This window comes from Ambystoma mexicanum, chromosome 4q, assembly GCF_040938575.1.
Source record: "Ambystoma mexicanum isolate Mex_15411 chromosome 4q, UKY_AmexF1_1, whole genome shotgun sequence".
NCBI classification, from domain to species: Eukaryota; Metazoa; Chordata; class Amphibia; order Caudata; family Ambystomatidae; genus Ambystoma; species Ambystoma mexicanum.
Genome location: NC_090928.1, coordinates 424053561 through 424125649, shown reverse-complemented (window position 1 = coordinate 424125649; position 72089 = coordinate 424053561).

Genomic DNA, 72089 nt, shown 5'->3' with positions numbered 1-72089 from the left:
AGACAGACCTATAATATGCCAGTCTGGAACCAAGGGTGCGGTAAACTTACTGGCACCCTTGTTTCTGGACCAGCAGGGTCAGAATGAGACCCAATGTGTTTCCGCTTTACAGCAAGTGTGCTATTTGGGAGGGAAATGTTCTGTTTGTTGCTTTAAACTTTCCCTTGTAGGGTTTCAGTGCTTAGAGCTGGTCTAAGGCGGCAGTGAAAATATCAACAATTAAACTCACATTTTGACAAGAGCGAACACCTACCTATGAGCGTGTTTTGTATGCATCACTATTACGTATCAGCTGAACTGGCCACATCAGGCACATGTCACAATGCTGGTTGAGCCCCCATCTATCTTGGACATTGGTCGTGCAGAGTCTGTCACAAGGCTGGTTTTCATTTCATGACTGGGTGGCTCCTTTCAATTCAATGTGAGTGAAACACTGTAACCTTCACGCACTGACCCTGCCTAACGTCATGCTGCAAGTGAAAGTTTCTCCTGGGGCTTTCGGTTACTTTTTATTGATGTTTTTGCTTTTCACCTATAGCCTGTTGCTTGTGCACGTGTTTTTAATATACTCTGCATTTTGAGTGTGGGAAACAGGCATCGGAAATAAGAGCCAGTGACTGTGTGCAATGTTTAATATTGATCATGTTCACGTATCCCCACCTGTTTGTATCGTACATTTGGAATGAATGGCATGTACAACACAAAACAGAAACGATCTGCAGACCATTTTTTGAAGAACTCCCCAATCCATCAACTTAGTTGAAAGCATTGCTCAGCTCAGGTCCAACCTGCCTCCCCACCGTTCACCTCTGCTCCCGAGCCATTGACACCTGACGGCAACAGGATCCCATACGAAAAGGTTCAGAGTGTGGGCCCCTTGCACATGTCCAGAGAGGGTGACACGCACTCTGCAGGCGTATCCCTGTGAGTGGTGTGCCCTCAGCCCGCAGCCACAAAACCCACAATTCAACGATAATGTCACAAAAGTAGGACATTAAAAAGACAGCCCAAAACAGGGCACATTTCAAATGAGGTGTCATCATAAAGAGAAACCATTCTGATTATTATTATCATTTTGTCCAAAAAACAAAAATGTTGTTGGTTGGCAAGCAGATCCGAACCTATGCTATTTGATGTATGGCTGGCATTATGTAAATCGTCCCTAGGTGTCTCGATGCATGGATAGACTGTACAAATCGGTGCAGAGAACTGTTTGGCTAAACAAGCCACAGTGGAATCTACTGCACCATGTGTGCAGAAGGGTACAGACAGTGCTGTAAACTTTGACTATATTTATATTCTCTTTTTGAACAATGTATTTTGAATTGCCTCAATAAAACCTTACAAAAGCAAACAATGTTAAGGATGCCAGTTCTGGTGGGACAGATTGCAGCACATCACAGACTCTGTCTCGACCCCACCAGCTTCTTCAGAGGCACCTGTATATTTTTCATCAGAATAGCATTTTCACAGAATGTTTGCATGGAGAAAACGGTGGAAAGTTGTGGTAATTGAAGGCTGGAAAGTTGTGTGAGGAAGTACCTAAGCAGCCCTTCCTCCCCCTTCTAACCCGGGCACTTCAAAATATACACACTGTGAAACCACAAATCATATTATATGAGTGTTAGATGCATAGCTCGAGAGGATGTTATTATAATGACATTCCTCTGACATTAAAATAGTGGTCCAACTCAAGCCTTTCTTTCAAAGAAATTGGGGGTCATTACGAGTTGGGTGCAAAGGGATACCGGGCACCGGTAATGACACCAGTGCCGGTAAGCCTTTTGCGCCCTATTCCCTTTGCGGGTACCTCCCTTAACGCCTGGGATACCGGGGTCAATAACGGTACCGCAATTTGCGGTACCGTTATTGACGCCTTCCCATTGAGCCCTATGGGGGCTCAAATGGGAATGGGGAATGGCTTTTCAAATGGGGACTTACCGGTCCCGCCAAGGTCGGACTGGACCGGTAAGTCCCCATTGAACGAGGGCGGACACGGTCCTGTTATTGGTGCTAGTCATGGCGCTAATAGCGCCATGACTAGCACCAACCCCATAATGAGGCCCATTGAGGTGAAGGAAAACGGTATTATTTACCAAAAATCTGTATAGAATTGACCTTTATTTGATCAGCACAGGTGTCATTTCAACAAAGTAAGCTATATGCAGGCAGACATTGCTGTACAACCATGAAATAAAAAGGAGATCTTCAAATGTATACATATTTACAAATCTATGAGACAAAACACCCATTGGTAAAATGTGTGTGCAGCTGGATGAGTACCTGGCTCTAAATTAAAGTAATTAATATAATAGAAAAGCAATTGTTTAATATGAAAGAACTGGCCCATTTTACGGTGGCAAGAGGGACTACGTCCCAGAACTTCAGTTTAATCACCCTAGCATTGCATGTGGGCAAGCACCTCAGGATTCAACTACAAATGATACAGCCCAAGATACACCTTGGACATTTTCATACTGAAAAACAATGGCACTGCTTACTTCTTGAGAAGGACACAGGTGTCCCCAATGTTGCAAAAAAAATACTTGGCCAGTATAGCAGAGGTTGAAGAGAGACATCAATGCGGATGATCTTGAGCCCCAGCTTCTTGTGAACAAACCCTGAAGAGTAGGCTGTTCACATCCCCACAACATAGTTGATGCTATTCTCAGTGACCCAGAGGTGGCCATATTGGTATAACCCCAGGGCTCTCTGTAAACACCTTTGAATGATGGGATTGCAAAGAGCGAGAGAGCATGGCACCTAATCTCATAATGTTTAAGAAGACGAGTACTTTCTCTTGTGGACACCCCAATCCCAAGGAGAAAGTCAGATACACATATAAATCTACAAGTGCACCGTCACCAGCAGGACACCGCAACCCCAATTGTGTTTCTAACAACCTCTTCCAAACCATTGCCATGATGTTGGTGGTAATGCCAGTCAGAAGGTCTGTAAATTAAAATTAAAATTAAAAAAATATACTTTCAAATCCCTTTATTAGTCAGGCAAGCACATACTTGGTGTGGGACAAAATCATTGATTCACCTTTGAATGCAAGAATGGGTCAAACGTGTTCCTTATTTTTGGCTCAAATGCACCAAATCACCACAACCATCCACCAGAATCACTGATAAAAAGTTTGAAGATGGTAGACACCAACACACCACAGTTCCCCTAACTCCTTATCTCTTTGGAACTCCTGGGTAGTTTTAGCACCAGATATATGCTTAATCCTGCCCTTATTGTTCGGATGAAGGGCAATCGTGAGAACTAATCATGGGGTATTAAGGTCTTCTGTGCCCGAAACCTCTCCTGAGAGGAATCAGTCAACAGAATCAAAAACAGCATTGAGATCCATATATCCCAATAATAGTGAGCCCTTTCTCATGAAAGCATAAATCATAGGCCTTGTCCTTGTGTCCTACAACCCTACCAAATGCCTCTCTGGCCACATGAAAAAATGTAACCCTTTTTGCCCCACATTTGAATCCAAGACAACAATGTTATGTAACATTTCTTGTCTAAAACATCTAAGAGGAAGATAGGTCAATACATGGCTGGAGAGTTCCTTTCACTGCTATCTCAGCTTTTTTTGTAGAAGTTCTACGTTTTCAAAGGCCACAAGACTATATTAAAAAAAGAACAGAGGAAGCAGCCACATATGCTCCTCGACTCTATAAGGATTCAGAGAAAGTCTCAGAGCCATGGGCGTTGCCATGTTTCCTTTATGCTAACTCCCACGTCACCTCCAACAATTTGTGTAAAATGCTATTCTAAATGTCTTGTGTAAGGTTAAAAAGGAGCTCTTTACCAGTATAATGGACCCAAGGTAAAGGCAGGGGTTCATGGTTACATATGATGCCTGGGGAATGGCATTTAGTAAACCAGCAGACTAGCTTTGTTATTTTAGAAGTCTTGACAGCATCAAGCAGATCCTCGTAGCGCGTCCCTTTGAAACAGAAGTGGAAAGTTTGGTCCAGGTATCTTGATGTGTCATGTGGCTTGTAAAGGCTTGAATGGTGGGGATTTCTGCAGGCAAGACCTCTTGTCTACTCCCCTTGCAGGCTTGACAAGGCATAAAATCGCTCAAAGAAAATAAGCGCTTCAGGACTTGATGTTTCTGGCATCTCGATCAGGGGTTCGGATGCATCACATTGTCTTGAACTTTCTGGAATGCTTCCTCATGAAATAATGAGCAACCAACATTGTAAAGATAATGCCTCTGATATTGAAGAGGTCTGGCTGTCTATAAAACAAAAAAACAATCAGAGTGGAAGCTCTCATATGTGCTTCCGTCCCAGGGGGAGGTTCAGTGAGTAACCTACATTTATACTGACTCCTCTTTGGGTACATGAGTGCCCAGGTCAAGAGATCCTCAGTGCAGGCAAGCTCCAAAATGTGTCCAGCAGCTTTCCCTCTTTTGCTCTGGGACATTAAGGGAAGGGCTGCTCTCCATCCTAGAAACAGCCTTATTCACAACTATGGAAAGTAACTTTGAATTATTAACAAATCCAACAGGTAATCTACAGAGTGGGAGGTCTCATTTTATTTATAGGGACATTTTAGCAGGGGATGGGTGGCTGACAGGCCTCTTTATAAAGTTCAATAGGGATGATATCCTATATAAAATGTCCACTCAAACATTCCCAGAGACCCCAGCTACAAGGGGAGTCTCGCCGGGGTAGAGCAAGCTGTGCAGGGAAAATTAAAGATGTGGCAAAAATACTTCCCTGAGCAAGGGATTCTTTCCATCTTAGTTGCATGTATTGCCCTCTTGGGTACACGAGAATTCTGCCTGTAGTTTCTTCCTTGCTGTAATCACCCTTGCCAGGAAGGCTTCAGGGAGCTGTCAAGACTTCATCCCAACCTTTGATTCCCAGCATGTCCACATATGGGCGAGGTGAGAAAGTCTTAATTGAGGCTCACAAAAGGTTTTCTGGGCAGTAGCAATAACATGTGCTATCATTTCAGAAGGTGCAAATATTTCCCATCATATGATTTCATCTAGAGAATCAAGAAGAGAGAGGCAGGCTTAGTAACTTAATTTTAATAGCATCAGAAAGAGCTACAACATCTTTTCTCTCCCATCCTGTATTCTCATTTGGCAGAAAATTGCTCTATATTTAGGTTTACTTAGAATTCAAAGTGTAGGCTAATATGTAAGAATGTGTATATCTCTAGGTTACTTTCACCATATCCAGGAGCTTGCAACAATGTACAATAATGTGGCTCTGTTTCGTTGTTTGCTAGAACATGGGGAACAAGCTCACAATGACATTGATTATCTTTATATGAGGACCCTTGGCTAAAACAATGTCAGACCTAGTGCTAAACCAGAAACCCTCATTTTGCCACTGATCAGGCTTCACACTCTATGCATCACAAAATAAACAGATCACACAATAACCAACCAGATGCTGCTTCTTTGATTCTGTGATTTACTTCTTAATACATTTTCTGCAGACCATAACAAAATCACACAGATAGCAATATCACCATGCGCATTCATTGGATATATATAAAACATGGGGAAAAAACATATTCCAGCTTAGCAGAGAATACTGTTTTCACAACTCGATAATGCAATATGTTAATATTTGCAGTTATTTTAGTATCAATTATCTTGGCTTCTCCCATACCAGGCAAAAACATCTCCTCTGCGCCCAGCGAAGCAGGCCACTCCTTTAGCAAACTTGGCAGAGCATACATATTTTTAAATAAAATCTTGAGGTATAACTGTTTCTTTGGAAGTGTGCAAACTCCCTTTTTTCACGAAGAGCTATCTCTGTACATGAAATAACATTTGTTCTCCAGTGAATGAAGAAGAAATGGCTTTCCCCTTTGCAGGTCTAATCTGACATTTCACTAATTAGGGTAAGGTTATCTCTAATAAGATAGTTCTCTTTGTTTGGCACATTTGCTTACCAAGCGATCAATGTCACTTAATCTGCACAGGAGGACGCAGGCTGTCTTTACCTTCCAACAGATTGTGGGAGTCCAATCAGGACTTTGCACATCTCCCTCCTTCTCTACTGAACCTGGCTGCAGTCTCCCAGCACAGCTCAGCTTAGCACACGGTCAGCCAGCATACCAAACTCCTTACATTGTCTCCTTCTCGCTGCTTCCTTCTTCCGTCCAACCTCACTCTGCCCCCCCTTCCATTCTTCCTTCTGTGTATTATGTCCTCACCTCTCTTCCATCCACTAACATATATATTCATAAATAAAGCATAAGATCTCACCACCCATTTTGGTACCTCCTGCCCTGATGTCGCCCATCAATCAACCACCTCCCCTTCAGCTAATGCCTACTCATTTTCCAAACTCCTTCTGCTTCTCCACTGTGACCTCTGTACAGCACTCTTTCTCCAGGCCCAGATGAATGTGCAACATGTTTATCCTCCGTTTCCTCTTTGCAGTCCGGTTTAAACAAAGAGTTTTGCAAAATGCATTAAACTGTCTGCCAGATACACTGCAGTTCATCTTCAGTTTTCACATTTTCTGAATTTATTTCCAATCCCACATCATTGTGAAAATGGTGCCTTTTCACCCATTCCCTGCTGCATGGACTATGGATAAGCAACCCCATTCTAATTACTAATAGTTTAGTCTGTTAAGGTTAGTGTTTGGTGATTAGTGGATTAGTCAGGTTAATTGGTAATTCCTGCACTACACTACACTGTGCATTGCTAAACCCTAAATTCCCCCTTCTTTGTTTTGAATAATTCTCATCAGTGCCTCACATCAGCACTAAGTCACACACCTAACACTAGATTAGCACTAGTTATGCATAGAGCACATTACCCCAATTGAATTCAGCCGCGCTGCTAAAATGTGTTCACAGTTGAAATTTGTGCACTCATTTTCCCTACAGCTAGTACTGTAAAGCCATTCATGGGAGAGCATTGCAAGTACCAACAAGATTTAATATGAGGCTTTGTGTTATATTATTTTTAATGCTTTTTGTACAGTACCAGCCATTACATTACAAGTGGCTCGAGGTCAGGTAACCTAAACTCCACCCACCTGTCAATCACTACTAATCTTTGGTTCCTTCTTGGTTTGCCGCCATTTTTCCCCAAATTACGAAGCCTTCCAGTCTCTTTTCTTCTGCAATTGGTTAGCTGGACATGTGACCTAATCCCCACCAACCTGTCAATCACTGCTTATCTTTTGGTGCCTTCTTGGTTTGCCGATCTTTTTCCCCCATTTAAGAAGCCTTCCAACAGCTTTGATTTTGCATTTGTTGAGCTAGTGCAAGTTGATTTATATGATGTGACCTAAACCCCACTCACCTGTCAATCACTGCTAATCTTTTGGTGCGTTCTTGGTTGCCGCTCTTTTCCCCCCTATTTAAGCAGCCTTCCAGCCTCTTTCTTTTGCATGTGGTGAGCTGGTGCAAGTGGATCTAAGTTACATGACCCAGATCTCACTCGTCCACTGCCTTTCCCTTGTTAACTGTTAGTTCAAAGGGAGTCTTTCTCCTGGGCATCCGAAGTGAAGGCCAATTGAAGAAAAGGGCAACACCTGTCTGGTCCTGGTAAGGTCCAAGGGCTAGTTACTTTGCTCGTGCTATACCAGGTAAATATCACCATGTGTCTCCATTCACCACAACCCATTCTCATCCTCTGCAGGGTTCACACAGCTAAATGCCCAAAGCAGCCCTGAACAGCTAACCTATCAGACCTCCTTAATATCCCCCATGCTACCCTACAATATGCATGTCTGCCCAGTTATAATTGTTAACGCTCACTCAGCAGTCGCACATGCTGACAAAATTGCTGAGCTCACTACCAACAATGGTATTGATGTCCTTTTCATTATTGAAACATTGTTTACGACCTCCTCCCTTACATCTTTGTTGTCCTCGTACCCCACAGCTACATTATCCAACATACGGTTTGCACAGTAAAATATGGAGGTGGGATGGCAGTCATCCATAAGATCGACTGGCCCTGCATGCTAATCCCAACCCCCACACACAGCTCCTTTGAATCCCTGGCATGCCGGTTCTCCATCTCCAACAACGGCTCAGTTACAGTCCATCTGATTTAATGGCCAGCTGAAGGGAGTGGTAACTTCATTGATGACCTTTTCTAACTTTCTCTCCTCTGCAAGAGTTTCCTACTGTAATAATATCCTCCTCAGAGATTTCAACATCCTCAAGTCCCAACCAGCAAAGCACTTACCTGACTCATTCTCTCTGACCGACTCCATGGATCATAAACATATCGTACTCTCCCACACGCATGTCAAAGGTCACATACTCGAGATAGTCTTCACCATCTGCCCAATCCTCTCATGCTCAAACTCCCTTCCCCTCGACCGACCATGCGGCAATCCACATTCTTACATCACACACAAGGCTGCCCCACAAAGTTCAGGCCAAACACTGTGTTATTAACCACCGATCCTTCAGGAATTGCATGCTACACACACTAGAGGCAATGGTCACAACATTCTCCACCTCTGCCCTCCTGGATACATTTTACCACATTGCCAAAGAACTAGTGGATGTCCATACACCTCTAAAATCTAGTTGCACCAAAGTCAAAGCATCTGCACCTTGGTACACACCCAAGCTCGCCAAAAACAAACACTCTATCAGATTCCTTAAAAAGCAATGGGATAAAGACCATAGCCTAGAGGATCCCTCACCCCTTGAAGCCCTGCATACCCAAAGCAGACACATCATCCCTGAGGCTAAATTGGCTTACTACACTTCCACCACTGAGGCAGCATCTCAGTGCTTAATTTGTAAGAAAATAAGTGACAGGGCCCAAATATTTTCTAGCACGCTTGTGACACTGCAGGCAGGCAGTTCCCCACCATTGCTACCACCACCCACAGCTGCGCCCCACAGTGTTGACACATTTGGGGTTAAACTACAGCTCGAATCATCTCATTGGGGTTGATGACTGCTCAGGCTATCTTTACTTCATAATAAATCTGAGTCTCAGACAATAAGTGCTGGGGCTCAGAAATAAGTTCAAGGGCAGAGCCCTGGCAAATCACCCCACCAACAAATTAAGCGTTGCAGCCATTAAGAGGTGCTAAGCATTATTAAAAGTAGTGAAGTATTGCTCCAACCACACACCTGTGCCAAAGGTGCCAGCTTCTCAAGAGAGATGCAACAGAATGAACAGCTTCTTCATTAACAAAATTGATAGAATCAGAGGTGACGTCAATGCCTGAAAACCAGACATAACCCTGTGAGCCAGCTCCCCTGGGTACTGTCCTCCTGGACATACTTCACTCTCCAAGCTCTCCCCAAGAATCTCTCAGACACACTTGCTTCACTCAAGCCCACTACTTTAACAGACACCTTTCTCCCAGCCTCCATCATTAAAAAACTCATTGGCCAAGAACATAACGCACTCCACAGTATTGTGAACGACTTCCTCTGTGAGGTGCATTCCGAGACGTGTTTAAGACAGGTATCATATGACCCCTTCTCAAAAAAAAACGTCCTTGACCCAGATGACCTAGACAACTACAGACCTATCACAAGCCTCCCATTCTTCAGGAAGCTTATCGAGAAAGTAGTAGCGACCCAACTACTTGCCAGAATCGACCAGATTACCTCTTCTACAATTACCAGCATGGCTTCCACCCCAAATGAAGCACTGACATTTCAACCATCCAAGTGGTGATGTGCTCAGAATCACCGACACTGGGGACTTGTGTCTCCTAGTCTTCGTAGACATCTCAGCTGCCTTCGGCACAGTTTATCACCAAATACTCCTGTTCCTCCTCATCGACTGAATGGGCTTCTTTGGAATTCTCCTAAAATGGTATGCATCCTACTTATCCAATAGGCACCAGGTCGTACAGATGGGCTCATTCAAATACAATCAACTCCCAATCACATGTGGGGTCACCAAGGTTCCATTCTCTTTCCAGTCATCTCCAATCTATACAAGAAACCCTTGGGAACTCTCCTAAATGACACCAGCATAGCCATTCATCAGTACGCTAATGAAACTCAGCTGTGCCTCAAGGTAAGTGACCCCCAGGAGGTTGCTTGCCTCCACGAATGCCTGGCTACTATTCAAACATGGATGTCAAAAGGTAAACTTAAACTGAACCTGTTCAAGACCAAATTTGACCTCATCGGTCCCCCCACCAAACAATAACTCATGCAACAATGGCTGGATGGCATTTGCCTCGAAGGGTTCACGCTTCAGCTGTCAAAGTCAGCCGAATTCCTTAGCTTGATTGTTGACAGTAGCCTTTCCTTCCAAAAGCACATAGCCAAAAATCACAAACGGCATGGCTATATATCCACATACTCTGTAAATTCAAACCATTCATTTTCCTGATCAAATTCATACTGTGGTCCAAGCTCTCATAATTTCACCCATCGATGGGACAAGTGCCCTCCTTACTGGGCTTCTAGCAGCACACCACGCTGCAGCCCACCTCATTACAGGTACATGCCAATTTGACCGTATCTCTACAACACTGTCACAGTTCACTGGCTCCCCAACCCCACCAGGATCATATTCAAAACTGCATGTATCACCTACAAAGTAGTCTTAAACAGAACACCAACAGACCTGGTGACTAAACTCCATACCTCTGAAGACTCTTGAACCAAATGTAGCAAAACTATCAAAAGGCTGGTGTCAAAGCTAGCCTGGAAAGAAAACACCTGCAAATAGTCTTTCTCCTGCCACTTCTGACTGTCTGGATTGCAATCCCGGTACAGGCTCAGAAGTCCCCTACTACCCTGCAGTTCATGTAACACTAAAAATGTGGATCTTTCAATGCCTGCCAGAGGAATAAAAATCCCTCACTCCCTCCACCAACAGTACTGCATTGCTGTATAAAATACCAAGCCCAATTCTGGCACAATCCTGTTGTAAAGTGCTCTGCTGCTCTTGAGCTAGGTTTGATGTATTAGCAATACTTAAGCAATATTCCCCGAGCAGCGGCGGCATTACCGACTCAGGTAATGCCCCGGGACCCATAGGTATAGACCCCGAGCGAAGCGAGGGCCTTACCGAGGGCCCAGGGGCATTACCTGAGTCGGTAATGCCCCCGCCGCGAGGGGCATATTGCTATTAGTATTCTGGGCTACAGTCCTGGAATATTAATAGCAATATAATCGTTATTTTTGTTGTTTCTTACCTTTTCGTGTTGTCTCCGTCTTCCGAGGACCGCCGTTGATACCATTGTGACGTTTGCGAGACGTACAAAGTGCTTCTAATGAATGGAATGCACTGTACATTCTCGTAGACCAGGAAGACTGGCGGCCATATTGAGGGAAAAGATGGCGGTGCACTGTGATGTGACAGCATGTCAAAGTATGTTTGAACTGCTGTCACGTTTTTTTTTCTTTCCATTTGGCATAATGAATGTACGTACAATTACAGTAATAATTAAAGTACGTTTCAAATGCTGTCATTTTTTTTTTTTTAAAAAGAGCTTTATCTTGCAGTTCAGTTTGCATAATGAATGGGCAAACTGTACAAATAATAATTGCGGCGCTTTGTAATGTGATAGTATTTTAAAATAAGTTTGAGCTGCTATTGGAGACACAGTGTGCAATGTGTAATCACATTCATAAAATAACTGTTTATGGTATTCACAATTGGAGGCGAGTGTGAAACAGAATAATGAAGTTTATTAAACTAACATAAGTAACCATTTTATTAAATAAACAGGTACTTTGCAGAAAAAATGAATATTTAATTAGAAAAACTGTATTGCTTTATCTAGTTATAACATCAAATGACATGGTAAATGGGAAAAAAAGTAAAATTGCAGGGCAAAATTGCAATTATAGAGCAGAATAGTTAATTTGAAAGCTTACAATATATCCGAAAGTTAATAAACTTTAATTTGATCAAGCAGTAACATCAAACAGATAAAATATAGAAGTTTCCGATTGCACTGGTGAGCTTGTTATTACAAAAGCACATTTTATGTGTAAAAAAAAAATCTATGTGACCTGCAAGTACAAGTCTAATAATCTTAAGTTTGCAATTTTTAATGGGAATTGAATTGAACGTTTCCGAGGAAAGTAAAAGAACAGTTGGCAAATTATGGAAAAGAGTTTGTTGATGAATCAGGATTTTGAAAGGTGAGTGATGAAGTTGCAGAGCAGTATGGAACACTTTTGAGAAATAGAGGTACACTATTTTTGTTAGTTGCCCTGGCTGAAGATTCAGAAGGAGAGAGATTGCTGGACCCATGATGAAGAATAGATGACCACTTTTTTTCATTCTGCTGCTTGAGGCTTCCACTAACCCTCTATGGAAGAGGCATTACGATGTCCCGTTACAGACATAATTTGTCGCGGTTCCAGTCCTGCATTAGAAAGTAGTTGTACTGCAGTTGCACGTATAGAGTGGTTGGGGTAGTTGGTTTCAAGTTGAGCGCAATGACTAATTTTTATCATGAAATTGCTGAGAGTGTTTTTGCCTAAAGGTTTATTGGAGTACCATGTTTTTTTCTGTTAGAAGCTCTTGTTCAATGAGGCGACGAGGAGCTACAAAAAAACAAGGAGCATCAGGAGGAATCCGGCATATGTAATGGATTAGTGACTTCACTGGGCAGTCAAGGGCATCAGGAATGGTGTACATGCGGCCACGTAGGTTGCTGCGGTCTCTTTCTAAAAGAGGATGGTGATTCTTAGTGACTTCATTGAATGTGAGGCTTGCGTACTGATTACCATTTTCATCGGTAACAATGGTGAAAGCATTGGCAGGTAATAATCTAAGACATTCACGCCCACGACGAGCAAAATGGATCTGAATGTCAAACAAGACTATTGTATTGTAGGGTATCTGGGTAATGAATGTTGAATACGCCGGAAGAACGTAATTTTTGTAAGTCTTGGGGAGAGATAGCATTTTTGTGCACTGCAGTGTCTTTGCCAGCTCTACGTAGACGTTTGATTACACTGACAAATACATTATTTGCACTTAAAAGGCTTCATTGTGCATTATGTTGATGTTCCGGGTAAAGGGTTGATTATTAAGATGCCGGTTGATGCCAGAGTGCAATGAAATTAGGCTTTGTGGATGGTATTCAGTACCACTTGCAGTGCGAACCTCGGCATAAAATTGTCAAAGAAGTGATGCCAAGGATTGCATTGGTTCTGTTTCAAAGGATGTACTGTGCCCTTTTTGGAAAAGCCAACTTTTAAATGTTTCAATGGCCCATTTTGTTGCCTGTTGGATGTTTTCTTCACATTTCCCTAGTTCAATGGCATTCAAATCCTCATTTTCTACAGAAGCATGTCTGCTTTTAAATGTTTTCACACTGGTAGAGATAGTAGAAGGACTACTAGCTGTGTGACTGTGTTGTCTGTCTTTCATTTTAGTGTCACTGCTTTCCATCCACTCTTGTAACGTGTGGGAGTCAAAGAGATTAAAGTTGATGTTGCTCACCGCGTTCCTCTTAAAATCAGTTTTGTTGTTCATGGTTTTTGTTCCGGTGTCCTGCGCAGCTGTTTATAGAGCTTTGAAGAGTCACCTTTCCACGGATGAAATGACGCAGCGTGTTGTCTGAGACTGAGACAGCGTTCAACAATGAAGAGAAATCGTTTGACGCTGCGGTGCGAGAACCGAAGAAGGAAGGGAATCCGGCTCAGGTAAAGACTGTGTTCCAGCCAATCAGGTAAGCTGCTTCTTAGTGCGCGCGACCTCCCGGGGTACTAAAATACAATACATTACTATAGTGGACTAATAATGTCAAGGCTTCTCTGGGAGGTGGCAAACTGTGCCCCTGCCAAGGGTCTCCACACCTTTCTGTGTGCAGGAGCAGAAAAGGGAAATTCGAAGAGGGGAGAGGAATTGAAATTAAATTATGTTGCTTCCAGGCAGCATTAGGTCTTTCCAGACTTTAATGATTCATATCATACTTTCCATTGGACCAATAGATATCTCTATGTTATAAGCACTTATCCCTATATCATGTGAGATCTCAAAAGGGGTTAACATGAAAGAAATACACAAAGTTTACCATAAATACATTTGAACGTGTACATACCTTTTACATATGAAATGTGCCACTTGACCATTCAGCTGCTGCTTTGTCTATGGACTTTTCACAGCAGAAGCATATATATATCCACTATATTGATGCCTGTGACTAGTTTGAACTCTCATTGAGATGGAGGTTAGCACGTGTGTGATCTTTGACACCATGTTTAAGCCACAGAGCAGATGTGGAACGTGGTTCTGTTAGGCAAAGCTAACGTTCCTGCAGTGAAACCACCCAACCCTAAAATCAATCTAGCAATGACAATGATTTGCTATTTATATAGCACTTTCACCAAAGTGTTGTTCATAGAACATTTTACATACGATTATCACCTAACCAATGTTGGTACTCATTTACTGAGTTACCACGGAAGGATGAAGCGCTGAGTTGGCTTTGATGTGATTCGAACCTGCATTCTGAACACAACACAACGATTACAGGGCTTTCTTACTTGCTGTAGTAGCATGGATGAATTCCTTCCAAGGGTCTATCTCACCTTCTGAGCTTAACTATCTACTGAAGTCATTGCATTTGTAGTTTTCTGATGGGTGTTTGAGTTTGATGTTAGGATTAAATTCCTGTGTGTTATGGGTTAATGCAAACCTCCCCCTCTCTCCGCACCCACAAGCACAGCCATTAACCACCTAAGAGGCATTTGTTGGTCTGAACCATGAAGTGACACCCAGAGATGTAGGGTCTCAACTTGTGGATATCCCAAACAAAGAAAATACCTCTTTTGTGATGGTGACCACGTTTTGATCACTCTTTTTCAACCTTCTGCTAACGAGGATCCTTTGTTATTGAAGATTATGATGTCACTGTTAGTTTGTGGAATGACTTTCCCATTGATGTAAGTGTTTATTTTCATAAAGGTAAATGTTCTCTCCTGAAATGTAACACAAGTCAATGGTCCCCTGGGATTTCTAGGGAAGCCATGACAATGCCAGAGATGGTTTCTCACCATATCTGCATTGTGGTGTGGTGTTAAGGCCACATGTGATGTTTTAGTAGTAGTCAACAAAAATGGTCTCAGGTGGAGAGTTTCTTCTCTGCTTTTTTTTCTTCTCTCTTTCCATGTATGTCATCCCAAGGCCTTTGATCGCAAATCAGATAATCTCACCTGGGGTGGTGTTGATTGTTAAGGGATTGTTGTGGAGGCAGAATCGTAATGAACATGATCCCTGTGTCAACTTGTTGAGGCTTTGTAGATTTTTCTATAATCTGTTGGAATGTAAACGGTGTGTTATTAATTTCTATCACAGCATGGTGGTCAGATTTCTTTGGGTGCAATGTCTGGGCTTTGCAAGATTATGGATAGCCTTGATTTTCTAATTATGCCATCAGATTTGTTTTTCAATACCCTTTGAAGTATGGGAGTCATGGCAAACGACTTTTCAAACTGAAATGAAGAATACTACTTGGAGTGTCTTGTCACACTATGACAAATAAAAAGACATAGCCATTGTTTTTCCAAGTTTATTTTGAAGAGCATTACTCAAGACATTGAGAATAATAATAAGGTCAGTGAGGTAATGTATTGACTAATAATGATTGTACACATCCGGGCCTTCTTGCCAAAGAGGGGCATGGAGGAGAAGTGAACATTTGTAGAATAAGAATGAGTTTAATGCATGGACAGCGACACATAGAATGTGAGGTGACATACATGCACACACAAGTGTGTGCAAATAGTTTGCTGTGTTTGTGAAAAGGGTGCAATTCTCCCAATGATTATTCAGAAGCTGGCCAGAATATACTCCCCCAATGATATGTACAGTCACGTGTTACTCCCAGAGTTTGACAGAATGGATGGGAATTGTGGGGTGCACAAACATAGCACCCCCATTTGCAAATTAGAGATTCATAGCCCTAGTGAGGTCCCTGGGCACAACCCATCCTTTTTGAGCTAAAGTGACATTTAAATTTTTTTGGACGCCTACATTGGTCACATAAAGGGCCCATTGAACTTGAGCTAGCAATGCCATTCTTCATCGAGTGCCAATCCCTTATGACCTATGTGTATTTATCACAAACACAATGCCTTCCTTAGAGACGTAGATTTTGATTCTCATGTACTGTATGTGATATATACACTGGATCGTGTTGGTTGGTACACAAAAATGTGTTTGTTAATTTCACAATTACTATTAGAATCAGCCCTTAATTCGTATGAGTTATACACTGCATCCAAAATACGTATACATTGGTTATTCTTCATAAAGCAAATCGCCCAGTTTGTTCAGAGTGTTAGAATTTGTTGTAACACCAGACATCAAACATCAAACATTACATTAACCAAATAAATTGTAATGTTATGTTGATTTATACCATGTGCCGCTACCATTTGCATATTCTCCAGGCGCTAAAGTGCCTCTGTAAGAAAGTTAGTGGGGTAGGTTAGTAAGGGAAGAGGGATAGGATAGAGATTGTGCTCTTCTGTTGATACTTACAGAACCAGGAGAAACGGGCATCTGTTCGTGTCAGTTTTCTGAGTGTGCTTTGATTGTGTGCACTGTGATTGTTGTGTCCACAGAGGTAAAGTCCAGTGTCTGGGTTGATTGTTTTTAGCAGCTGTTTGTTCTTGTGACGGGTGTGCAGCTTGTGTGTTTTTGTGTGTAGTTTGACTGGCCCTTTTGGGCGTGTGTGGTACGTGGGAGTCATGCTGTACAAGAGCTGGGGTGGTTAGTCGGTTTAGCGCAGAAGGATTTAGAGCAGTGGCAAGCTTCACAGAGCAGCTAGATTCAACCCAGTGGCAAACATTTAATGCCAGCAGGATTCAAAATAGTGATACAATTCAAAAGGTAGCAGTATTTGAAACAGTGACAAACCTCACAGGACAGCTAAAGTCAATATAGTCTCAAACTTCAGAGCGACAGGATTCAAAGCAGTGGAAAATTTCACAGGGCATCTACACTCAATACAGTGGCAGACTTTGAATAGCAGCAGGATCCAGAACAGTGGTAAAATTCAAAAGGCACCTGGATTTACAGCAGTGACAAAAGTTCAGAGCACAGCTAGATTCAACACAGTGGAAAACCACAGAGGGCAGCAGGACTCAGAGCAGTAGCACATTTCACAGGGCAGCTAGGTTCAATACAGTGGCAAACTTCAGAGCACAGAAGGATTTAACACAGTGGCAAACCTATGAGCACAGCAGGATTTAAAACCGAGGCAAACGTCAGAGCACAGTGCGATTCAAGTCAGTGGCAAACCTCAGAGCGCAGCAGGATTCAACACAGTGGCAAACCTCAGAGTGCAGCAGGAATTAAATCAGTGGCAAACTTCACAGGGCAGCTAGGTTCAATACAGTGACAAACTTTAGAGCACAGCAGGATTTAAAACAGTGGCAAACTTCTGAGCACAGCAGGATTTAAAACAATGGCAAACGTCTGAGCACAGTGAGATTCAGCACAGCAGCAAATCTCAGAGCGCAGCAGGATTTGAAGCAGTGGCAAACCTCAGATCTCAGAAGGATTTAAAGCAGTGGGAAACATCACAGGGCAGCTATATTTCACACAATGTCAAACTTCACAGCGCAGCTAGATTCAACACAGTGGCAAACCTCAGATCGCAGCAGGATTTAAAGCAGTGGAAAACGTCACCGGGCAGCTAGATTTAACACAATGGCAAACTTCACAGGGCGGCTAGACCAAACACAGTGGCAAACCTCAGAACACAGCAGGATTTGAAGTAGTGGCACACTTCAGAGTGCAGTTAGATTCAACACAGTGGCAAACCTCAGATTGCAGCAGGATTTAAAGCAGTGACACACTTCACAGGGCAGTGAAATTTAACAAAGTGACAAACTTCACATGGCAGCTAGATTTAACAAAGTGACAAACTTCACAGGGCAGCTAGATTTAACAAAGTGGCAAACTTCACAGGGCAGGTAGATTCAACACAGTGTCAATATCAAATGGTAGTATTAAAGTAGTGGCAATATATCAGAAGCCCAGCACTGGCCTACTTACTTCTTACCTGATTGTTGAGGAAACGGCTTTGCAGAGCGCCCAGACAAAACTCAGAAACTACTGAAAAAATAGAACAGTTTATACCGAAAGAACATGTTTCTTTGCGGACACTGACAACAAAATAAACCCTTTGTAGCGTATATGGCCCAATTGATTCAAAGAGATATTCCAATACAAAGGGTGGCCTAATTACTCTAATACAATCCATAATCAATCACATTTTTGATAAAATCAAATATTGTGTCCGGATCCTCTGTTCCCTGTCATATGAACTAGCCATTATGTTCAGGTTGTTGTTTTGACAGCCCTTTTCCAAAGTGAATTCCAAGGCTGAATAATAGTGGGATACCAGCACCCACAGTGTCCCCCCAATTAGCCTCTCGCAAGAAGATGTGTTGCTGTGCCTGTGAGCTCACATTTCAAAACACTTGGTATGCGAGAAGGGTTAGTTTACAGAATTTAGCAATGTTTCCAAATGCAATTTGGCACATATGGTTATCGAAATCCAATTGCACGTCAGGAATTGCAGACAGGAAAAATAGCTACGGTCTACGAAAATAGAGATATTCATTTTAAACAATGTTATGAAGATGGAAAACAAGGTTGACAGTACTCCTTTATTGAAAACGGTCTTGGGGAGAATTCTGTCCAGAAGGAGCTTTGATGCGTCAACGTTTGACATTCTAAAATGGGAGAAATCATCCTATTCTGTTTTCTCATTGAAGCCGAGAATGCGGTTGTCACGGCGCGTGAGCAGCGCGCGCTCCAGCAGCTGGAGCCTCGTTCTCGTGATCGATTTCACCTTTCTCCCGGAACCGCTGAAGCAGAAGAACTCGAGTTCATCCTGTCTGCCGGAACATGATTCAGTCCGGCTGCTTTCAGGGCCCACCGCTAGCTTCAAGTGCTATTAACAGCAGTGAATTTGTCTCACTTCGATCGCAATTTAAAAAGCGTCCTCAAAAGATACAGGTGTTTTTATGTATATAGTTCATACAGCTATTGTCGGTGAAACACATGCCAATTAATTAGAAGATGATACCCACATTTGATTTTTTTCAGAAATGCTGAAGTGGTAGCTGTTTCGTTATGCATGCTCTGCTCATTTCCACGGGCGAAGGGTTGTGAGTGGTGGGTGGGGGGGGGGGGGTGAGGGGGTTGCTGGATAGCGGAGGTTTGTCCTCCATGTTGCAGAGGAATAAAGGTGCATGGAGGTTCTGGTTCAATTTTGCATATGGTAAGCAACCCTGTATATGTCCTTAACATAGGCTATAATCTGATATGCACACTATTTCCTAGCACATGCTGCATACGCACAAATTGTGCCTACATCTCATGCATGCCACTGGGGCTCCGTATCAGTGCAAACGATGCACTGGTCAGCCACTCGCTCACATTGGTGTCATGGTCCTGAGACTAATGTATGGTAGGCTCTCAGCACCCACATAAGTGCTACCAGCACATTGAACAATGGCCGCCTTTAAAGGGCCTGTCCCTGTGAATCGTTAGAACAAGTCTGATCCATGTTGAGCGACAGACGTGCAAAGTTATACGTTATTGGGAGCAACAAGGGGATTAACCCAGAACTGAACTACTTGGGCAAATCACCTTACTCAATTGCAAGAAACACAGTCACGCACTATTGGCCTCATGTCCAGGTTTTGAAAAAGGCCCCAAGGCCGAAACACGAAGGACATAATTAGAAATAAAAATGAATAGCGCATGTTGAGATGTGTCATTTTTTTTAGAAGTGTAATCCACACCACTGCTCTCTCACTTTTAAAACACGCATTGGCAAATCTGATAGTTATGGCTGTTGCATGTTCAGAAAAAATCTTAGTTAATGCACATGGACACACTTAGGCAAATGGGGCACGTGTGAAGGGGAAACAAACTGAGTGGAGAGCGTGTGCAGGGGAGTGGGTGAATGAATGCAAATGTGAGGATTGATGGTTGAATGAGAGAGAGAGAGAGAGAGAGAGAGAGAGAGGGGGGGAGAGAGAGAGAGAGAGGGGAAGTGTGCATCAATGATTATGAGGATAAATGAATGAATGCGGATATCCTGCTGGGATTATGAAATAAAGATGTGTATGAAAGCTAACTGGCATATGATAATGTGATGATGATATGGGTGTACGCATTCATACATGGATGAGCAGATTATTGAGTAAGCATGCAGGGATGGGTAAATGAGTATGAGGATGAACCAGAATGTGGAGCTAGGGGGATGAGTGAGTGTGGGGGTGGGTGGAAAGTGAATTCGCCTGAGAATGAGTGCGCACTGGAGAATGAACTCCATCAAATAGCATAGGAGTGAATAAAAGAGGTCAGGTGGGGCGGGGAATAATGAGCAGAGGGAGAAGAGAACTCACTGCTGGCGAGAGAGGGCACTGGATGAGAGCGGGGAAGCGGAAAGGAAGAGTTAGAAAAAGGGCAGGCAGATTGAGAAAGAATGCTGAGCGAGTGAGAGATATGCGGCAAGGGAGAGCGCAAAGAAGAGAAGTCCAACACAAGAGAGTCCAGGGAGACACTCTTTATGAAAACAAAGTTCATGTTAGGGTATACTGTCACTATCAAGAATTAAATGTGCATATACTGTAAAATACCTGCAGAAGAGGAATGTGTCCACCTGTGGAGTATTGGTTCGATCCCTGGTAGGTCGCTGATCCCTTATCTGATATCGACAAAACGAGTACCGTCAGGTTGAAAAATAGTTATTATCACTGGTACAAACCCCCAGTCGACATACCACCCCTATATAAATAATGGGGTAATACACTGAACACTGCCATGGACATTACAAGTATCATAGGTCCCAGGGCACTGTAAGTTTTGCCATTTACAGTAAATAACTTCCCAGTAAATTACATACATTAAAATATTCTCACAACATACTTCATTCAACTGTTCATTTGAAGGGTTCATTTGCTTAGGTTTACTGCTTTTGTGTTTGCTTGTCTATAAATAAAATGTCCCAGGTCTCACAGGAAGCCATGTTGGTTTGTGGCACAAAAAGGAAAAGGTTGACTGGTGTGTGTGTGTGTCTGTGTGTGTGTGTGTGTGTGTCAAACTCACGTCATCCCTGCAGGGTTTTCTGCAAGGCAAATAGCTAATATTTATGGGGATGGGCACTCAGCCAATTAGGTGGCTGGAGCAGCGGGCTAGAATACACAATCCCCGTCCGCTGTTCCAGCCACCCGAAGCCCTTCCCCAGGTGATGCTTTTGTTTCCCTTTTTTATCTAACATGGGGAGGCAACAGAAAACCCCAATTCCCTTTCCCCACACACTAACTTACTTGCGGGACTGGAGCCTTGCGCTCCAGTCCCCGAAGCTCCTCCCGTCAGGCTGCCACCGAAATAGAAAAGGGACTAGGTCCCTTTTCAGATGACAATGTCCATTTTGGAACATGTTTTCCATGGCTGCCAATATCCGAAAAGGGACTTAGTCCCTTTTCCATTTCAATGGCGGCGGACATTTTGTTTGCTTTTTTTCTTCTCCGATGGAAGATGGGCTTGCGCAGAGCTCATCTCCTGTTGGATGAAATAAAAATAAAAACTATCCACACCCCGGTAAATCCCAGGGTGTGAATAGCTTTCACACCCAGGCTGGGGGTTAGACATGGGGTTTAACAACCCACAGCCTGAGCTGAAGCCCTCGCTTCACTCAGGCCTACCAAGGCTTGGGCTGGTGGGCCATTAAACCACATGCCCACCCCCGAGCCAGGCATGAAAGCTATAATAAAACATCTTAGACATAAACGCCTGTGTGAACACAATGTTCACTATGGTGGGTCTACTAAGCATTATATGCTAGCAGAAGCCATACACTCAACCTCGCTACTGATGAAGCGAAACTTGAAAAAACTCAGCATGTGAATTTAATCCATATAGCTCAGTTAAGCAGCACAACGTTCTTTCCGAGGTATGATGTGTACCAAGCATGAAAAACACGGGTGATAAAACACTCATTGGTCAGTGAAAATCCTAGATTATTAAAGGGCATTGATTTACGTCAGAATCAAACAACATTACCAGATCATGTGAATATAAAGGTTACAAAAACACACTGGAACAAGCCCATCTGTGAAGAATTCCTGTGAAGCAGGCCAAATTTTCAAAGTGCAACAGCTCAGGTATCTTTTGCACTTCCACAGAGAATCACGGTGAATCGCCAGCATGCGTGAACTTCTCTCTTTAGGAGTCCTCACTTTCTGATTCTGACAGTCGCTCAACACTCACCCAACACTAGCTTAATTGCAGCTTCTGATGAAGTGAGTGAAATACTATTGAGGTAGCACAAGACACCCAAAGTTCAAATTTGTACCCCCCACCATGCAACGCAGTCTGTAGAAAAGCCTTCAGACACAATACTCCTACATGATTGCACCAGCGCACTCACAGCTTCCTAGCTTACAAGACTCACAAGAGTGAACATATTGTCATGAGATGTTGAGCTGTACTTGGGGCACAACAGCTCAATTGTACCGGTTCAGTCATCCCCGTGCACAAGATTGACAGGGTGCTCTATCCCCACTCCTCTGCAAAAGCTTGCTCTGATTTTTCTCCTAAATACAATAAGCATTAGATGAATGTGTGCATATCCATCAAGCAAAAGAAAACTGTTGTCATGATTTTTGTTAGGAAAAGGGGCACAATGGAGCACAATGAGTCTGCTGTTGCCTTCAGGGACGCGGCAGGGATCCCTTGACACTCCGACAACACCTAACAAATGATTACCTCTGCTACCATCTGTTAGGACGTCCTGGGAAGTCCCAAACTATACAGAGGTTCTGGAGCCAGTTCAAACAGGACTCAATGATGGAAACAGACAAAGTGCGAGGCACAACCCAGCTTTATTATCATCAAAATAGGGCAGGGACACCATACAAGCATAGAATTCTTGCCGCTCTCGACATGCTTATCAAAGCAATGTTTTATATATTCAACATTTGCCATAACTGACATCATATTGTAATCTTAGTTTACAAAACCCTACGAAGTATGGGGATTATTGGTTAATAGTGGTAACTACATATACATTCTATAGGGGTTCCATTTCGAATTGGGTATCGCTTGTCTGATGACTACTCTGAGACCACCTCTAAATTGATAAAGGCAAAAAGACATAGGGCCTCATTACGGTTCCGGCAGTAAAAAAATCGTTATTACTGGCATGCCGGTGCTACTGCGTCCGTGAAGCACTGCTGCCGGAATCAACGGTTGATTCCGTGTTGGGTTGCATGCGCTTTCCCGCATGCCGGAAACAGTGGCACTGGCATGCCAGTAATTCCACCAAACTCCCGCCAAAATCCCAACACTGCCACCCTCGGTGCCGGTGACTCTGATTCCGACATCATGCTCCCGGTCCCACCGGCACTGGTAACAATGGTGACCAGAAATACAGTGTTCCCCGGAACACGAAATTGAATGGCGGCCATTAATAAAACACAATCCATTGCAATCCTGAGCCAGAGCACTGAACCAGAGTAAGAGACATGACATCAAGGATACCTGCAACCCAGAGGTGCAAGCCACGCCTCAGCGAGGCAGAACTCAACATGCTTGCTGAGACAATAGTGGAGCATGCTGACCAACTCTTCAGCACAGACCGCAGAGGCAGGCCCAGCTACAAAAAAAAATGGCAATCTGGGAGGAGGTGGCACAGAAGGTCACTGCAGTTGCATCAATACCCTGCACTGTGCGTGACTGCCATAAAAGGTGGGACGACCTGCGCCTGAGGGTGCGCAACCTCCTGTCAACCCAGCGCACCCAGGGCATGGCCACAGGAGGCAGCACTGCATCCCCCTTCCAACTGCAGCCCTGGGAGGAGACATGCAGTAGTGTGCTGCACCTCAAATCAATGGAGGGAGTTGGTGCAGCTGAAGCCGGAGGCATGACATCCGAGGAGGCTGGTGAGTACCCGTAACCCCAATGTCACATCAACCTCCCTGTCCACCCTGCATACACTAGAGTTGCCAAACACATCAAGTATGTCATGCACAACACTAGCACAGCCCTGCCGGGCACCCCCCCGCAACCTGGTGGCACACATCCACGTACACCTTGCTCCCAATCCTCATTCATACCCCATTCACACAGTGAACATATCACAAGCACCCTGTATCGCCCTGACAACATGCTCCTGCTTGCACTCAGACACACATCCCCTGCCACAGCATAACTTGTGTTGTTACCGCTGTGCTAGCACAGGCCCAAAGTCACGTCAGTGCCAAGCACCTACACCACCAACAAATTACCAGCAGCACACACCAAGGAAACATGTGACCCCCTCGTCCCATCCACCACGACCCATGTCACCAAATCATCACTGATGCAGTAAGTGCCACAGGCAGCAGGCACATGTGTAACGCATCCATTGGACAACCAGCCACAACACAACATCATACAGCTTGTGTGCCACACCCCTAACAGCCTACCCAGAAAACACAAGTACACCACGGAAGCAGCTCTGCCACTGCACACACCATGTAGGCACATCACACATCCACCCACAAAGTATCCCTGCCACAAGTGTGTGCACCATGCCATGTCACCCACCATGTCCCTGACACAGCACTGTCATCAAAAAGTGAAAGCATTCATGTCTGTCTCATCAATCCACACCCAACACTGATGCCCTGCCTTTCTGAGTCCATCAGGCACATCATCTGGCAATGAGGCTGGCCAGCTCAGTACATCGAGGGGGACCAGGCCTCGCCGCAGAAGGACCACCACCACCTCGACACAGGACTCCACAGCCTCAACAGGCAGATGTGAAAGTGCGACCCCATCCGCATCCCACCAGTCGCCTCTGATCCCGGTGGCACCTGCACCTCAGCCGCCTACGATCCTGGTGGCAGCTGCACCCCAGCCACCTCCAATCCCGGTGGCACCTGCTCCCCAGCCACCTCCAATCCCGGTAGCACCTGCACCCCAGCCGCAAGGACGTGAGGTGGGAGTGAGTGCAGGCCAGTTCAAGGTAGAATGCACGGCCTCTGGGGCGATGCGCACATGCTATTGTACAAATGTCATTCAGGGTGAGGGGGGGCAACAGTGTCATGTCCTCAATAGCAGAAACAATGGCCATGTTGCTCCAGGCCTTCCTAGACCGAAGGCCCCTGTCAACACCACAGGCTCCCTCCACACCAGGGAGGTCAGTACAGAGCAGCCCAAGGCGGTGCTCGGTGCGACTGTCTCACCCTGCACAAAGCCGCACCCTGGAGCAAAAAAGGGGCCGCAAACAGCCCATGGACCCATGTGTGCCTTGTCTGAGATTTTTGCAAATGTACATAGTTATACAGGACAGGAGTTGGCCATAGACTTTTTGATGAGGGAGTGTGGGGAGGGATAGTTGGGGAGGGGGTGTGGGGAGGGATGGTCGGGTGGGGGTATAGGGAGGGATAGTTGGGGAGGGGATATAGGGAGGGATAGTTGGGGAGGGGGTGTGGCGAGGGATAGTTGCAGAGGGGGTGTGGGGAGGGATAGTTGGGAAGGGGTTGTGGGGAGGGATAGTTGGGGAGGTGCTGTGGTCAGTGGTCAAAGTGTACGAAAAGAAGTAGTGGAACTATGTTCCCTACTGGCCAGCACCACTCCCCACAGGCACCATCGCCGCGCCCCCTCCCGTGCACAATAAAAACCTCCAAAAACATGTGCCTGCTCTTTAAGGAAACGTCCTGTGCAGTGCACTGAAAGTGCAAGTTTCAACTTCTTCCTACACTTTTATTTTAAAATGAAACCGTTCCGGAACGGTTTCTTTTTAAAATAAAAGTATAGGAAAGGTAAAACGTAATTAAAATAAGTATAGGAGCACCGCTCCCGCCCACTCCCGCCCACTTCGACCACTGGCTGTGGTGAGGGAGAGTTTGGGTGCATGGTATAAGTAGTATAGCAACTTCACAATTGTACATAGTTTCAAATTACAAAATATAGTTGGTGAGGCAAACAGAAATAATGACTGGACATTGTTTATTCAGTGTGAATGTATTTATTTATATGCAGTGCCCAGTGTCCAGTGTGCAAGGTGGCCTGCGCCACGTTTGTGACAGGTGATTAGAAGTAGTGCTGTATAAGTTCATCACATGCAACACGTCCATCTATGCCATCATGGCGCTGGCCAACTGCCTCATCATCATCACTGTTGTCCTCAGCCTCCGGTGGGTGCATGTCCATGTTGGGGGGGGCAGGGGGACGTTGCGTCTGATGCACACATTGTGCAACATGGCACAGGCAAGCACTATCTTTCCTACGTTTACGTTTTCTGGACTGTACATCAGAGCTCCCCCCGATCTGCTCAGGCAGCGGAACCTTGCCTTCAACAGGCCAAATGTTTGTTCAATTGTGCCCTCAGTACATGATTGTATGCCTGCTCATGGATGTTGTGTGGTTGCCTCATAGGTGTCATCAACCATGGCGACAGGGGCTAACCAGCATCACCTGCACAGGGGCAACAGAAAGTCCTTGTCATGTTGGCACAGGCTATATAGTGTTCATTTCAGTGGACAGACATGCACATGCAATATTTGGTTCAGCTAACATATGTCGTGTATCAGGTACCTGAAATGCACTATGTCAAAATGCGTTTGGGGGGGTGTGGTCTGCAGTGCCATTCACTTGGGGCATTCACAGGCAACATGACCTCCGACCCTTGTAGTGCCAAAGACAGGAATTGAAATGCTGGACCTATCATTCTTGTGTTATGAAAGAAAAGTTAACAAGATGTTCATGTACCAGGGGACTTTTAGATTAGAAATGAGAAGCATGTGATTTTGTGGTTCAAACAGGCAGGGGACATGGACAATTGGTGTGTTGACGAACACTGTTATGTGGGTGGGTGCAGTATTGTTCTCTGTCTGTCCATACAGTGTTGTGTGTTTGCTTGACTGTGTTATTGCTTCATGTTCTCTTTCTGTTGTGGTGCATTGTGGTACATGTTGTTTTCTTGTCTATAGTTGTACAGAATTGTTGCTCTCATGCATGCACTGGATCGATTTCCTAAATTGTGTCACGCCTGTCAAGGCCTTGCACTCCGGCATGCTATAACTGTGTAGCAGCTTCAGTCAGACCTGTGCACTTTCAGGTTTAATGAACGCACAACACAAAGTAAATACTTCTCCCCTTTCATTTAGTAACTGTACGTGTAGTACTATTGCCTTGAATCATGAGAATGAGTCTTATTCATGGCAACCATTCCCCTTTCCACTCCCTATCCAGCACAAGTTCGATTTCATGGTGTTTTTGTTATTTAAGGAGCACAAGTGGGATTTAAGTTAGAATGAAGCATTCAATGTGCACAGCCACTGGTGATGTGTGTTAGACATGGCCAAAATGCAACTGTGCACATGCCCTTGTAGTTAGACTCACCCAGCAGCCAGGTATACTATGCTGTTTCATGCCCCCCAATTCAACTGTGTGCATGGCCTTGTACTTAGACTCACCCAGCAGCCAGGTACGCTGTCCACCGTGACGTGCCATGTACTGAGGGAGCGTGGAGTTGCGCAGCACCATGGAGTCATTGGTGGAACCGGGAAATCTGGCACAGCAATGGGTGAGGATGAGGCGGGCATCACACACAATCTGCACGTTCAGTGAATGATAAAGTTTTCTGCTGTAGTACACAGCCTCCACAGCATGCCTGGCCACCAGCTCTGCATGTTTGCAGTCCAAGGCACTAATGACATTCAGCATGTCTGCCAGAGCTTGGAAGGCTATTTTCGTGACATTGACCTGGTCTACTGTTCTGGGTAGACTGATGTGGTCTTGAACGTGACACAGGAGTACATCAATGACCTGGAACAGGACACGTCAAAAACAGGGTTTGCGATGTCCCATGCAGCTCTCCAACTGTGTGCTGGTATGTGCCTGTGGCAAGGAATTGTAACACAGACACTACCTTGAGCACGGGGGGGATGGCTCTGCGTATATTTATGAGGCTGACCAGGTCGTCATGGTTCAGGTCCACTATGTTAATAACGGTGTCCCTGTCAAGCCAGTACAGGGTGTGGATCTGCATTTCGCTCAGGTTTAATGGTGTGGCCCTTAAACAAGGGATTGGTGGCAGTCTGCGTGGTGCAACCGGCTGGACAAGGGGGTTTTTCCGGGCCATGATGGCCCTCATTCTCCTCAAGCGCCTCCGCTGCATCCTCTGCCTCCCTGCCTCTTTAAGTAATAGTCCTGCAAGCATAGCCTCCAGCTCCAGTACTGATACTGCTGCTGCTAGCATTGTGATGTTGAAAGGGGTGTGGGATGTGGGAGTGGCCCTTTTCTGCTGTAGCACTGCTGATTGGTGGCACCTGTGCTGATTATTTGCACCTGTGGCATGTTTCTACACACATGATTCTACTTAACGCCTGGTACGCGAAGCCAGTGTTTCTAGCATCAATTATTTCACATTGATACCAGCATGTCCATGCCGGTAATTGCGTGTTTGTGCTGCTCGTAATGTGCAATTAGTAACGCCATGTCGGTATGGCAGTCATGGTTGCCGCGGCACTCCGCAGATACCGGCAACGGTGTTGCTGGATGCAGTGGGTCACTTGTGGTGCCGGTGTTACCGGCATTGCTACTCAGAATATGTCGGGCCGTAGAAAGGTGCCAGTACGGAACTACCATCACCATTGTTTCCGGGCTGGCATTCTTGTAATGAAGCCCATAATCTTAATTGGCTGTCATCTTGCTCCATGGGCGGCAAAACATTACAGATTTTCGTTGGTGGGCTTCTTACTGACAAAACTTGGACAACTGACAGGTCATCAAGACATGAACCAGACAGGTGTAGGGGAAGAAAGAGTTCCACTGACTGCTTTCCTTTCAATTAAAGAAGATATCCCTCATTTCTGGGTCATGCGCCAGGGCGATCTCTTTGTAGTTGACCTTTTGTGTCATCTCGTGTCTGGGGATAGGTGTAAGGAGTAAGGCAGGTGTCCTATCTGTGTTTGTTGCTAATGAATAGACAGTGTTCTTCAGTTATGGGTCATGTATGTTCGGACCATGTTTGGAATTATTTCACCCTGCATTTATTAGTGGTTTAGCTAATTTTAATGTGAGTGTTATGGTTTCTTTCACCACTGGGGACACTCTTGAGTTACTCTTCATGGAGTCATTTGGCTTTCAGTTATCTTGCACCTGGCTAACAAAGGCTGGTTATACTCTTAATTAATCTGAGAATATATGGCTTGAGACTTGAGAATCGTTATCTCGTGCTTTCTCTCTGCCCTTCCTATCCTCCCTTGTTCATGGTAACCTTGGCTTGGGTTGCTAGATACTATCTTAGCTCTGCACGGATCTGTATTCTGTAATTCTGCATTTTGAGTTTTCGTGAAGCCTTGACGGCTTTCATTTACTTAGAAGCATGTTGTGGCTCCAATTTTGGACAAGATGGCTGCCCATGACTGGTGTGTTTCTATGTTAGTTTGCTATATTCGCGTGTCTATCATGTTGCATTCAGCTTTTAGTATTCTTCATGTCTTATGGATTACATGTTAATATTCTTAATGTATAAATGCATATATTATCTAGTGTGGGTGTTCTTCATGTTGAGTGCACATTTACTTAATTTCCAATGCATGAACATTTATTGTCATACGTTAGTTTTACTACTCGTGCGATCGTCAATTTAGATTGTGTCCATCTCATGTTTTACCTGCCTCAGATAAGGGTGGTACGGTTGTCTTAGTGAGTAACGTTTCTCACCTGTGCAGTGTTGAGTCAGGGGAGGGGCAGAAGCTATGGATGAGGTATTTATCTCCCTCGCAACAAAACAATGAATGATAAAGATTATAGAACCTTGAGACTTGGTAATATCAAACCAAACCTTGAAGAGGCAAACCCCAATTACTTGGAATGCTTACCCAATATCCTCCAGTCTAGATGCCGTAGCCAGCCCTGGCCTCAGTTTCACTATTCGATCCTGGAACCCACAAGGGCAGGCCCAATTTAACTCAGAGGATGGTTTGTGCTCTGTACTGGATTACTTTAATGTGGTTGCTCTACAGGAGAGTTGGCTAGTCAAGTCGATCACTTTCGAAGCGAGATGCACCAGCCACAAAGGACCACAGAGGTAGACCCAAAGGAGACCTCATACTGAGTGCAAAAAATAATACATTTGGATAAACTGGGACCATCAACCAGTTTAGTAGTAGTGGGGTTACCAGATCTGGAACTCTCGAATGAGCGAAAAGGATGTCTCTGCTCATAATTAACATCTATAACTCCTCCCCCGACAATAGAGAACATAAGAATGTTATTAAAACAACTGAATCCATTATAGATAAATACTCCACTAATGGTATACCTATCATTGTTTTGGGGTATCAATGTTAGAATTCTTCGGGAGCAATTTTCCAATATCCACCCATTTCAGGAACAGGCTCTTCCTACCCCCATTCTAAAGCAAATCAAAGAAAATACGAAATGACAGGATTGAGCCAAAATACTTAACCTTAATGGTTTCTACATGCTCAAAGGAAGATTCCTGGTGGACATTCTGTGACAAGATAGTAGGACGTTATCTAACACTTCCTCTATTATCGACTATCTATTTGCACATTACTCATTGTTTCCATCCATATTGGATATGGAAGCATTAATGCAACATGAAAGTGACCATCTTCTCTTGGTTGCTACTACGGATTTCTCTGTAGCCCTGATGGATGTTAATACCACTGGCACTGTTGAACTTCGTTCCAGAGCTCATCAAATAAGCTGGAAGGCCTCCAACCTACCAAAAGCCAATGCAATGTTTGAAACCTTGGGAACCCAATTATTAGCAAATATGAATAGCCTCCATGCAAGAATTACCTTTTGTATGCCTATGAAAAATGACTATTGCTTATTTCCAAGTGTGGTGTAGACAAAGTACAAAATCGCCTGTAGAATTACAAACAATTTTCCTACAACCACAATAAAACATCTGATCACAAAAATCTGGTTGTCAAAAGGAATTCTAGGCATGACCTTCGAAGATTCCACGGTTCCTGCTCATCAGCTCATGATCTGGCTATTGTGACCCGGAAAAGGAAATATGTATATCATACTGAGCTTAGAACACACCAAAAACAACTTGAAAGCAAAATCTGGAATAAACTAGTCATTGCCAGTGACACACATACATTCTGGAATATAGTAAATGGCCCCAATTCTAAAACATTGTATTGTATTGTTTTGAATTGCAGTCGTTATTTATATAGCACCATTTCTCAATTTGTATGGCCTCAATGTGCTTTGTGGTTGGAACACCCTCGGGGACCGAATTCCAGGTATAGGAAATTCTGATAGTTTAGTTTGAGATGTACGTGCACATTCTGCCTGGATTAGGATTTAGGAGGGCTGGCTAGGCTCCAATAAGCAAACCAGAGGCCAGACAGGTGGGTGGGTGCTGTCGGTGGTTGAGGTAGAGTTCTAGTGCAGGAGACCTGATGTGTGCCCAGCTAGACCTAAATTTGTCGTAGGTTGTCACTGCATATTAATGGCAGAGTTTTAGTATGGATGACTATCCTTGCAGCTAGACCGGATTTGTCGTAGTTGTAGCTAAATTCTAGAGAGCATGGATGGGAGCTGTGCCTGCAACATTTGTCCACATATGTTGTGTGATTTTATACATACCTTGATACCTTGTGGGGTTGAAGCACCGCACAGGGCCTTCACTGATCAAGTGGTCCAACAAGGCTTCACCGGGCCAGACACAGGAAGGAATGCTGGACCGCTTCAGGAGTCTTTCCTCAGATCTTCAGTCGGCTGTTCTTCTATGAGGAATTCTTGGCTCCATTGCTGATCTGAATAAATGGCCTCCTCTAATCCAAAATCCAGGCTGGAATCAGGTTCAATGAATTGCTGGTGCCTCAAAATCAGACTGGGGATAATTTATCAGGGACTCCATTGGAGGCAAACTAGTGACTACCCAAAATGATGCACCTATTGCTGGGAATTGGAGCCTTAGTCAAACATACATTCACATACTGAAGATTATACTCTCTACCAAAACATATAGAGCCCCTGGCCCAGACAGAATCTGTAATGCCATTCTGAAACAGAATCCCAAGTTATGGGCAGCCACTTTGAAACACCTTTTATGGCTATCAGTGACAGGGGCCAGCTACCAATGAGTTGGACTGATAGTATCATAGTCCCGGTACAAAAGAGAGGTCCCCCCGAATACTTAGAGAATTCTAACCATGCTGGATGTACCAGCTAAAATCTTCACTCGAATACTACTCAAAGAGCTTAACATATGGGTAGAAGAGTATACCATTCTTCCCTACAACCAAACTGGGTTTTGTAAAGAAAACTCTACCCTAGATAGCATCTTGGCACTCACTAACTCTATCGAGAGTGTCTGGCGCTATAGACATCAATCTACCTATTTTGCCTTTATTGATTTCTCTTCGGCCTTCGATACAGTGAGGAGAGAGGCACCGTGTTGTATATTGGCTAGTTGGGTGATCCCACCCGTGCTCTTAACTATGTCTTCATTATTGCATTGCATTCTGATACTATGGTTAGAGTTAGGATTTCGACTTCTGGCATCTCACAGATCCTAACTGCACACAATTAGGACTTAAGCCAGGATGTACCACTCTTGCTTAACCTCTACCTGGCATATTTATCAGAAGCTCTTACCTCTGATGATACCTATCCCCTAGACCAAGACTGGGTCAGACACAGCTACAATGGCTGGGCTATGCATATGATCTTCTAATACTAGACCATGCGGCCAAGGGCCTACAAACTACCCTTAGCTCTCTTGCCTCATAGTCTAACGTTAATGGCTTAATGGTTAAAATTCAAAACACTAAAGTAATGATGGGTGAGGCCAGTTCAGGCTTCAAAAGAAATAACTATGCTTGGAAAACAGATAGCATCAATTTAGAAGTAGTACCCCATTATGATTACCTGGGTGTTACTATTGACAACAGGCGAAAATGGACGTCACACTTTGACAACCTGTCTATTTCTATTTGTCAGCATTTGGGAGGTGTAGAATTGCTTGCTTCAAGGCATGTAGGTTATTCTCTCAAGTAAATTTTTATGATTTACACCATGAATCTCCTACCAAAAATATTGTGCGATTACGAAATTTGGTCTAAGATTCGCATTGGAAAACGTAATCAGATAGAGGGCCACTGTTTTAATACCTTATTTTGGGTTTCAACATGACTCCCTGTCAAATATTTACTTTTGGAGTTTGGCATTGATGCGGTTGTTCCTAACTTAACCAGACGCAGACCGACTCTATACTGCCCACTGATGAATTCTACTGCTCACACCTTACTAAACGTGATTGAAAGAGGTAATGTTTTGTAATTTGTAAGCATGGTGTGAACGATTCAATTTAGAGCCCCAAGCTGTTAACAAGTCTATCTTTAAAGCCTCAAATAAAAAAAGAGACCACCAAGATGCATTATGCCCAAACAGTGGTTGACCTAGGCTGCAAATCCTTAAGCAGAGCATTTGTGTTCACTCCAACTGTACATAAAACTATGGCACTCTATTTAAAGGGCTATGCTGACGACTGGGTCCTATGTGGATATCTCAGGAAGAAGTATAATGTTGCAGATACCCATGAAGTTTTGGGGGACGGACAAAATGTGCCTCGAATTAATTGTGCATGTGGGTTCTCCACGGTGGAAACACAAAATCGTTTTGTGCTAGACACCGAGAGCCTAGCACATATACGTAGGACAGGTTACCAGACATTTGATCGAGAAAAATTGGTCGACTGGACAAATGATCAAACCAATTTCGTCAAAAACCAAATGGTTGGATTTTTTATTTTTGATTTTTACCCCCTTTTTTTGGGGGGGGTCCCCCCTATCCCCCTTTTTTTCTAAAAAAATCCTTTTTTTCCCTAAACTACAACCTTAAAAATATATATATATAAATAAAATAAAAAATTCGACCATTTGGTTTTCGACGAAATTACGTCGACCAAATGTCCTGTCGACCAATTGTTTTCGATGAAATGTCCGGACACCACGTAGGACAATAGCCTTAGCATGTTGCAATGCTGATTTTTTATTACTTCTAGAGACATGATGTTAGACACTTTTTTCTACGGCAATAATTTTGGACTGATCTATCTCTTGACCAAATATTGGATAACTATTAGAAATGTGTTAAATAATTTTATGTTATAATTACTCTTTTGTATCTTATTTTTCCAATGATTTTATTCCTTTTACGTTAATGGATTACATGCATAAAAAAGCCTTATTGACTATAATTAATAAAAACAAATGAATGTAAAAATTGATGTGCATACTGCCACTGACAGAGTTTGTAATGTTGAGACTGGCCTGAAGTTCTTGGATGCCTCACACCAGAGATGGCAGAGATGTGCTGTTGCAGGCGGCCATGTTTGTCATTGTTGTTTCCGATGCTGTGCTGTTGTGGAGAGTGATTCGTCTCCTGTCAAGCATGACAGAGCTGTGGTTGTGGCAGTAGTGTTGAGACTGCTTGTGCACTCATTGATGATGCTGCCATAACAAAATAGAGGACAGACAGTGTAACGTAATTGGAACTGGTAGGCCTGGATTCTTTGGAGTAAGTGCAAAATGTTAAAACTGAAAGAAAGTTGAAAATATATCAAGTAATAATACCAATACAAATATATAACCGAAACATGAAATGACTACCTCAAATCAATCTTTTCCAAAATACAAGGATGAATAAGGGTGAATGAAACCAAATTGGGATTGAGCAGTTATACACAATTTAAAGGAAATGTTAAATATCATATAACATCTATGAGACTAAAAATCAAAATGTGGAAGGTTAATTGCCACACAGCAAGGCAAAATATACCATAAACGTAATTTAATTGTTAAAAGTTACTGCTAAGCATATTAAACACAAAACCAAAAGTGACTGAAAACAAGCACTGGTTAAGCCATTACGTTTCGCTTATATGTTGTTGGCATTTGTTTGATGTCTCCAGGTTCACACACCATTCACCAGCTACTCCCATTATGTGCCCATGAAATATCATAATGTATCAAGTAGCAATATGATATTATATGGTACTCCGATGACAGGTATTCTCTGGATATAGCAGGCAATGGATTTCAATTCCGAGATATGCACTTCATTTCAAGGTTTTGGTATGGAACGACTGTTGCCTAGCAGTGCCATAACAACCGAATTATTTGCAACATTGCTCTCTAAGTCCCAGGTACTGAAACCAGTGTAACTGATATGTACAGTTAGTAGAATTTCAATATGGGAAATTATCATGGAAAATCCAAATTCCACTATTAATACTTAGCATAGCGGTTTCACAGTAATTTATTAATTTATGTTCAGTTAGCTGAAGAAATACCAGGATCTGCTATGCTGTTAGTGAAGTGGGTGTGTCTTTGTATGTGTATGCTGCAATTGCAGTTCATGTTGATATGTTACCGAATACGAATGATCTCGACAGAAGGAATACACTTTTGTGTTAGACGTGCAAACATAGAGAAGCTCCCCATTGGTTTAGGAAGGGAAAATGTCCATTGCAACATTGTCCCTCTGTCTGCTATAGCCAACTAGCACAAACAGGTTGTATCCGTCCATATATCCATATCCCCTCTATTTACACTCTCACACTAATTGTTTCACCGCACTGTCACCTGTGAGCAAAAACTAAAAAGTAACACGATTCCGGTCGGAGAAAATGAGCAAATGAAATGATTGAAAAAGTAAATGAAAAGTGAGTGAACAGGAAGTTACTGGGTTGAGAATTAAAGAAGGAAGAAAGGAAATAATTAAGACAATAAACAGAAAAGCTAATGTTGGAAAAGGGAAATTGAAGAGAGATGAAAAATAAGGAAAGCCAGAGAGAATTGAAAGAAAGAAGGGAGGAAAGAAAGAAAGAAAGAAAGGCAGAAATTAAGAAAGAAAGAAAGAAAGAAGAAAGAAAGAAAGAAGAAAGCAAGCAAGCTAAAATTGGTGTGTGCGGATCTCCGAGTCCTACTGCTCTCTGCTCGGGAACGGTATATATATTATTTGGGTATTCTAACTGCACACTGTTATGTGATATGATAGGTTATTTATAACGCTTAATACCCAGACACGGGGATCGAACCTGCTCTTGCTTCCAAGATGAGCACACTGCCGCTGTGCTATCCTCCCGAGAGCGCTGTGCTATGTGTCAAGTACATTACAGTAGAGCACGGGTTTCCCAATAATTAATTATTGTGATTACTCATTCTCAGTCAATATATTAATTCATACATGAAAATCAGGTAATTATCTCGGAATTTCTGATTGTACAAAAACAAGCCAATCGCTAATGGAGGAACACAACTGCCAAATCATGTACAACTAACTCTGCATTCATTCAATTCGTTTTCACTGATTATAATATTAAGAAATTGCACATTATCAACGAAGGAGAGCATATTTTAAGAATTATTGTCTCTCAGTGATTCCAAATCATCTAAAATGAGACATTGCGTTTTATTCAAATTCACAGACTTAACTTGCCACTGATTGCTTTTCCTACTTACAACACTTCTTAATACCATCATCATCATCATTCAGCTTTATTTCGCTAAGATATGTCATAAAAGCAATACAATCATCAATCACAACACAGGTGTAAAACACTGAAATAAAACGTAAAATAATATAAATGCCCTTATAAAATATACATATTTCAAGAGTGGCTGGCATCCTAGGGAAAAGGCTGTCGGATAATCACTGGAGAATGGATGTACCTCATCACAGAGAAGAATCAGTACAGCCACTTAAGAAACATGAAGTAGCAATAATCAGTATTCAATATCACACAACAGATATCATAAGACCAGGACTTCCTTCCTCCTGTGCCATGCACATTGGAGGTACTTAGAGGTGCAATATACTGCCAGCAAGTCCGTATAACAGCAGCATAGTGACAGGGCTTCAGCCGTGTTCCTAACAAAGCTTTCCCTGAAGAGGGGTCTCAGAATCCTTCTTCGCTTGGACAGGTATAGGGGGCAAATTAAAACCAAATGACTATCTGTCTCTACTTTGTCTTTACAGAACGGGCATGCAGCCGCCTCCCTCAGATTCCATTTGTTGTGGAGACCTGCGAGTGGGAGGAAACCAAATTGCAGTTATATATACAGGGTTGTGGAAAACCTAGGGCTTACAAAATGGAGATACTACTCATACTCAGTGGAGCACTTCATGCCTCAGTAATGACGCGGCATAGAGGATTGGCTATCAGCTGCTAGGAGATCTTGCTACACCTTCATTTTGTAGGCTTCCCTAATGGCCGCCTTACAATCACCATTCCAGCTGCCCAAGTTAGTCCAGAGCTCATCTAGCCCTAGTTTGGGAAATTCACTTTTAACGTGGTTGAACCAGGGCAATGATTTGTGACAGATCGCTTAGCGCCTCTGTGTAACTAGCCAGATGGAGAGAGGTCCAGATCCTCGCCCAGTAGTACAGAGGCCTGACCCTGCAATAAGATTCTATGCACGGCATGCCGGTCTCGAGGAACACTGGAAGGGTCAGGGTCCCACAAGGTAGGCAAAGGATATTTTTCAAATATTTATTTTCAATAGTTGACAAAGTCTGCCACCTATGATGTCCCCATAGTTCTGCTCCATATGTGGCCGCCTGCCTGGTTTGGGCTTTGTAGGGCAGAAGAGAAACCCGCACTGCTCCATTCCCATGTTCATTTGGGAATTTTGCCAATGCCCCATTATACCTTTTCAAGGTGACCCCAGCCCTGGCAAACTGCTAGTCCCAGGTGCAGTTCGCATTGACCTTCGGGCCTAGGTAATCATACTTCTCGAACTGGTAATGGCTCCACGGCTCAATTCTAAAGCCAGTGGTGCCTTTTCCTTCTGCTTTCTGCCCCTGAATAGTAACGTGTTCGTTTTCAATGTATTACTGATTAAACCATTTGCATCACAATTATCAGAGAAGGCCTTTAGTTGTTTTTTTAAGACCCATTGATGTGAAAGATAGAAGGACAGTATCACTGGCGAACATTAGCACCAGAATGTTGCCAATGGTGAGGACTGGAGGATCTGTCAATAGAGTTGTGAGCTTCTCAATTGCCCCGCTGATAAAGACACAAAGTAACTTGGGAGCCAGAACACACCCTTGGCACACGCCCATCTACATGCTAAATGCTAGGGTGGAACTACCTTCGATTCACCATCTTAGAACTGCCTCATTGCTGGAAAAGAAACTCTGTATGGCTTTTAGTAGGGGAAGTGGTACATCAAGACCTAACAGAGTCTTCCACAGGTGGACCCTGCAGACTGTGTCGAACACCGTTCGTAGGTCAACAAAAACAGCATAGAGGGGCACCTTCCTTACGAGGACATATTTCATACAAATTAGGCTAAGCTGCAGGCTTTGGTCAATGGTACTTATCCCACTGCAGATGGTTAAGCACGCCCCTTTCATGGTACTAGGCATCAACATGAAAAGTACAGTCCTGGCAAAGACTTTCTCACTGGCATCAAGTAGGGAAATTGGCCTGTAGTTTTGGGGAAAATCCCTGGAGCCTTTTTTGAAAATGGTAAATATTTTAGCCTTGACACAAAAAGCCAGGGCCACATCATGTTCTAACACTGAATTAAACACTTGTGTCAGTTAAGTACCCAGACATCAGTATTACGGGCGTAGAAGTCAATGGTTATTCTTACAGTTTCTGGTACTTTACCCAGTTTCTGGTCCCAGACGGCAATACCAACTTCTTCACAGGTACATGATAATGGGATAAGGCTGCCGTTGTTGCCCATCTGGTAAGTCCCCCTCTCCCTGCAGACCACTCGTTGTGATTTCCCTTGTTTTAATATAAAGTGCAAATAAATTATCTACCCAGGTTGCCCCCAAATACAACCCTGGAGTAAACCACCAGGATTTATATGCTCTGCCCCCATAATGGACCACAATTCACATGGGTCTCCGTTCTCAATAGCGGAAAGCAGTGAGCTCAAGATCTGCTCTGCCCAGCCCACTTTCATTCACTTGATAAGGGAGCGATAGTTCCTCCTGGCTTCTCGCAAGACTATCCTACCATCCTGTTGGATGTTCTGACCCACGTTTGGACTATTATGCTACAACATTTGGTGCTGTGGGCTTAGGAAATCCAAGATAGCCGAAAAAGCCCACATGTGCGCCAGAATCTATGAAAACCGCGCAGTTGTGCACACTAAAATGGTTGCCTAACTTGCCACCCACCAATGCAAGCAGGATGGGCCGGGGTGCCATGAGTGAAATGTGTGCCAAAGGAAAAACCGCACTTTAAAATCACCTTTTGTTTCTCTGAATGCCAGCTCAAAATGCCTATTTGCAACACATCCAAAAATCTCACTGAACACCAGCGGACATCTGGCAGAATAAAGTCTTGTGGGCATACAAAATCTGGAAAGAGGATGAGCCTAAAACAATGTTCATCACAAAACTGGCTGAGCTATGCATGTCAGCAGCCTAACTGAAACTGGATTAAAACCACCAAAATCGAAATGTTTAAATTAAATGAGTGACCTACTTTTGAGTGTCACATAGGTTGCAATTGTTTAAATGTCATAGTTTTGAACTTAGAATCAGCATTCTAGCTGCATATGTAAAAATTGTCTTAACTTAAACTGGGGAACAAAAAGTGACATTTTATCTGAAACCTGGCTTAAGGAACTGAATTCTGCCCACCAGCTACCCCCGACAGGAGTTGAGACTTGCACAACAGCTGTGTTCCCAGGCCGACCTGCATTTTGCTGCTCCCACCAAAAGGGATATGACACTTCTCTGATTGAATTACCTGGGCTCTGCAGGAAATTGAACAAAGCCCTGTGCTGACTCAGGCAAATGTTTTATTATGGGGGCCATAAATGGCTTCCTCTTGAACAATGGGCCTTCCAGGGCCCAGGCAGATGGTTTATTGCAGGTGTCGTAAAACAGCTTACTCTTGGCAGAAGCTGGGAATGGCAGGGTCTCTGAGCTTGGCAGAAACTGGAAAGACTGGTTTCTGTACCATGTGACCTGAAAAGACACACCCCTGTAGCCAGAATATGGTTTTAGAAAAAGATGAATAACTCATAGTACGGACTTGTCATAATTATTTAAATGATGCCATAATTCTTGTGATTTTTCGGTGCACATTTGAAGACGTGTTAGGACCCGGTGGTATGTTCAGGGGGGTTTTAGCAGTTAAGAGGGTATTACTTAAAATGTATGCATGTTAAAAATCTGACACTTCATCAATTAAGGTCCATACTCCTTGCGCACATGTGTGTAAATTTGGGGTAATGTCCGATATTACGAAACCAGTTAAAAAGTGCAAATGTCGCCATTTCTGAATGCAAGCTCCCAGGAAGAGCAGATTTGGACAGGGTACACCTCCTGTGATATGTGAGGGGTGCATATGATTTTAAAACAATATGTACCTCTGCAAATATGTATTTGGTTCAAATCTAGATTTGTGTGCAAGTTGACAGGAGGAGTGGACTTTCTGCAGGCTGTAAAATGACATCACTCTGACACAACTTAGCTCCCCCAATCAGGGGAGAAATGAAAGCTTGGCCACTGACAAGTGGAGAGGGGTAGAGCTTAGTGATGCTGCTCACACACCCACTTTCAAAACACATAAAAGCAGACAGTCAGGACAGATATGGACCTTCAAATCCATTTGCTGCGGGACGCTCTGCCGGGAAAACCCATACTTTACCTCCATCAATCTCTAGAGAAAGCTGTGCAGAAAGATCCAGACTTTAAATCCATCAATCTCCAGAATCCAGAGAGAGAGCAGACCCAGACCAGACCACTGTTAGCAGAACCAGAGAGCTGACCCAGATCACTGTGAAGTGCCGAGACCAGACCAGAGTCCAGTCTAAAACCTGACCAGATCCGTGGCGAGGCCCATTTAATTCAAGAATATAGTGTGAGTACCTAGCAAGACTGTGCGGAACCAATCTCTTAGTTAAAATAATATAATTCAATCCTATTTTAATCTAAGTAGAACTGTCTCCTAACTGTCACCTGTCATTTGTAAAGCTGTCACCTGTCATTTTCTAGTTGCAAGCTGCACTTGTCACGTCCTAGAGACGTGCAGTAACTTTCCTCTGAAAGCTGGGAATCGTGGCTTTTCTACGAACCTAGAACCGCATTCCTACCCCCTATAGTTTGCCCGCAATCGCGAAAAACGCACTCGCGAATTTGCCGCGATTTGCAAATTTCTCAACGTGTGAAAACAGCAGTTTTCTTGCTTTCAGTTGCCAAAAATTCGTTTAACCTGCTAGTTACTCCTAGATCCTTGCTAAAGTGAGCCTGGACTAATATTAACTTGATACCACTCACCCTGAACCTCTAGAGGGAAGTAAAAGCATTTTAGCGTATTTTTCACTTCATTGCCAGCACATATAAAAGCATTTTGGGCCTGTGTTGTAAACTTCTGTAGTCTAAGCTGCTGGGGTGAACTGAATTACATTTGATTGCATTTCTGAGAACTGTGTGCTTTCCTTCCATTTCCTTGCATTGTATAAAGGGGGGAGGGGATTGCCAGAGAAAAGTGATTACATTGTTTTGTTGAAATCATATCAAGTTATCTTCTGTACTGCATTTCATTCCACATTGCATCCATTTGAAACCATCAAAGTATTGTTGCTATCTTATCCATCCTATAACCACTCATCATTGATTATAAAGAAGTGTGCTAGTGCCTGACTATCCATTATTGATTACTGCTCAGATTCAGTGTGATATTCAATTATTAAATTATTATAAAGTGTGATATAAATATCTATTGTTTAAATTATCAAATAAACCTTTTAACTTGCAAAACAGAACTACTTCTTGGCTCAGTGGGGTCAGGGGGATTCAAAGAGAGGGGTGTTATATAGGGGTAGTCATCCAGAACGCATGAACTGGACATAAAGATATATTAATAAGGGTTTCCATTCAGTATCCCAGACTAGGCATTGACTTAGCTGTAGTGTTGAATTGAATCCTCTTACAAATTGGGGGCTCGTGCCGGACGTTTGGGTTAGATCTATCACTTGTGCAGATTAATACAGTGTGCCAGCTGACCAGATGCACATATCCGGTCGGATCACCACGCTGTGTTACGCTGTAAAGCACTCCTCAAAGGAACGCTCTAAGAAAAAGGTCTGTTTTGCAAAAATAAAATAGTAATTTCTGTAAGTCAGGACAGAGACCAATCTCTAGAATGACGACCTTAGTAGACATGAAAATAGCCAGAGAGCACTTCTTACATAAGTTATTTATTTGTGAGAGGTGAGTGGACTCATCAGGACCAGACGGTCTGGTTGCAGGCCATCACGCAACAGGTCACGGAAACAGGGTCAGATATATGGAGAGATCAGGGTCCCTTACATGTGGCCCTGAGTGAACTATACATGGCTCCTAAAGCTAAGGATGAACAAGACAAGATGGTTAGGATAGCCACATACCTGTACCTATATATGGGAGACATGCAGGATAAATGTACTGAAAGCCAAGATCTGGCGAATAAGCGACAGATGGCGTTAGAGAAGGTCCAATCTGACCTGGTCTCTTCTGAGCAGAGGCTGCAGGGGAGCCAGGAGTCAGAAAATGAGAGTAGACAGCACATCATTAAAATAAAGAGGGATATGGACATCCTGCAACAGGAAAAGGCTGACCAGGATACCAGATTTCTGGCCTTGCAGAAGGAGTACCAAGAAGGTTTGGACTCCCTACTGCAGAGCCAGAAAAAGCTGGAGCAACAATTAGACTTTAACAGGGCATGCACGGAGCAGGTAGCCACTCTGCAAAGTCATCTAGATAGAGTGAAGGCAGAGAGCAATAAACTGATCCTGAAAGACCTGGATACCCAGGCAGAGTTTGATCAGGAGCGCCAGAAAGCTGGTGCCTTCCAAAGGCAAAGGGACGACCTGGCGTCACAAATTCAAGCTCTTGGTCAGGAAAGGGACACCTTAGGCCAGGAAGTCTGCCACTTAAAAAGGAAAATGGAAGAAAATCACCTGGCCCACCAGGGACTGGGTGACCTCCAAAAAGAACACCAGGACTTGCTAGAGCACACCAGGAGGGTGGAGGATGCTCTGGCAAGAAAGGAGCAGGCCAATAGGGACACAGCTCAGGAGGTAACCCTCCTGCAGCAAAGACTGGCCCAGTGCTCCAGGACCAATCAGGAAACGCAGAGAGAGAATGAGGCTCTCTGCCAGCACAATGATAGACTCCAACAACAGGTAGCGATGCAGGAGAGACTGATAGAGTCTAGTAAGGCCTTAACTGAGGAACTGAAGGCGCAGGCTCTTGCATTGCAACAGGGAGCAGGGGCGGATAGAGATGAGGTTCGCTGGGAAAGAGAAACTCCTGAGCATAACCCCAGGAGCCCTAGTACCAGAGGCCTTTATCTCTCTCAGTCCCTGGACTCTGCCACCCCCATGTCCCCTGGTGCACATGAGCACAGGGCCACAGGGATGGCAGATTACTATCCAGCCAGAAGCATGGGGCTCATAGGCCAGTACCTCCCAGGAATGGATGGGCGGGCATCCGGGTATGGGCACCCAAGCACAGTGCAATTTGATGGGGAACCCCAGGAGAGTAGGCCCATTAAGGGCATCCTGAAAACCTCTGCCCAGTTAGGTCAGTGGGGGGGTACCCATCAAATCCTGGCAGCAAGGAGGGATCTGAAGACTCCTCTGAGCGGTACAGGACACAGGAGACCAGGTCCCCACATTCTGCCAGCCATTCCCAGGCTCGCAGAATCCGGGAAAACCTGGAAGAACAGACGGGAACCTCTGGGAGCAGTGCCTCTGAGTCAGAAGATGAATGGACCAGGGTTACCCGGACCAAAAAGGCCAATAAGACAAAAAGGGCCTTGCTTAAGGACCCCTTAAAGCAGATTAAGGCAATCAGGAGCGTCATCACGCCTTATCATAGGAACGCCAAGTATTCTGTTTGGGAACACTTGGAGCTCTATGAGCAAATGATGGAGACTTTTCATTTGAAGGACAGCCAAAGCTGTATTCAATATGTAAAGTGGACCTTCTCCCCAGAATACTCCAGTTTCTTTGCGGGGCTGGAGGACCAAAATCATTTAAGATGGTCCACCTATAAGGCGGCCATCTTGAAACATTTTTCTACTCATAGAAATCCTCAAGAGGCTCGCAAGGCAGCCTACAATTTACAATGTGGGGAGGATCAGGCCCCACAAGAATTTGTGCAGGAGTTAAATCGTGCTTTTGCGCAGACCACCAGAAGGATGCGCACGGATAGCAGAAAATTGATTAATACGTTTTTCCATGCCTTGCCCAAATACATAATGACCCAGCTTGTGAGGGATTTTCACGAGAAAAGATCTTTAAACTGGGTCATTGAACAGACGACCCGGATCTATGAGGTGCAGAAGCCAATAGAAAATAAAAATAATGCGCCCAAAAACCCCAAAGCCAACAACACCCCTGCTGCTGCCAAGGTGGCAGAGGTAAAGGTCACCACCGTTTTAGAGTTGGAGATGGGGGGGCCTAAAAACCTACCTGCACCTAATAATGCTAGGCCCAGAAGGTCCTCGGGCCAGTCACAGACAGGGAGCCAGGGAGGCAGCCCCACAAATGGGGTCCCTCGCTCTCCTGATTATGTAAGTCCCCGTTACAAGGGAAGTCGACCCATCCTGGGTTATGTGTGCACTCCTCCAGCCCAAGGGGGGGGGTCCAGCCAAGCACCTAACCCAGGGAACTTCCCTCCTAACTTCCCACCGGAGGGCAGAAATTCTCCAAATCCTGGGCAGAACTTTTTCCCCAGGTTTACACCCAATTTCCAGCTCCAAAATCCTCCACCCTTCTTTCCCCAATTCCCTGAGCCCAGACAACCGAATCCGGGAGAGGGGAGGCCAAGGGTGGAGGGGTATCAAAATCTTCCCAACCAGGGGTATTACCAAAGAAGGGATAGCTACCCTTCCCGGGATCAGCCCAGGGGAGAAAACAGGGCCCCGTATCAGCCTGAGCGGGTTTCCCAGTTAGAGCGCCAGGTTCAAAACATGGCGCGGGATCTGGGTCACATACTGAGGGCTCAGCAGAACCCTCAGATGAGCGTGCCACCGCAGAACGCACCCAACTCTGGACCTGGTGCTCCAGAACAATGACGGGGGCAGCACCCCGATAACTCACCGGTTCCCAGGGAGGAGGCACAAAGGGAAGGGGGGTGTACAGCCTTGGAGGAAGCTTCCTTCCTCACTTGTAAACAGCCCCTGGAAACCCAGGAACCGGAAACAAAATCTCTTGCCCCTGAAAGTCTGCCTCCTAAGGAGCAGAGGGGGGGTAGGAGAAACAAAAGACCCAAACAGACTCAGTTTGAGGAGGAGGTACAGATCTTCCAATTTGAGGGAGAGGGATCCTCAGAGGATCCTGGGAAAAGGATCTTCTCCTTCAGAGATGGGGGAACTCCTCCCAAAGAAAAATGGGTCCCAAGGGATGTCAATTCAGACTGGGGAGATGTGGAGACTGAGCTACTGCCGCCCACCATCTCATCCCAGAACCAACAGCAAGAAAATCCCCTGGTTCAAACCCATCCTGATGACTGCCTCCAAAAAGGGGGGGGCGGCCCAGAACCGGAGCCAGGGGAACCCACAATGGCTCTGATCTCCAGTTGCCAACTTTTTCTTTCAGATTCCCAAGGCTCTCCCCAGAATTCTGCCCAAATTTCTTCTCTTGAAAGGTCCAAAACCAGAAAGTTAGCCCACCAGTTGTCCAAAAATGTGCATTATCTGTGCCCCCTTGAGGAGAAGGAGGGAAGATATTATGCCCCGGTACAAGTACAGGGGCAGGGTACGATTTCAGCGCTGGTGGACACGGATCTCAAGCTACCCTTCTGTCCAGAAGGGCCTTTGATGAACTGAATGCAGGAAGGGGAGGGAATTACCAAATTCCTCTCACCTCACTTCCTGGACAACCCCAGAACTTTGACGGGAAGGAAATTCCCGTCGAGGGGACGGCAGACTTGGACATTAAAATTGGGCGACACAAGTTGAAACACCCGGTCATAGTTGTGACTCCAGAGGGCACCCCTTGTTTACTAGGGAATGACCTCCTGAGAAGGTTGTCACCCCTAATAGATTGCGTAAACAAGGTCCTCTGGACCCAGACTAGCCGACCAATAAAATTAAAACAGAGTGTCAACCATGTTAGTTTAAACGGCACATGCAACATGGTTGAGCAAAAATCTGACCAAGTAGAATTCCACTTCCAGAATAGCCAAATTCCAGACGTGACAGTAATAGCAGTAGGACAACAGACTGGTAATGGGGGGTCTTCTCTATTTCTGAAAATCAACCTCCCTTCCAGTTTAAGGTGGTATTCCACACTGGAAGGAAACACTCTGAAATTCTATACTAATCCACAATCAGAAACTCCCACTCCTATAGTCCAGAAAGATGTGAAATCAGCTCAGAGCCTGGCTGATATTCAGAAAATTGGAGAGCAGTTGTTCATCCCTGTCCAATTAAATGATGGGAAGGACTCTGTTCTCGCTCGAATGTGTGTGAACAACGGTAAGAGCTTCATCAGCGAAGCCATGTTCCGCCAACTCCCAAAAGATCCAGCCATTCCCACATTCAAACTGATAGACAAATGGGGAATGGACCTGGAAGCACCTAATTCCAAACATCTCCTGCCAAGCAGGTGTATGCTCAAAATCTCCATTGGCAACAAGAGCATAGTCCACAATTGTTGGGTCGTGCGAGACGTCCCTGCCGCCTTTTACTTAGGCAGTGACATTCTCAATCGCTTTGCCATTAGTTTGGACCTAATAAACTTCAAAGCTTGGTCCCGATTAGCGGATAATCCCATGGGCTTTGATGACCAGAAAAAGCATTTAGGTCAGCTCAATTGCTACCTTATGCAGTTGAAATTCAGATTAGAGAGGAAGTCACCATCCCAGAAAGGACCCGACAATTCTCCCTGGAAGTGAAAGTTAAAAGAGGACAATATTTGCAAAACCCTGATGCTTACATACATCTAAACGCTTCTCTCCAACAGCAAGGTTTGGGGGTAAACCCAACCCCATTAGTCAACATAGAACATGACACCATTCTAATATCTAATAGAGGTGGATAACAGCGACTTAAAGAGTATTACTCTAGCCGCAGGCACCATTATTGGAATGGCGGTTGATGACCGACATTTTTCCATAGATTTAGGTAATGAACTGTTAGGGCCAATCCCCAAGGACTGCTTTGACAGTGACAGTGATGACAATACAACACCAGACAGGATTTTTACCCGGCATGGGGGGAACTTCCTGGTGTACACTTCTTGCCCTTTTGGTAAGGAAGATGTGACTTGTGACTTCAGGAGGGGTGAGGTGATTTTCCAGGTCCATGAGGGCTGCCTTTCCCACCTGAAGCCTCCAGTCCAAATCAGCACTCTGACCAGGGACTTCTCCACCCAGTTGGAGGAGGCCGCTGCGATAGCCAAACCAGAGGTCTTTCCAGGCTTCAGGCAGATGGTGGAAGAGAGAGTCAACCTAGCTGATGCCTGTGTGACTCTGGAACAAAAGCAAAAGTTGAAACAAGTTTTCTTGGATTTCCAAGATCTCTTTGCGGTAGACTCATATGACTGTGGTCGCACTGACATCCACACAACAACAATCCCCACGGACCCTGGCATGACTCCTGTGTTTGTGAAGCAATATCGCTTGCCTCTCGCATCCATGGAGTCCGTTACTGAAATAATTAAGAACCTGGAGTCCCGGGGAATAATCCGTCCAGTCCACAGCACCTTCAATAATCCGGTGCTGGGAATATTGAAGCCAAACGGCCAGTGGAGACTCTGCGCTGACCTTAGGGAACTCAACAAACGGGTCCATACTTCCCGATGGCCTCTGCCCTACATTGACCAAGGGCTGAACCAGATCCAGGGGTCACAGGTATTCACTGCAATAGACCTGACCAATGGATACTGGACTGTGCCTGTCAGTAGGGAGGACCAATACAAGCTGGCTTTTACCTTTGGGGGCCAGCAGTACACATGGACCCGGACTCCCTTCGGATACCTTAACTCCGGTAATGAGTTCAATATTTTCCTACATAAGGCCATGCCCGACCTGGGTGCGAGGGGTAACCTGGCTTATGTAGATGATGTCCTCATCAAAAGTTCATCTGTGGAGGAACACATAGCGGAGATCCGTTATGTTCTGACGCAGTTGAGGGCCGCCGGAGCAAAACTTTCCTTTCAGAAATCACAGTGGTGTAGAACCCGTGTTAATTTCTGGGGGCATGAGATTAGTCCTCAGGGTCTCTGTCCCCAGGAAAAGAAAGTGGAAGCACTTCAGAAACTGAAAGACCCCACAACTCTGCGGGAACTGAGGAGCCTCCTTGGACTGACTAATTACAGCAGAAAGTTCATTGAGGGCTACGCAGAGATCACCAGACCCCTGATTCATCTCCTGAAGGGGGGGGTCAAGTGGGAATGGTGTCCAGATCAAGCCGAGGCAGTAAAACAACTCAAAAGAAGCCTCTCACAAGCGCCTTGCCTAGCTTACCCTGTCAGAAACAAGGAGTTCTTCCTGGAGACGGGGTTCTCTAATACGTGCTTGACGGCAGTATTATACCAAAAGCATGACAAGGTCAATAAAGTAATCTCCTATGCGAGCAAAACTTTATCCTCTGTGGAGGAAAAATTCAACAATTATGAGAAGGCACTCCTGGCAACGGTGTGGGCATTGAAGAATTACCGCCCGTTTATCCAGGGGGAACACATCATAGTGGAGACTCCACACCAGCCTCTGCAATATCTCCAAAGAGATAGAATCCGGGCCGGAAATGTGAGTAATTCCCGAATTACTTCCTGGATTCTGTCAATGCAAGGCTTTCCTGTGGAGGTCAGATATGGCCAAAACAAGAAGAGTCCCCTCGCGCAAGGTCTGGCTGACTTGCATGATTGTGCCAGAGAAAACTGTCTCGAGGACGAAAGTCTAAAAATAAAGGACAACATGGAGGCATACCTTAATTCCCCCCACAAAGTCTTTGAAGAGAACAAGTGTGAGGGAATGCCCACTATCTATGTGGATGGATGCTCTTACCATGTTGAAAACGACGGGGAGAAAGAACTGGTGGCCGGCGTAGGGAATGCATGGGTGAATGAGCCCCCAGAACCCTCCGCTGGATACAAAATTGGTCCCCGAAGTAGTCAGGTGACAGAATTGATGGCTGTGCATCAGGCCATCCTCACTGCTGTCCAGCATCAACTCCACGAACTGGTCATAATCACAGATTCGGATTATGTACGGAACGGGTTCGTGGAGCACCTGGTTAATTGGAAAACCAGAGGCATGTTATGTGCTAACAACAAACCCTTGAAACATGGGAAGTTGATCCAAAACATTGATGATCTGGTCACCTCGAATGAGATGACCATTTATTGGAAAAAGATCAAGGGTCATTCCAAAGTAGAGGGACCAGACAAAACTGGAAATGACTTAGCTGATCAGCTGGCCAAAACCGGGGCCATCCAAGGGGATCTAATTGAGATTGAGTCCCTGTTGGGGGAAATCCAGGTCACCGCTATCACTAGGTCCCAGACAAATGCTCACAACGACCTTTCAATTGCACAATGGAGTAAGGAGACCCCTGATGCTGATTAGATTACCGCTCAGAAGGGGGATCCAATAATTGGTAAATTTTACCAGCACCTTGAGGACCCTGAGAACTTTCCCCTGATGGATACCGATTACACTGGGAAAGAGGACCTAAGAGTGTTGATGAAATGTCCAAAAATGTTCCGAATCCAAGACGGTTTGCTGGTAAGGAGATCCAAAGCTGGCCACGATCAGTGGGTGGTTCCTACCTCATTCCGAAGCCTGATGTTAAGTCACGCCCATGATGCGGCCACTGCCGGTCATAGGGGGTTTCACACAACACTGGAAATCTTAAGAGAGGTTGCATACTGGCCACACATGGGGCAGGACCTCGACCAATACTTGAAGGGGTGTCTTGTGTATGCACAATTTCAGCCATCATCCCTCACGCACCGTGCGCCTCTCCAAAAGAGGGGGATGACACTGCCATGGTCAGATTTACAAATCGACTTTGTAGGCCCCGTGATTCGCTCTGCTAGGGGGAATAAGTACATGTTGACTGTGACATGCTTGTTTACCAAGTGGGTGGAATGTCTCCCAGCCCCAAATTGCAAGGCAGAAACTGCAGTGCCCTGATGATTAACCACATCTTTTCCCGTTTTGGTCTACCTCAAAGAATTGAGTCAGACAGAGGTAGCCACTTCACCAGTGAAGTGATGACAAAGCTGTGGGAGATACTGGGGGTCAAAAGGAAGTTGCATATTGCTTACCGGCCAGCTTCTTCTGGGGCAGTAGAGAGATATAACCGAACCATTGTGAGCATATTAAAAAAGTTTGTGGCAGATTCTGGGCCAAGTTGGGATATCCGATTACCTCTGGTCCTAATGGCCATCAGATCTACCCCTTCATCTGCAACCAAAATGTCACCATTCGAGTTGATGACTGGACGCAAGATGGTGCTTCCTCAGCATTTGCTCTACAGGACCCAAGAGCAGACCCTAATAAATGCCTCCACAACTCACGAGTATGTGGAGAATTTAAGGAAACACCTTCAACATGCTTTTGCTTATGCTCAGCGGAATCTAGAAAGATCAGCTGATAGCATGAAGACCCACTATTACCTGAAGACTTCCAGGAAGGAATATCAGGTGGGGGACCGGGTCTATCTATACAACTTCCAAAGAAACCAGGCAAAACAGCGGAAATTCTTGCCTACATGGAAGGGACCCTTTGAGATCATTGACAAGATCTCCCCTGTGGCCTACAAAATCCACATCCCCAAAGGTCCTTTGGCAGCGGGGGAAGACAAGTGGGTCCACATAAACCAGTTGAAGTGTTGACATCCCAGGCACACTCTGCAACAACTGGAGGAATCCTCTGGAATCCTAGAGGGTACTGTCTCAGATTAATTCAGTTCTAACTTAAAAGATCCTACATATAGCCTATCAAATTCTGTGTTTCTCAAGTTTATGTGTTCCTGTCTCTTAATTTAAAATAAATGTGCATGTTCATATCTGCTGAGTTCTGAAATTTATATGCCACCCCACTATATCAATGGTGGGGGAAAAATGTTTATGAATAGGTATTGCCGCTCTTCCTTTGTCGTCCTAGGAGAAAGAAAACCTGGAGACGGGACAAGGAGGACGATCCGGAGACCGGGAGCAGAGACGCAAGGGGCCCGGTGTACCGCCCAATATTCCCATCAGGACCGGCGAGGAGAACCGATCGATCAGTACCGGATGGAGGAAAAGATGCTGAACTGTGCCATTTGCAGAATTGGAAGAAGATTATGCGGACATACCAGTGCGTGGGTCAAAACCCTTGTGCACCCGACATCCCCTCGACTCAATCCAAGTGTCGTCGGGCGGGGGGGTTTGTTGGGTGTTCTGACCCACGTTTGGACTATTATGCTACAACATTTGGTGCTGTGGGCTTAGGAAATCCAAGATGGCCGAAAAAGCCCACATGTGCGCCAGAATCTATGAAAACCGCGCAGTTGTGCACACTAAAATGGTTGCCTAACTTGCCACCCACCAATGCAAGCAGGATGGGCCGGGGTGCCATGAGTGAAATGTGTGCCAAAGGAAAAACCGCACTTTAAAATCACCTTTTGTTTCTCTGAATGCCAGCTCAAAATGCCTATTTGCAACACATCCAAAAATCTCACTGAACACCAGCGGACATCTGGCAGAATAAAGTCTTGTGGGCATACAAAATCTGGAAAGAGGATGAGCCTAAAACAATGTTCATCACAAAACTGGCTGAGCTATGCATGTCAGCAGCCTAACTGAAACTGGATTAAAACCACCAAAATCGAAATGTTTAAATTAAATGAGTGACCTACTTTTGAGTGTCACATAGGTTGCAATTGTTTAAATGTCATAGTTTTGAACTTAGAATCAGCATTCTAGCTCCATATGTAAAAATTGTCTTGACTTAAACTGGGGAACAAAAAGTGACATTTTATCCAAAACCTGGCTTAAGGAACTGAATTCTGCCCACCAGCTACCCCCGACAGGAGTTAAGACTTGCACAACAGCTGTGTTCCCAGGCCGACCTGCATTTTGCTGCTCCCACCAAAAGGGATATGACACTTCTCTGATTGAATTACCTGGGCTCTGCAGGAAATTGAACAAAGCCCTGTCCTGACTCAGGCAAATGTTTTATTATGGGGGCCATAAATGGCTTCCTCTTGAACAATGGGCCTTCCAGGGCCCAGGCAGATGGTTTATTGCAGGTGTCGTAAAACAGCTTCCTCTTGGCAGAAGCTGGGAGGGGCAGGGTCTCTGAGCTTGGCAGAAACTGGAAAGACTGGTTTCTGTACCATGTGACCTGAAAAGACACACCCCTGTAGCCAGAATATGGTTTTAGAAAAAGATGAATAACTCATAGTACGGACTTGTCATAATTATTTAAATGATGCCATAATTCTTGTGATTTTTCGGTGCACATTTGAAGACGTGTTAGGACCCGGTGGTATGTTCAGGGGGGTTTTAGCAGTTAAGAGGGTATTACTTAAAATGTATGCATATTAAAAATCTGACACTTCATCAATTAATGTCCATACTCCTTGCGCACATGTGTGTAAATTTGGGGTAATGTCCGATATTGCGAAACCAGTTAAAAAGTGCAAATGTCACCATTTCTGAATGCAAGCTCCCAGGAAGAGCAGGTTTGGACAGGGTACACCTCCTGTGATATGTGAGGGGTGCATATGATTTTAAAACAATATGTACCTCTGCAAATATGTATTTGGTTCAAATCTAGATTTGTGTGCAAGTTGACAGGAGGAGTGGACTTTCTGCAGGCTGTAAAATGACATCACTCTGACACAACTTAGCTCCCCCAATCAGGGGAGAAATGAAAGCTTGGCCACTGACAAGTGGAGAGGGGTAGAGCTTAGTGATGCTGCTCACACACCCACTTTCAAAACACATAAAAGCAGACAGTCAGGACAGATATGGACCTTCAAATCCATTTGCTGCGGGACGCTCTGCCGGGAAAACCCATACTTTACCTCCATCAATCTCTAGAGAAAGCTGTGCAGAAAGATCCAGACTTTAAATCCATCAATCTCCAGAATCCAGAGAGAGAGCAGACCCAGACCAGACCACTGTTAGCAGAACCAGAGAGCTGACCCAGATCACTGTGAAGTGCCGAGACCAGACCAGAGTCCAGTCTAAAACCTGACCAGATCCGTGGCGAGGCCCATTTAATTCAAGAATATAGTGTGAGTACCTAGCAAGACTGTGCGGAACCAATCTCTTAGTTAAAATAATATAATTCAATCCTATTTTAATCTAAGTAGAACTGTCTCCTAACTGTCACCTGTCATTTGTAAAGCTGTCACCTGTCATTTTCTAGTTGCAAGCTGCACTTGTCACTTTGAATTTTAACATTCCAAATCCGAAAAACGACCTTTATTTAATCGCTCATATCTCCGTGACCGTTTGTCCTAGAGACGTGCAGTAACTTTCCTCTGAAAGCTGGGAATCGTGGCTTTTCTACAAACCTAGAACCGCATTCCTACCCCCTATAGTTTGCCCGCAATCGCGAAAAACGCACTCGCGAATTTGCCGCGATTTGCAAATTTCTCAACGTGTGAAAACAGCAGTTTTCTTGCTTTCAGTTGCCAAAAATTCGTTTAACCTGCTAGTTACTCCTAGATCCTTGCTAAAGTGAGCCTGGACTAATATTAACTTGATACCACTCACCCTGAACCTCTAGAGGGAAGTAAAAGCATTTTAGCGTATTTTTCACTTCATTGCCAGCACATATAAAAGCATTTTGGGCCTGTGTTGTAAACTTCTGTAGTCTAACCTGCTGGGGTGAACTGAATTACATTTGATTGCATTTCTGAGAACTGTGTGCTTTCCTTCCATTTCCTTGCATTGCATAAAGGGGGGAGGCGATTGCCAGAGAAAAGTGATTACATTGTTTTGTTGAAATCATATCAAGTTATCTTCTGTACTGCATTTCATTCCACATTGCATCCATTTGAAACCATCAAAGTATTGTTGCTATCTTATCCATCCTATAACCACTCATCATTGATTATAAAGAAGTGTGCTAGTGCCTGACTATCCATTATTGATTACTGCTCAGATTCAGTGTGATATTCAATTATTAAATTATTATAAAGTGTGATATAAATATCTATTGTTTAAATTATCAAATAAACCTTTTAACTTGCAAAACAGAACTACTTCTTGGCTCAGTGGGGTCAGGGGGATTCAAAGAGAGGGGTGTTATATAGGGGTAGTCATCCAGAACGCATGAACTGGACATAAAGATATATTAATAAGGGTTTCCATTCAGTATCCCAGACTAGGCATTGACTTAGCTGTAGTGTTGAATTGAATCCTCTTACAAATTGGGGGCTCGTGCCGGACGTTTGGGTTAGATCTATCACTTGTGCAGATTAATACAGTGTGCCAGCTGACCAGATGCACATATCCGGTCGGATCACCACGCTGTGCTACGCTGTAAAGCACTCCTCAAAGGAACGCTCTAAGAAAAAGGTCTGTTTTGCAAAAATAAAATAGTAATTTCTGTAAGTCAGGACAGAGACCAATCTCTAGAATGACGACCTTAGTAGACATGAAAATAGCCAGAGAGCACTTCTTACATAAGTTATTTGTGAGAGGTGAGTGGACTCATCAGGACCAGACGGTCTGGTTGCAGGCCATCACGCAACAGGTCACGGAAACAGGGTCAGATATATGGAGAGATCAGGGTCCCTTACATGTGGCCCTGAGTGAACTATACATGGCTCCTAAAGCTAAGGATGAACAAGACAAGATGGTTAGGATAGCCGCATACCTGTACCTATATATGGGAGACATGCAGGATAAATGTACTGAAAGCCAAGATCTGGCAAATAAGCGACAGATGGCGTTAGAGAAGGTCCAATCTGACCTGGTCTCTTCTGAGCAGAGGCTGCAGGGGAGCCAGGAGTCAGAAAATGAGAGTACACAGCACATCATTAAAATAAAGAGGGATATGGACATCCTGCAACAGGAAAAGGCTGACCAGGATACCAGATTTCTGGCCTTGCAGAAGGAGTACCAAGAAGGTTTGGACTCCCTACTGCAGAGCCAGAAAAAGCTGGAGCAACAATTAGACTTTAACAGGGCATGCACGGAGCAGGTAGCCACTCTGCAAAGTCATCTAGATAGAGTGAAGGCAGAGAGCAATAAACTGATCCTGAAAGACCTGGATACCCAGGCAGAGTTTGATCAGGAGCGCCAGAAAGCTGGTGCCTTCCAAAGGCAAAGGCACGACCTGGCGTCACAAATTCAAGCTCTTGGTCAGGAAAGGGACACCTTAGGCCAGGAAGTCTGCCACTTAAAAAGGAAAATGGAAGAAAATCACCTGGCCCACCAGGGACTGGGTGACCTCCAAAAAGAACACCAGGACTTGCTAGAGCACACCAGGAGAGTGGAGGATGCTCTGGCAAGAAAGGAGCAGGCCAATAGGGACACAGCTCAGGAGGTAACCCTCCTGCAGCAAAGACTGGCCCAGTGCTCCAGGACCAATCAGGAAATGCAGAGAGAGAATGAGGCTCTCTGCCAGCACAATGATAGACTCCAACAACAGGTAGCGATGCAGGAGAGACTGATAGAGTCTAGTAAGGCCTTAACTGAGGAACTGAAGGCGCAGGCTCTTGCATTGCAACAGGGAGCAGGGGCGGATAGAGATGAGGTTCGCTGGGAAAGAGAAACTCCTGAGCATAACCCCAGGAGCCCTAGTACCAGAGGCCTTTATCTCTCTCAGTCCCTGGACTCTGCCACCCCCATGTCCCCTGGTGCACATGAGCACAGGGCCACAGGGATGGCAGATTACTATCCAGCCAGAAGCATGGGGCTCATAGGCCAGTACCTCCCAGGAATGGATGGGCGGGCATCCGGGTATGGGCACCCAAGCACAGTGCAATTTGATGGGGAACCCCAGGAGAGTAGGCCCATTAAGGGCATCCTGAAAACCTCTGCCCAGTTAGGTCAGTGGGGGGGTACCCATCAAATCCTGGCAGCAAGGAGGGATCTGAAGACTCCTCTGAGCGGTACAGGACACAGGAGACCAGGTCCCCACATTCTGCCAGCCATTCCCAGGCTCGCAGAATCCGGGAAAACCTGGAAGAACAGACGGGAACCTCTGGGAGCAGTGCCTCTGAGTCAGAAGATGAATGGACCAGGGTTACCCGGACCAAAAAGGCCAATAAGACAAAAAGGGCCTTGCTTAAGGACCCCTTAAAGCAGATTAAGGCAATCAGGAGCGTCATCACGCCTTATCATAGGAACGCCAAGTATTCTGTTTGGGAACACTTGGAGCTCTATGAGCAAATGATGGAGACTTTTCATTTGAAGGACAGCCAAAGCTGTATTCAATATGTAAAGTGGACCTTCTCCCCGGAATACTCCAGTTTCTTTGCGGGGCTGGAGGACCAAAATCATTTAAGATGGTCCACCTATAAGGCGGCCATCTTGAAACATTTTTCTACTCATAGAAATCCTCAAGAGGCTCGCAAGGCAGCCTACAATTTACAATGTGGGGAGGATCAGGCCCCACAAGAATTTGTGCAGGAGTTAAATCGTGCTTTTGCGCAGACCACCAGAAGGATGCGCACGGATAGCAGAAAATTGATTAATACGTTTTTCCATGCCTTGCCCAAATACATAATGACCCAGCTTGTGAGGGATTTTCACGAGAAAAGATCTTTAAACTGGGTCATTGAACAGACGACCCGGATCTATGAAGTGCAGAAGCCAATAGAAAATAAAAATAATGCGCCCAAAAACCCCAAAGCCAACAACACCCCTGCTGCTGCCAAGGTGGCAGAGGTAAAGGTCACCACCGTTTTAGAGTTGGAGATGGGGGGGCCTAAAAACCTACCTGCACCTAATAATGCTAGGCCCAGAAGGTCCTCGGGCCAGTCACAGACAGGGAGCCAGGGAGGCAGCCCCACAAATGGGGTCCCTCGCTCTCCTGATTATGTAAGTCCCCGTTACAAGGGAAGTCGACCCATCCTGGGTTATGTGTGCACTCCTCCAGCCCAAGGGGGGGGATCCAGCCAAGCACCTAACCCAGGGAACTTCCCTCCTAACTTCCCACCGGAGGGCAGAAATTCTCCAAATCCTGGGCAGAACTTTTTCCCCAGGTTTACACCCAATTTCCAGCCCCAAAATCCTCCACCCTTCTTTCCCCAATTCCCTGAGCCCAGACAACCGAATCCGGGAGAGGGGAGGCCAAGGGTGGAGGGGTATCAAAATCTTCCCAACCAGGGGTATTACCAAAGAAGGGATAGCTACCCTTCCCGGGATCAGCCCAGGGGAGAAAACAGGGCCCCGTATCAGCCTGAGCGGGTTTCCCAGTTAGAGCGCCAGGTTCAAAACATGGCGCGGGATCTGGGTCACATACTGAGGGCTCAGCAGAACCCTCAGATGAGCGTGCCACCGCAGAACGCACCCAACTCTGGACCTGGTGCTCCAGAACAATGTCGGGGGCAGCACCCCGATAACTCACCGGTTCCCAGGGAGGAGGCACAAAGGGAAGGGGGGTGTACAGCCTTGGAGGAAGCTTCCTTCCTCACTTGTAAACAGCCCCTGGAAACCCAGGAACCGGAAACAAAATCTCTTGCCCCTGAAAGTCTGCCTCCTAAGGAGCAGAGGGGGGGTAGGAGAAACAAAAGACCCAAACAGACTCAGTTTGAGGAGGAGGTACAGATCTTCCAATTTGAGGGAGAGGGATCCTCAGAGGATCCTGGGAAAAGGATCTTCTCCTTCAGAGATGGGGGAACTCCTCCCAAAGAAAAATGGGTCCCAAGGGATGTCAATTCAGACTGGGGAGATGTGGAGACTGAGCTACTGCCGCCCACCATCTCATCCCAGAACCAACAGCAAGAAAATCCCCTGGTTCAAACCCATCCTGATGACTGCCTCCAAAAAGGGGGGGGCGGCCCAGAACCGGAGCCAGGGGAACCCACAATGGCTCTGATCTCCAGTTGCCAACTTTTTCTTTCAGATTCCCAAGGCTCTCCCCAGAATTCTGCCCAAATTTCTTCTCTTGAAAGGTCCAAAACCAGAAAGTTAGCCCACCAGTTGTCCAAAAATGTGCATTATCTGTGCCCCCTTGAGGAGAAGGAGGGAAGATATTATGCCCCGGTACAAGTACAGGGGCAGGGTACGATTTCAGCGCTGGTGGACACGGGATCTCAAGCTACCCTTCTGTCCAGAAGGGCCTTTGATGAACTGAATGCAGGAAGGGGAGGGAATTACCAAATTCCTCTCACCTCACTTCCTGGACAACCCCAGAACTTTGACGGGAAGGAAATTCCCGTCGAGGGGACGGCAGACTTGGACATTAAAATTGGGCGACACAAGTTGAAACACCCGGTCATAGTTGTGACTCCAGAGGGCACCCCTTGTTTACTAGGGAATGACCTCCTGAGAAGGTTGTCACCCCTAATAGATTGCGTAAACAAGGTCCTCTGGACCCAGACTAGCCGACCAATAAAATTAAAACAGAGTGTCAACCATGTTAGTTTAAACGGCACATGCAACATGCTTGAACAAAAATCTGACCAAGTAGAATTCCACTTCCAGAATAGCCTAATTCCAGACGTGACAGTAATAGCAGTAGGACAACAGACTGGTAATGGGGGGTCTTCTCTATTTCTGAAAATCAACATCCCTTCCAGTTTAAGGTGGTATTCCACACTGGAAGGAAACACTCTGAAATTCTATACTAATCCACAATCAGAAACTCCCACTCCTATAGTCCAGAAAGATGTGAAATTAGCTCAGAGCCTGGCTGATATTCAGCAAATTGGAGAGCAGTTGTTCATCCCTGTCCAATTAAATGATGGGAAGGACTCTGTTCTCGCTCGAGTGTGTGTGAACAACGGTAAGAGCTTCATCAGCGAAGCCATGTTCCGCCAACTCCCAAAAGATCCAGCCATTCCCACATTCAAACTGATAGACAAATGGGGAATGGACCTGGAAGCACCTAATTCCAAACATCTCCTGCCAAGCAGGTGTATGCTCAAAATCTCCATTGGCAACAAGAGCATAGTCCACAATTGTTGGGTCGTGCGAGACGTCCCTGCCGCCTTTTACTTAGGCAGTGACATTCTCAATCGCTTTGCCATTAGTTTGGACCTAATAAACTTCAAAGCTTGGTCCCGATTAGCGGATAATCCCATGGGCTTTGATGATCCAGAAAAAGCATTTAGGTCAGCTCAATTGCTACCTTATGCAGTTGAAATTCAGATTAGAGAGGAAGTCACCATCCCAGAAAGGACCCGACAATTCTCCCTGGAAGTGAAAGTTAAAAGAGGACAATATTTGCAAAACCCTGATGCTTACATACATCTAAACGCTTCTCTCCAACAGCAAGGTTTGGGGGTAAACCCAACCCCATTAGTCAACATAGAACATGACACCATTCTAATATCTAATAGAGGTGGATAACAGCGACTTAAAGAGTATTACTCTAGCCGCAGGCACCATTATTGGAATGGCGGTTGATGACCGACATTTTTCCATAGATTTAGGTAATGAACTGTTAGGGCCAATCCCCAAGGACTGCTTTGACAGTGACAGTGATGACAATACAACACCAGACAGGATTTTTACCCGGCATGGGGGGAACTTCCTGGTGTACACTTCTTGCCCTTTTGGTAAGGAAGATGTGACTTGTGACTTCAGGAGGGGTGAGGTGATTTTCCAGGTCCATGAGGGCTGCCTTTCCCACCTGAAGCCTCCAGTCCAAATCAGCATTCTGACCAGGGACTTCTCCACCCAGTTGGAGGAGGCCGCTGAGATAGCCAAACCAGAGGTCTTTCCAGGCTTCAGGCAGATGGTGGAAGAGAGAGTCAACCTAACTGATGCCTGTGTGACTCTGGAACAAAAGCAAAAGTTGAAACAAGTTTTCTTGGATTTCCAAGATCTCTTTGCGGTAGACTCATATGACTGTGGTCGCACTGACATCCACACAACAACAATCCCCACGGACCCTGGCATGACTCCTGTGTTTGTGAAGCAATATCGCTTGCCTCTCGCATCCATGGAGTCCGTTACTGAAATAATTAAGAACCTGGAGTCCCGGGGAATAATCCGTCCAGTCCACAGCACCTTCAATAATCCGGTGCTGGGAATATTGAAGCCAAACGGCCAGTGGAGACTCTGCGCTGACCTTAGGGAACTCAACAAACGGGTCCATACTTCCCGATGGCCTCTGCCCTACATTGACCAAGGGCTGAACCAGATCCAGGGGTCACAGGTATTCACTGCAATAGACCTGACCAATGGATACTGGACTGTGCCTGTCAGTAGGGAGGACCAATACAAGCTGGCTTTTACCTTTGGGGGCCAGCAGTACACATGGACCCGGACTCCCTTCGGATACCTTAACTCCGGTAATGAGTTCAATATTTTCCTACATAAGGCCATGCCCGACCTGGGTGCGAGGGGTAACCTGGCTTATGTAGATGATGTCCTCATCAAAAGTTCATCTGTGGAGGAACACATAGCGGAGATCCGTTATGTTCTGACGCAGTTGAGGGCCGCCGGAGCAAAACTTTCCTTTCAGAAATCACAGTGGTGTAGAACCCGTGTTAATTTCTGGGGGCATGAGATTAGTCCTCAGGGTCTCTGTCCCCAGGAAAAGAAAGTGGAAGCACTTCAGAAACTGAAAGACCCCACAACTCTGCGGGAACTAAGGAGCCTCCTTGGACTGACTAATTACAGCAGAAAGTTCATTGAGGGCTACGCAGAGATCACCAGACCCCTGATTCATCTCCTGAAGGGGGGGGTCAAGTGGGAATGGTGTCCAGATCAAGCCGAGGCAGTAAAACAACTCAAAAGAAGCCTCTCACAAGCGCCTTGCCTAGCTTACCCTGTCAGAAACAAGGAGTTCTTCCTGGAGACGGGGTTCTCTAATACGTGCTTGACGGCAGTATTATACCAAAAGCATGACAAGGTCAATAAAGTAATCTCCTATGCGAGCAAAACTTTATCCTCTGTGGAGGAAAAATTCAACGATTGTGAGAAGGCACTCCTGGCAACGGTGTGGGCATTGAAGAATTACCGCCCGTTTATCCAGGGGGAACACATCATAGTGGAGACTCCACACCAGCCTCTGCAATATCTCCAAAGAGATAGAATCCGGGCCGGAAATGTGAGTAATTTCTGAATTACTTCCTGGATTCTGTCAATGCAAGGCTTTCCTGTGGAGGTCAGATATGGCCAAAACAAGAAGAGTCCCCTCGCGCAAGGTCTGGCTGACTTGCATGATTGTGCCAGAGAAAACTGTCTCGAGGACGAAAGTCTAAAAATAAAGGACAACATGGAGGCATACCTTAATTCCCCCCACAAAGTCTTTGAAGAGAACAAGTGTGAGGGAATGCCCACTATCTATGTGGATGGATGCTCTTACCATGTTGAAAACGACGGGGAGAAAGAACTGGTGGCCGGCGTAGGGAATGCATGGGTGAATGAGTCCCCAGAACCCTCCGCTGGATACAAAATTGGTCCCCGAAGTAGTCAGGTGACAGAATTGATGGCTGTGCATCAGGCCATCCTCACTGCTGTCCAGCATCAACTCCGCGAACTGGTCATAATCACAGATTCGGATTATGTGCGGAACGGGTTCGTGGAGCACCTGGTTAATTGGAAAACCAGAGGCATGTTATGTGCTAACAACAAACCCTTGAAACATGGGAAGTTGATCCAAAACATTGATGATCTGGTCACCTCGAATGAGATGACCATTTATTGGAAAAAGATCAAGGGTCATTCCAAAGTAGAGGGACCAGACAAAACTGGAAATGACTTAGCTGATCAGCTGGCCAAAACCGGGGCCATCCAAGGGGATCTAATTGAGATTGAGTCCCTGTTGGGGGAAATCCAGGTCACCGCTATCACTAGGTCCCAGACAAATGCTCACAACGACCTTTCAATTGCACAATGGAGTAAGGAGACCCCTGATGCTGATTAGATTACCGCTCAGAAGGGGGATCCAATAATTGGTAAATTTTACCAGCACCTTGAGGACCCTGAGAACTTTCCCCTGATGGATACCGATTACACTGGGAAAGAGGACCTAAGAGTGTTGATGAAATGTCCAAAAATGTTCCGAATCCAAGACGGTTTGCTGGTAAGGAGATCCAGAGCTGGCCACGATCAGTGGGTGATTCCTACCTCATTCCGAAGCCTGATGTTAAGTCACGCCCATGATGCGGCCACTGCCGGTCATAGGGGGTTTCACACAACACTGGAAATCTTAAGAGAGGTTGCATACTGGCCACACATGGGGCAGGACCTCGACCAATACTTGAAGGGGTGTCTTGTGTGTGCACAATTTCAGCCATCATCCCTCACGCACCGTGCGCCTCTCCAAAAGAGGGGGATGACACTGCCATGGTCAGATTTACAAATTGACTTTGTAGGCCCCGTGATTCGCTCTGCTAGGGGGAATAAGTACATGTTGACTGTGACATGCTTGTTTACCAAGTGGGTGGAATGTCTCCCAGCCCCAAATTGCAAGGCAGAAACTGCAGTGCCCTGATGATTAACCACATCTTTTCCCGTTTTGGTCTACCTCAAAGGATTGAGTCAGACAGAGGTAGCCACTTCACCAGTGAAGTGATGACAAAGCTGTGGGAGATACTGGGGGTCAAAAGGAAGTTGCATATTGCTTACCGGCCAGCTTCTTCTGGGGCAGTAGAGAGATATAACCGAACCATTGTGAGCATATTAAAAAAGTTTGTGGCAGATTCTGGGCCAAGTTGGGATATCCAATTACCTCTGGTCCTAATGGCCATCAGATCGACCCCTTCATCTGCAACCAAAATGTCACCATTCGAGTTGATGACTGGACGCAAGATGGTGCTTCCTCAGCATTTGCTCTACAGGACCCAAGAGCAGACCCTAATAAATGCCTCCACAACTCACGAGTATGTGGAGAATTTAAGGAAACACCTTCAACATGCTTTTGCTTATGCTCAGCGGAATCTAGAAAGATCAGCTGATAGCATGAAGACCCACTATTACCTGAAGACTTCCAGGAAGGAATATCAGGTGGGGGACCGGGTCTATCTATACAACTTCCAAAGAAACCAGGCAAAACAGCGGAAATTCTTGCCTACATGGAAGGGACCCTTTGAGATCATCGACAAGATCTCCCCTGTGGCCTACAAAATCCACATCCCCAAAGGTCCTTTGGCAGCGGGGGAAGACAAGTGGGTCCACATAAACCAGTTGAAGTGTTGACATCCCAGGCACACTCTGCAACAACTGGAGGAATCCTCTGGAATCCTAGAGGGTACTGTCTCAGATTAATTCAGTTCTAACTTAAAAGATCCTACATATAGCCTATCAAATTCTGTGTTTCTCAAGTTTATGTGTTCCTGTCTCTTAATTTAAAATAAATGTGCATGTTCATATCTGCTGAGTTCTGAAATTTATATGCCACCCCACTATATCAATGGTGGGGGAAAAATGTTTATGAATAGGTATTGCCGCTCTTCCTTTGTCGTCCTAGGAGAAAGAAAACCTGGAGACGGGACAAGGAGGACGATCCGGAGACCGGGAGCAGAGACGCAAGGGGCCCGGTGTACCGCCCAATATTCCCATCAGGACCGGCGAGGAGAACCGATCGATCAGTACCGGATGGAGGAAAAGATGCTGAACTGTGCCATTTGCAGAATTGGAAGAAGATTATGCGGACATACCAGTGCGTGGGTCAAAACCCTTGTGCACCCGACATCCCCTCGACTCAATCCAAGTGTCGTCGGGCGGGGGGGTTTGTTGGGTGTTCTGACCCACGTTTGGACTATTATGCTACAACATTTGGTGCTGTGGGCTTAGGAAATCCAAGATGGCCGAAAAAGCCCACATGTGCGCCAGAATCTATGAAAACCGCGCAGTTGTGCACACTAAAATGGTTGCCTAACTTGCCACCCACCAATGCAAGCAGGATGGGCCGGGGTGCCATGAGTGAAATGTGTGCCAAAGGAAAAACCGCACTTTAAAATCACCTTTTGTTTCTCTGAATGCCAGCTCAAAATGCCTATTTGCAACACATCCAAAAATCTCACTGAACACCAGCGGACATCTGGCAGAATAAAGTCTTGTGGGCATACAAAATCTGGAAAGAGGATGAGCCTAAAACAATGTTCATCACAAAACTGGCTGAGCTATGCATGTCAGCAGCCTAACTGAAACTGGATTAAAACCACCAAAATCGAAATGTTTAAATTAAATGAGTGACCTACTTTTGAGTGTCACATAGGTTGCAATTGTTTAAATGTCATAGTTTTGAACTTAGAATCAGCATTCTAGCTGCATATGTAAAAATTGTCTTCACTTAAACTGGGGAACAAAAAGTGACATTTTATCTAAAACCTGGCTTAAGGAACTGAATTCTGCCCACCAGCTACCCCCGACAGGAGTTAAGACTTGCACAACAGCTGTGTTCCCAGGCCGACCTGCATTTTGCTGCTCCCACCAAAAGGGATATGACACTTCTCTGATTGAATTACCTGGGCTCTGCAGGAAATTGAACAAAGCCCTGTCCTGACTCAGGCAAATGTTTTATTATGGGGGCCATAAATGGCTTCCTCTTGAACAATGGGCCTTCCAGGGCCCAGGCAGATGGTTTATTGCAGGTGTCGTAAAACAGCTTCCTCTTGGCAGAAGCTGGGAGGGGCAGGGTCTCTGAGCTTGGCAGAAACTGGAAAGACTGGTTTCTGTACCATGTGACCTGAAAAGACACACCCCTGTAGCCAGAATATGGTTTTAGAAAAAGATGAATAACTCATAGTACGGACTTGTCATAATTATTTAAATGATGCCATAATTCTTGTGATTTTTCGGTGCACATTTGAAGACGTGTTAGGACCCGGTGGTATGTGCAGGGGGGTTTTAGCAGTTAAGAGGGTATTACTTAAAATGTATGCATGTTAAAAATCTGACACTTCATCAATTAATGTCCATACTCCTTGCGCACATGTGTGTAAATTTGGGGTAATGTCCGATATTGCGAAACCAGTTAAAAAGTGCAAATGTCACCATTTCTGAATGCAAGCTCCCAGGAAGAGCAGGTTTGGACAGGGTACACCTCCTGTGATATGTGAGGGGTGCATATGATTTTAAAACAATATGTACCTCTGCAAATATGTATTTGGTTCAAATCTAGATTTGTGTGCAAGTTGACAGGAGGAGTGGACTTTCTGCAGGCTGTAAAATGACATCACTCTGACACAACTTAGCTCCCCCAATCAGGGGAGAAATGAAAGCTTGGCCAATGACAAGTGGAGAGGGGTAGAGCTTAGTGATGCTGCTCACACACCCACTTTCAAAACACATAAAAGCAGACAGTCAGGACAGATAGGGACCTTCAAATCCATTTGCTGCGGGACGCTCTGCCGGGAAAATCCATACTTTACCTCCATCAATCTCTAGAGAAAGCTGTGCAGAAAGATCCAGACTTTAAATCCATCAATCTCCAGAATCCAGAGAGAGAGCAGACCCAGACCAGACCACTGTTAGCAGAACCAGAGAGCTGACCCAGATCACTGTGAAGTGCCGAGACCAGACCAGAGTCCAGTCTAAAACCTGACCAGATCCGTGGCGAGGCCCATTTAATTCAAGAATATAGTGTGAGTACCTAGCAAGACTGTGCAGAACCAATCTCTTAGTTAAAATAATATAATTCAATCCTATTTTAATCTAAGTAGAACTGTCTCCTACCTGTCACCTGTCATTTGTAAAGCTGTCACCTGTCATTTTCTAGTTGCAAGCTGCACTTTTCACTTTGAATTTTAACATTCCAAATCCGAAATACGACCTTTATTTAATCGCTCATATCTCCGTGACCGTTTGTCCTAGAGACTTGCAGTAACTTTCCTCTGAAAGCAGGGAATCGTGGCTTTTCTACGAACCTAGAACCGCATTCCTACCCCCTATAGTTTTGCCGCAATCGCGAAAAACGCACTCGCGAATTTGCCGCGATTTGCAAATTTCTCAACATGTGAAATCAGCAGTTTTCTTGCTTTCAGTTGCCAAAAATTCGTTTAACCTGCTAGTTACTCCTAGATCCTTGCTAAAGTGAGCCTGGACTAATATTAACTTGATACCACTCACCCTGAACCTCTAGAGGGAAGTAAAAGCATTTTAGCATATTTTTCACTTCATTGCCAGCACATATAAAAGCATTTTGGGCCTGTGTTGTAAACTTCTGTAGTCTAAGCTGCTGGGGTGAACTGAATTACATTTGATTGCATTTCTGAGAACTGTGTGCTTTCCTTCCATTTCCTTGCATTGCATAAAGGGGGGAGGGGATTGCCAGAGAAAAGTGATTACATTGTTTTGTTGAAATCATATCAAGTTATCTTCTGTACTGCATTTCATTCCACATTGCATCCATTTGAAACCATCAAAGTATTGTTGCTATCTTATCCATCCTATAACCACTCATCATTGATTATAAAGAAGTTTGCTAGTGCCTGACTATCCATTATTGATTACTGCTCAGATTCAGTGTGATATTCAATTATTAAATTATTATAAAGTGTGATATATATATCTATTGTTTAAATTATCAAATAAACCTTTTAACTTGCAAAACAGAACTACTTCTTGGCTCAGTGGGGTCAGGGGGATTCAAAGAGAGCGGTGTTATATAGGGGTAGTCATCCAGAACGCATGAACTGGACATAAAGATATATTAATAAGGGTTTCCATTCAGTATCCCAGACTAGGCATTGACTTAGCTGTAGTGTTGAATTGAATCCTCTTACAATCCTCATGGGTTGCTGTAGCTTTTTCAATCAATAGGCTTTTAAGCTAACGACACTCTCCTTCATACTAGGACACCTTGTCCTGTGCACGTCGTGAAACTGTCCTGCATGGTTTGGTAAAGAAGGCTCCAAGTAATCTGGTGAGATGCTCATGCAGGATTCTAATTCCCTGAGGATCACCCCTATGTAAGTTAAAAAAAATCCTCTAGTTCCTTAAGGAAACACCCATCGCCCCTCGGTATAACTTCATCTAGGTTCAGGCGTGACGATTTGATTGTACGCGAAGCATGACCTGAGAATGAAATAGCACTGCTAGATCCCACTCGAGGCCTGTGGGTCATCCCCATAAATACTTCATTGGTCACCAATATCACCCGATGGTGGTCACTCTCTGGTTTTACTACGACAGAGTAATTATTCACGGACACTAAGGCCTCAAGGTTGACTAAAATATAACCAATCTGCTCATGCGGCCAACACTATTGAAGGTAATGCCAGCTGGCATAGCCCTCAGGAATCTGCTGTGACATGCCCTTATGTTAGCCCCCATAATCAGGCTTGCCACCTCTTCTGCATCCCCTTGCTGTTTCTTGGGTTTACAGGAGTTGAGTTCAGATACTACCCAAATGGTATCCCCCTCATCCAAGATTCCTTCCATGATGTCCAAGGGTTCGTATTGAATTTTAAAATCACCCATAACGACTATGCTAACAGGACCCCAACATCTTCATCTCCACCAGTGATTCTATCTTGCAGCAGGGAGAAAATTCCAAGAGTCCCCCTTCTGGATTGCTGGTTTTACAAATTAATGTAAGGGGCCTCGTTACCATCATGGAACTTCAAACTAAGCTCCAGAAAATCTCTCGAGCAAATATCTTGGACCCTGATGGACAACAATAGGGCAACATTCACCCAAGTTGAGACCCCACCACTGGGTCTGTCGCACCGGCCTCGCAAGGCAGTAATGGCATATGAAGAATACCCCTGCAGGTGAGGGGTTTATACAGGCCAAGTCTCTTGAAGACTAATTACTCCAAAGGAATAGATAAAGTCCACCCAGTTGTTATCTTTCAAATAATGATTCACTCCAGCTATGTTACAGGGTGTGAAACGTACCCTAGGACCCAGCGAGGAGTTGTTCCCGGGCACATCCAGATAACCAAGTCCTCAACTAATTCCCCACTTGCTGCAATCCCTGCGGTCAGACTGGAGTGTGGGACCCATCAATCAACCCAGCTATTAGGAGATCTGGGCTCTGTTCTACTCAAAAGGGTAGCCTGTCCTGGGAGATGGGCTGGGTTGACTAGAAGACTACTGCTATTATTTACTTATACTAAGCTAGAAGGAATGGAGGTGGACTCAATGTTACAAATAGATGGTAAGGCACCAGGGTGAAAATATGAGTGGTCTGGGGCTGATTGCTTCCAGTTGGACGTTGGTTTACAGCCGCATGTATATCTTGGTGGATAATCTAAATACATCGGTCTGCATTTTTCAGCTTATATCCATATCTGGGTGTGTATTTTTCAATTCATAGCAATAGATGTAGAGATCATGGTAGCTAAAAAAAGTCCTCGGTTTTGACAAATTCCGACTAGACCTACTGCAGTGGCTGCTTTTCTGTTGTCTGCAGCTGTTTCAGTCAGCCTCTGGGCTGTATTTGCATGTGCTGCAATCAATTGGCAATCACTGTTGCAAAGGTAATGGCATTCCTCGTTGGTGGGGGAAAGAAGGGTAATGCATTTAAGAAGCATGAACGATGCCCCTGTGGCCCCTTGACGGGCTGCTGTGATGAGGCCCATATCCAGGTGCTATGATAGGCATTGATCCATGTGTTAATGCAGGGTTCTTTCTATGTGTTATTTACAAAAAAGCGAACAACTGTAGGTGGAACCCCTACTTTACAGGGTCACCCTATTGGTTAGGAGGAAGGATGGGGAGGATGAGTCTGTACTGGCGGGCGCATGTGGGTGTGAGCCATAATGCATGCCACCAAACAGATGCCCCTCAATTATGTGTACACCACATGTTTGGTAGTGAAGAGGACTGCCACACAAAACACCAAACACAACATAATTCATACTCAAAATTAAGTGGCAACTTCCTTCAGTGCAGTGCAACCAGCACAGTCAGTTGAAGCCAGTGAATGATGTTCAACAGCACTGAATGCCATGCATGACTCAAGGTACAATTATCTCCAGCATCACACTCTAGGGTCTAATTACAAGTTTGGTAGTATTTCAGTGGTAAATCTGCTGAGATACTGCAAAACAGAATTACCATTACCAGCACTTGGTTCAGTGGGATTACAAGTGGTGGTAATTCCCAATTGTTTGGAGTTCATAGGACTCCATTGGTATTTTTGGCGGATTTACCTCCGCCGAATTTCCGCACAGTAAATCGCTGATTTTTGGAGGTGAAGTGGAGGGTTTGCTCCAGCAACAAGCTGGAGGTAAATCAGTCACTTTTCCTCCCAAAATTGGCAGATTTACTGGACAGTAATTCTGCCAGAGGTAAATCAGCTAAAAGTTATAATTTGGCAGTGCAGGAAAATATGCGGTAACAGAATTACTACCACTTTCTTCCCACACCGCCAAGATTGTAATGAGGCCCATTTTTCCTTCCACAGCAGCCTCAAAATTAAAAACAGGTCCCTCTTGGCAAATATTCTGCATGCCCTTATCTGCCTCTTATTTTATCTCCGTTAACATTAGAAGGATTATAAATGCTCGTAAATATGATACCTGCTTAGGGATTACATCATCGAGACACACTTTCACTTGAATCCTAGCCCTCAGTGCCTCATCAAGACAAACACAGGAGTTGCCTGATGACTACATCCAATCAGATACATTGGCGAAAGGCAGGATATCTTTGTTCCTGAAAGAGATGTCACTGTTTGAGCATCTTTTGATTTGTATGCATATACCCTGATCACTGAAGTGCATACTGCATATGTCTCAAGTTGGAGTCAGCCATCATTAATGCATGACACACCCACCTGAGAAGAGAGTTGGGTAAATACAAAGTTCCTGTTTTTGGAAGCCGTTTAGCCCAATTTCCTAGTAGCAACTGCACATGTGTTTACTGCACATATGGAAATGGGCTGGAAATGGCGGCGGCGGACAACTCTAAGGTAAGGAGGAGATGTGGGGAGGGTAGTGTTGTGTCTGTATGTGTTTGTGTCGGTGTGAATTTGCGTACCGGTGTCAGGAGTGGTAGAGCGGGTTGGAAGGATGGAGGTGGATGGGGAATTTGAGCAGACATCCCGGCCCGGGGAAGGCAGCGGGAGAGTGAGGTGGGGTTGCAGGGTGTCCCCCACATTGGGAATGAGGGTGGCGAAGGGGCACGGAAAGGGAAAGATGTTTCTTTGCAGCACTGGACTCCGACCTGAGCACCCGGGCTTTGCTGAAAACGGCCTGTGGGGAAACATTGTAGATCCTGTTATCAGGGCCGGACTGGGAACCTAAAGTGGCCCTGAAATTTATTTTCAAAGTGGCCCATATTTCGCAGAACGAACGAGCACAGAGTGTAAGCCCAACCCTTCTATGACAGGGTTGGGAGTATCTCCAAGAAAATGTTGAATACAATTAGTCAAGATGAGTGCATTTAAAGCATGTTTTAAACATATATGGATTAAAAAGTGATGTTTTAATTAGGTTCATGATCTCATCAAAGTAGATCTTTAATGATAGAGGGACCTGGGACGTTACTCATTTTGCAAATGAGAAAAAAGAATTAATCTAGTATTAAAGGTGCTCAGACAACATACATCCCTAATTAAATTTATCCTATTCCCGTGCTGGGAAGGGCACAAAGACACAAGGTATTTTTAATCAAGCATTGGCAATGGCAACAGTTTGGGCTTTTGTGTAGGCATGGGAAAGGCATTTTCCAGGCACTGCCATAGTGGTATTAACTGGATTGTAGCACCTGCAAAGTGGTGAGGGTACCTGGGCATATAACAGCAGTGCCTGGTGAAAGCCTAATATTGATACACAAGCTTGAACTGTTGGCTTTGCCAATGCTTGTTTTTAAAAGCACTTCAGTGAAGGACAGACACAGTGCTTATAAATCGAGTGGCTGAAGGCAGACCTGGCATTTTTATTACACCAGTAGCACTTTTACATTTACATTAACTCTCTGAATGCTGCTTTGAGAAAACACTGGCAGGCACTTTGAGCACAATGCTTGATGGTAAGGCTTGATGAAGCTAGCTCAAAGAGATCCCAGGAGCACGTGTTTCGGGTGCAGAGGGGCAGAAGGCAGGTGGAAATGGCCAAAGGGATTAGCATGGCCATGGGCAGCCAATGGATGGGTAAATAACCAAACAAGTCCTACTAGCTTTGTGTTTTGTGTTTCACATCATATGATAGTTTTCCCTAGCTGTTCTCTAATGCAATAGTTTCAGCTTGTAGGTGGCACTTTATACAAAACTAAGACAACGGTTGAGTTGGCATGAGATCAGTGAGTCTTGCCAATGAAGCACTGGCAGTGTCACGACAAAGTGGTAAACTGTCTAGTGTAGATGTTAATGATGACTGAGAGGGTGACATTGTGCAAGGACTGCTGAGTGATGGTGAGAGAGGGTAAAGATGAGCGCAGGAAATCAGTGGGTTAAGTCACAGTGACATTTTGGAAAGGTAGGAATGTGAGTGAGAGTCACATGTGGATATGGAAGGACAGGGATACAGCTTTCCATAAAACTGTAATCTCAACAGTGCATCTGACAGCAGTTCCAAAAGCACATGAGACTGCAAAATCTGCGGCCCCTGTGCCACTGAATCCAGCAGCACATGTGACTGCAATATCTGACAGTAAAACCAGAATCCCATGAGACTGCGAAATTAGGAACCCATGGGAGTGATCACTGCAGCCAGTGGGACTCAGGGTTCAGCAGCCCACGTGACAGCAAGCCTGGGGTGCCCATGAGAATCCATGAGAATGCAAACGTAGAGGCACATCACTGACATCAGGTACCCCGATAGCCAGTAAAACTGAACTCTGGAGCCCATGTGACAGCAATTATAAAAGCCAATGTGACTGCAAGCTCAGGAGCCCATGGGGCAGAAGGGTCACCAATTATGTGATGGAGAGCTAAGTTATCCATTTCTATTGTGGCGGTATAGCTAAAATCCCATGTATGCAGCTAACTCGATGCAACGTTCAGCTGCCAGGTCATGGGCAGGTAGGACCAACAATGTATTTCAACTGATTACAACACCTACACCGATGCCCTTCTAACTGGGGGATCATATTCTAGACATTTTCCCTCTGCTTCAATTACCACGGCCACGTTTAGAAACGCTCATATCAGCTCATATCAGCATCAAT